The sequence below is a fragment of the Psittacula echo genome, assembly GCF_963264785.1.
Source record: "Psittacula echo genome assembly, chromosome: 10".
In the NCBI taxonomy this organism is placed as follows: domain Eukaryota; kingdom Metazoa; phylum Chordata; class Aves; order Psittaciformes; family Psittacidae; genus Psittacula; species Psittacula echo.
This window is the reverse complement of record NC_137741.1, coordinates 14,678,423-14,739,370: the sequence shown is the minus strand read 5'-3', so window position 1 is coordinate 14,739,370 and position 60,948 is coordinate 14,678,423. Positions and strand designations below refer to the sequence as shown.

General features: G+C 51.0%; 1 protein-coding gene across 1 annotated transcript; it reads left to right on the top strand.

Moving 5' to 3' along the window:
- Positions 1-18,464: 18,464 nt before the first annotated feature.
- On the top strand, positions 18,465-20,770 carry AEN (apoptosis enhancing nuclease; the record flags this gene model as incomplete). Its single annotated transcript, XM_080626758.1, has 4 exons — positions 18,465-18,822; positions 19,117-19,757; positions 20,020-20,220; positions 20,567-20,770. The coding sequence occupies 4 exons, from the start codon at positions 18,465-18,467 to the stop codon at positions 20,768-20,770; spliced, it is 1,404 nt and encodes a 467-aa protein (XP_080482884.1).
- Positions 20,771-60,948: the final 40,178 nt, after the last annotated feature.

The following is a 60,948-nucleotide window of genomic DNA, read 5'->3' as shown; positions in this document are numbered from 1 at the left end:
TGTCAGGGGGGCCCTTGAGATCCATTTGCTGGCCTCACACTGGGGCCAAGCTGCCACGCTGGCACCTGGAGCCATTCCATCGGCGGGTGCAGGAGCTGGGAGCAGGGAGCAGGGGGTGGGATGCTCAAACCGGGATGCTGGAGAGCCTGATGGGTGCATCCCCTTCCCGTGGGGCGGGTGGCCCCGCAGGGACACAGCACTAATGGCACCAGGATGGAGAGGGACGCTCCTGCTGCACCAAAGCTGTTGAAATTGCCAGGGATCCTCCATGTGTTTCATGGGATGCTTTAGGGTATTGGGGTGGAGCAGGACTCCACTATCCCAGGGATGTGACTTGCATGTCCCCAGCTGCCTTCCGCAGGGATAGGCATTCCCATGCAGCAGGAAGGGGTCCCTGGGGGATCCTTGGGGCTGCCACCCCACCTGCCTGCCCCATTCCCATCTCCCACATTTCCATGCCCACCAGCCATACCCTGCATCCATTTCCTCTCTCTCAGTGGCAGGAGGCGCGATGACAAGACTAAAATGAATGGCCCCAGCGCCTCTCTTTGTCTCTGCCTCCTGCCTAATTAATTGAGATCCACCTTAATAGGATCAAACTAAATACCAAAGAGCATCCAACCACACAGCAGCTGGCAGAAAAACAACCGCCCGGCACACACACACAGTGAAAGACAGCTCACTGGACAAAAGAGCCATTAACACACCTGCAATTAACGCTTCCGGAGCTAATAACTTCATCACCACAATGTTCCCACAGCCACAGCCCCCACGGTGCTGAGGAGGGGGCCGGGGGACCTTCACTTGAAGCAGTTTCACCCCTTAGCAGGGTTTGCATCACATGCAATAAAGCTCATTGTGGGCATGTTGCTGGGGGTAAAGTTAGTCCTGGCTCCCTGGGGAGCATCCAACGAGGTGGATGCTGAAGGCTCAGAGCTCCTGGGATGCTTCACCAGCTGCTGTTTCCCACCTCTGCAGTGTTTTGTGCCACCCCTCGGGGGTCCAGCAGTGGGGGACACATCACTGTCCCCATCATTGTCTGCTAGGGGACAGTGGAGTGTCCCTTTGCACACCGCCCAGGCCAGGGGGAGATGGCAAACCCCAGCCCAGAGCACTGGCACAGGGGTTAGTGGGGTTGGTCCAGAGGTTGCTGGGATGGATACGAGGGTTACTGGGCTCCTCCAGCCTCACACGTCAATGGCTTTGGGTTTCATTGGGTTGGTTTTGGTGGAAGTCCTTTACCTCCGCTTCAGCAGCATGCTCTGTGCCTTCACAACGAGCCTCAGCACTGGAGGGGTATCACCAGCCCCAACACCCACTGACAGTGCCACATTCACATCCATCCCGTTATTCCAGAGGCAGAAAGTGGGTTAAAAAGGAAAATAATAAATCTGAGCCCATTTGGGCTGGTTTGGACGATTTCTGCCATTCCTGAAGGAAGGAACCTTCTGCTGTTCCTTGGCTGTTTCCCAAAAGCCTCCCAGCTCTGGATCCCATGGCTGTTTTCCCAGGATTAGAGAGGGTGTGTAAGGAGAACAGCGCTGGGGAGATCACAGGGAGGGTGATACACCATCAGCCAGATACACCCCCAGCATGAAATCACTGTGGGGAAAAGCTGGATTGTCCCCTTGCAGGGATGCTTGTGGAGGAAGAAAAACCCCTCCATGTCCTGAGCATCACCATTCCCTTCCCATGGCCACGGAGCTCGGTTGTCTTTGACTTCCCCATTGTGCCAAGGGTGGGGAAAATAAAACCCAATTGCTGTTTAAGATAATAAAATGAGGGTGAAACATGCACTAGAGCCCAATGTGGGGAAGGAAGGCTTCAGCCTTGAGTCCTCCCCAAGCCCTGCCTGTGCATCCCCATGGCCACTCTGCAGGAACTGGCTGCTTCCATGGGGTGTTTTTAGGGTGAAGCATCCCAGCAGTGGTAGCACCAAACTTCAGAGGGGGAAACTCCTGTTGGTGTGAGAAAAGAGCAAAGGGAACAGAAGGAGACCTTGGATGTCTCTCATTCTCCCAGGGAAACAAGGATGTAATTCCATATTTAAATTTTCCCCAAGCCTGGGCAGTGACTCCGTTCATGTTTGCAGTTTTGGATGGGGAACCGCATACCCATGGCTTTATAAATGGGATGAAAAGGTCCTGTCCTTAAAACCTGCTCTGGTTTTAACTGACATCAGAGCCTCTTTTTGAAGCGGGACTGAGGGGATCCAATGGGATCACCACCATCAGAATGGGGTCTGCAGGTCTGGGGTCCATGGGTTTCTTGCTCTGGGGGCTGTCATTTCTCTGCTTGAAGGCAAGATCTGCTTTAAACACCTCCCAAAACTCTCCTGGCCTTTGCACAGTGCAGGTAGAACTCCAGGAGCAGGAGATGGGGGCTCACTGGGGTGCCCCATCCTTCTGGGGTGCCTGCATATGGGTGCCACCACTGGATAATGGGGATCCCCTAAGCACCGGGGACAGGCAGGGAGACAGCAGCACCCTCATGAGCACAGGAACAGCATCACCCACTGCAGCAGGGTGTCCAAGCTGGGGGGGGTAGAGACAGACACACACCCCCATCTGCTCCACATCCCATGGTAAGAGCTGGATAAGCTTAGTCCACAGCCAGCTCTCTGCATGGGGTGGCAGCCCTGTCCCCTCCAATGCACCCACCACCACGGGATGACACCCCTCTATGTGTGTGTCCCCCCCACAGCCCTATACCCCACCGTACACCCGTCACAGGGTGACAGCCTTGTCCCTCCCCTCGTGTCACCCATGGGGTGACAGCCCTATACCCACCGTAACCCCCCGTAGGGTGACACCGTGTGTCCCCTCCCGTGTTACCCGATGATGGGGGGTGCAGCCCGTCTGATGCGCAGTGACATTTGCAATCTGTTGCCATGGGCGCTCGGGGACTTTTGCTGTGGAGGGGAATCGCGTTCCTCTTCCCCCCCCCCCCCCCCCCTTCTCCTTCATCCTTCTCCTCCTCCCCTTCCCTCCCTTCCGATGACGTCATGGATGACCACGATGGTGACAGGGCCACCTGTGGGCTGGTGAGGGGTTTAAAGAGACAGTCTGCAGCTCCAACAGGAGCCCCGGCTATTGTCTCCTCACCTGAGAGCAGCGACGACCCAGACCAACATCCATACATCCATCCTATCCAGTCCCACTCTATCCCTGCATCCCCCTTGCCTTCATCACTGCAGCTGTCTCTCGGGACCCGGGCATCCTAAGCTGAGTCCTGTATCCCTTCTCTATGGAGGCTTTTCCAAGGTAAGGCTGCGCTCCGTGATATCCCATATCCCAGTGGGGATGCCGATGGGCTGCGGTTCCGAACGCCGCTAGCAGCGTTCGGAGCCACAGCCCATTGGGATCTCCTCAGAATCCAACCCCCGTACAAGGCATCCCCAGCTGGGACCAGTCACTTCTATCCTCTACTGGGACTCTGCCACCTTCCCCACACCTCCAAACAGGACATGGGGCTCATTCCAGAAGACAGGATAACAAAACCCCCGGGGTGCCAGGTCCCCACTCACATAAAGGGGTTGGGATGCTCCTGCCTGGGGTAGCACTGGGATGTGGGGGTCTCCAGGGTTCTTCATCCCTTCTGGCATTCCTAAACCACTTCGGAAGATGCTCACCACTGGGTATCTTCTATGACACCCCGCAGATAAGAGCCTTGGGCATCTCTTTGTCCCCGCTGTGGTCCTCATCAAGGGGACCCTTATAGCTGATACTATGCCTGGTATCTGAAACCCACCATGGCCAAGCCCTGAGGGGACACGGGTGATGCCAGGAGACATGGGTGATGCTGTAGGAGGAGGCAGAGGCAGGCGATGAGGAGCACTCCTCATCTTGGATGGGGGGAAAGGGCCATCTCTGCCCAGTCCCCAGGGCTTTGTCCCACTGTCCTTCCAGCTCCTATGGGATGAGCAGCAGGTAAGTGCCTCTGCTTGGCGTCACTCAGATGTGCGGGCAGGGAGCTGGATAGAAAAGGGATCTGGGACCTGGGAGAGGCTCAGAGAAGAGCAGGGTGGAGATGCGTGTGTAGGGACTGGAGTGTGCATATTCCCGGCAAGAGGAAGGTGATGTCCCTTCCCACTGAATGAGCAAGTCACCAAACTCCTTGGTGGCTCCCACCGGGCACCCCTCGAGGGTCTTCCCAAGATCCAGATCCACTTAACTCCCCGCAGCTACAGAGCCGCTGGTCCCGCAGGGGTGGCTGTGATGGGAGCAAGGCAATCAGGGTAAATCCCATGGCTAGTAGCCTGGGCTGCCTCTGCATGAGGGGGACATGGGGCAGGAGGGGAAGGGGACCATGGTCCAGTGACTCTGTGGTCCATCCTGGAGGACCTGGGCAGACCCAAGGATGCAGCTGCCCAGTTTTGGGGTGAAAGAGGCAAAATGCAGACTGTCTGATAGGTGGAAATCTCTGCCTGGGTGGCTTTGGCATCTGCCCACTTGGCAGCAGCTGAAACTCAGGGACACAACCTGCGCCTTGCTGCACATGGCCTGGGAGATCAGGGGGAACGCCTGCAGTCCCCTGTGATGCTCAGTCTTTGTCCTCCACACTGCCATAGGGAGACACTGGGGACAAAATGGGGAGCTCTGGCTCCAGCATGGCATGGGGCAGCCCTGTCTGGACCCACCTTGCTTTGGGGAGCTCTGGGGAGGCTGCTCCATGGGCAGTTGCCAAGGGGATGCCTGGAGACCTGTGGTTGAGACCTGCTGTGTGGGGCATCCCCATCCCCTCCCTGCACTGTGTATGGGGCAGCGGCTGCTTGAGCAGCAGCCACAGAAATCAGGAGTTAATTTAGTCCTATATGAGCACAGATGAGGGCTGTTGAACATGAACAACATGCCTGTTGTTCCAGTGAGGTTAAAAGTCGAGCTGAATAAACCCGGGGTGTAGCGTTTGGCTCTGGTCCATGTGTATGGACACACAGAGCAGGCAGGAGACATACAACACACAGGAGGAGTTGTAGAGTAGTGGCTGGCTGTGCCTGATGGTCCAGGGATGTGCTGTCTGGATGAGCATCTTTTGCTGCTTCATAATCCTGTGAGAACATGTAACCAGAAGGGAACTGATGCCCGTGCATGAGGACACCCAAATATACATTCAGACACACGTGTCGTACCCAAATACGTCGCAGCACTGGGGAACGCCAGCACGCAAGCTGGTTACACTCCCAGCTCCCCCCGGCAGGCAATTCCACCTCCCCCCGATCCCTCAAGGAAAACTTTTCCAGTGCTGGTGATGGATAACGCCACGGAGCGTGGGCTCTTCTCCTGACCCTCCTTCTGGCAGCATCCGAGTTCCTTTTGCTGGCTTTGTAGGCTCCAATTCCAAACAGCGCCTGAGCTCGAGGCTAAGCACCTGCTTGCCGCTGTAATAAGCAGGGATAGGGTCTCCAACAGGGGTTTGTTCAGGTGGGGAATGAGGTCAGGACCTCGATCCAGCAGCAAGGAGCCTGATCCTTTCCCTGTGAGAGGCAGAGTTAAGGCGAAGTGACCAATTCCACCTTCAAGGCTCCTCCCTGGGCTGTGTTTTCTCATCACGGTGCAAGCCCACCCAAGGCTCAGGCTGTTACTGTTTGCTGGAGCAATCACACCAAGAGGGGATGAAGGTGGCTTTCATCCCACCCTTGTCACGCTTTGGGCTGGACTGTGCCCAAGCCATGGGGAGAAGGGGAGGAACCGATGCCACCAGGCAGTAGCCAGCATCCCCGCTCAGACTGTGCACACAGCAGGCACTGCCTTCTCAGCAGTGGCACACAGGCTTTTCCAGCATGGCCTCTTAACCCTGATAATTCCCTTGTTTTCTCCCGCCAGGCCCGCTGTGCCCCTGCCAGGGGGTGTCCCAGAGCCTGCTAATTGCATTAGTGAGCTCTGTGTCTCTCTCCATCACCGGGGAGTTTTTCTCTGGGGTTGTTTTGGGGACTGCTGGCCCTTGGGATGGGGCAGTGAGCAGCAGCACTATTTGCCCTTTCCCCTTCACCATCTCCATCTGAATTATCTCAATCCTTGATGGACTCCTGTGCTCCCGGCTCACACTGAGATGGGGTGTCACCAGGGATGATGGTGATCCTCAGCACAGCACAGTGCTTCTCCCATCCCATCTTCCCTGTCGGGAAGACACCAGAGGTGCAGTGCAGGGAAGGGCTGGCCGAGCTCACCTAACCCATTCACCTAAGTTCACATCTCCAAGGCTGATTTAGAGCTGCCAGAGTTGATTTGGAGGTACAGAGCTCATCCCCACACCGGTCCCCCACTCTCCTCCCCTCCTCATCCAGGGGAGGCTTCAGGGTGCCAAGAACACCCCGGAGCATCCCTCACCTCCCACCTCACCATCCCCACCTCCTGTCCCCAGGCCATCTGGCCACACTCATCCATGTTAAACAAATGCTGGAGTCTATTATCAGGCCCTGCCTCCCCCTTTTCCCCTGGACAGATGGAGGCTGAGCGCACCCGGAGCCCCGGCCCGCAGCATTCATGTGTGTGAATGAGAAAATTGAATTATTTATGGCCATGCGAATAAGGCTGCCGGCTGCGGAGGCCAAGCGAAGGGACTCCATTACGTGGCAAGTACCTGTTGCTATGGAGCTGGGGCTTCTTCCCCACAGCCCCCCGTGCACAGCTGCATCCCTGCCTGCCCCCCATCCTGCCCTCATCTTCACAGGGGTGGGATGGAGAATATCGCTGAGCGCTGGGTTGGCCATGATGTGCTCAACCCCGGGTGTTTTCATCCCTGCACTGTTCCTGTTGCTTCCCCAGACTTGTTTGGAGGTCACCCAAATATCCCCACATTTCAGAGCTGGACCCCCAGTGCAGTGTGGGGACAGAGTGATGCTGGTGGCCAGTAGCAACCTGGTCTACAGCACACATTGGAACTGCTGGGAAGTGTTGGGATGCGCAGCAGCATCTCATGGCTGGGGCTGAGTAAAGCAGATACCAGCACAGCATGGGGCAAAGGGTGACTCAGCTCACACGCCTTAACTCCCCTTAAACGTCCCATCCCTGGGGGCAATGGGAGCTGTGAGTCAAGGTCTCCCTCTCTCCCAATGCCCAAACAGAAAAGCAGCTTTACAAGAGGGGGGACCCTGCCAAAGCCGCTCCCTAGGGATGCCGAATCCTACAGTGATGCTGAGAAAGATGCTGGGACATCCCCCACTCCCCCTGTCTCCTTGGCCAAAAAGTACAACTTTGTCCCTATTGTGGCACAGTCCCTCCTGCCTTGATGCCCACCTGTGGTCGGGACAGGCTCCTAGGGACCATGAAGGGATGGGACCTGGCAGCCTCCATCCGTGCGCGGTGGCAGCGCAGGGACTCCCACTCCCTTCCCTGCAGGGCTAAGAATAGACTCCAGCTCTGCTCCTGGCGCTGACTGGGCTCTGCTGGGCTCGGAGGAATAAAAAGCAGGCAAATGCCTATTTTAGTCGCTGCAGTCGGCAGCTGTGACTCTGATGTACCCAAAGAGCTGCTTCACACTGTGTTTACTCACCCGCTACTGGGAGCAGAGGCACCGTTGCAGACCACTTATCCAGGCTATGGATGTCCCCGCCGTGCTCCCAACCCCATCCTGGCTGGCTCCCAACCCTTCTCCAGCACACCCAGCTGCTTCCCTTCCTCCTTTCCCCATGTTTCTGGTGTGAGGGATGCAGATGCTCCCACCCTTTCCCATGCCTTGAGGGATGCTCCCCTGCTGCTCCCTGCTGCTGGAGGCCAGTAGAAGATGCTTAGGTCTTGCATAGGGGAGCATCCCACTATACAGGACACAGGGGGCTTGTCCTCACCACCTGAGATAAAGGGGATTTGCAGACATCCCTATGTCCAAGTGAGGCATCTGGCTCAAGGCTGGGGGAAGCACCCGCTCCTCTGGGAGAGCATTTCTGGGTCCCTCTCCCCAGCATCCCCCCCCGAGGTAAAATCAAGGGAAAGCTAATTGTTTCCATAGTTACGTGAAGTGGCCTTTCTCAGGGAGCCGCGTCATCACTGCTGTCACAAGGTTAAGGCGGTGGGGAGTGGTGGTGGTGGGGAATGGGGGGGGGAGGATGTGTTTTCTTTGGGAAAAACCATGGCAACAGCTATTTCTAAGGGAACAGCTGTGCACGGTGAGGCCACGGGGAAGGGGAAGGGGTTGGGGCATCTCTCTGCCAGCCATGCGCTCAAGGCAGGTCCAGCAGCTTGGTATGGCAGCTTGTATCTCCAGGGTCCCCTTCCCACCAGTGGCAGGGCTCAAGGGTGTCTCCCACAGTGCCAGCATGGTGCAATGAGCTTCAGCAAAGCAGCACAAGGCCAATCCAGTTTGCTTGCCATGTGCAACCCCTCTTGGCATGCTCCCGTTGGCCAGGGCAGGAAGGGGTGACAGATAGGGGTTGGAATTAGATGATCTTAAGGTCCTTTCCTACCCAAACCATTCTATGATCCTATGTGTGGGATCACCAAGACCAGACGCCATGGGGAGCAAGGATGGGACTGTTTGCCCAGAGCAAATACACCAGGGAGAAGCCTCATTGGAAAGCCCAAGGTTAATCAATGAGTGACATGAAGTTTGAAGAACCGTAATGCAATACTGGTGGATATCATAGGCATGGAATCACCCCACCAGAGCCAGTATGGCCTCAGCTGGTGAAATGACCTCCTGCAATTAATGCAACCAGTTCTGATGTGACCTGCTGCTGGTGGGGCCCAATGTGTGGATAAGCATGGGAAGGTGCTCTGAAGAGGTCTGAGGAACCTGCACCCCAGATCTGCTTTGCAACAGCCAAGTACACCCTGTGAGAAGATGCTGGTGTCAGCCGCAATCTCCACCCCTGGTTCAGAAAATCACAGAATGGTTTGGGTTGGAAGGAAGCTTAAAGACCACCTAGTTCCAACCCTCCTGCCACAGGCGTAGCTGGAAATTATCTCTCTTTGCAAGGCAGACACTTAATTAAGACCATTTTCCTGAAGGAAGCCATGATGGAGAGCTTCATTCCAGTGCTTTCTGGCATTCATTTCCACACCAAATAGGGTGCAAATTAGTCATCAGGAGTGCAGTTCAGTGGCTGTGCTCAAGGGAGGCTCTCCAACACATGTGCCATCTTCTTCCAGAAAGGTGGTGGCAGGGACAGGTAGGGTGACCATGGCAGGGACAGGGAAGGGGCAAGCATGGTCCTTGGGGTGCTGAGGTCTGTGGCTGGTGGAAACAGCCCAGGGCTGGGCTGGGCACGGACAGAGTCAGCAAGAGGGTTTAGGGTATCTCCATCAGCTGTGTGTGCTTCTCCTTGGCTGCTCGGCCTTGGCATGACTTGGTGAACTGCTGGACTCTGAGACTAAGCACTGGGACTACATGCTGGAGAATCTGCACATGGCAAAAGAATGGGAATGCAAAGGATGAGAGGAAGAGCAAGGAGCCAGCTGCTCCCCAAATCCTTCTGCAGGGACCTCACCATCTGCCTGTGCTCTGTGGCAGGAAGGCTGAGAGAGGACAGGGAATTCCTCCAGCCTTGGAGGATTGAGCCCACACACCAAGGAGGAAAGCCAGGAGCTCCCTGATAGCACTGACAGGGGAGGAAGAGCGCTCTGAGGATGAGATGCTGAGCGCTGTGCCCTTCTGTGACAGCATCTAACCTGAGGGTGCATCAGTGTTGGCACAGAAATGTGGTTTAAGGGTGGTTGACATCTCAATCTTGAGGTTGTTTGGTCTGGATAGTCTCCTGCTCAGGTCTTAAGAAGGACCTCTGCTGTGGTCGTGGCTGTGTGTTCATCCATCTGTGGGTGAACCTCTCCTGGTTAGCTTTAGCCAAGAGGGTTTTCTAGAAGATGCAGCTGCAATGTGGGATAAGAGCTTAGGAAGAGGAGGTTCAAAAGAGAGCAAGCAAAGCCTCTCTAGGCAGTGGCACAGACACACTGGCTGCTCTCCCGGTGGAGCTCGTGGGATGCTGTGGTTGTAAGAATTCATTGAATGTGATTTATGCAGGGAGCACTGGCACAGCGGTGCACCACACAGGGGGACTCTGAGGATGGGATTGCTGGGAAAACCAGCATGTGGTGGAATGGGAAGCCAGAGAGTCAATGGAGAGGTGGCGGGCAGGAGGCATCCGAAAGCCGCTGCTGGCTTTTCCTGTCTCCCAGGTGATCTGGGGAGCAGGGTCTCACTACAGAAACACTGCACCAAGCTCCATGCTGACCTTGAGAGAGTCAGGACAGGAAGGCTCCAACTGAAACACCAATTTCTCAGTGATCTCAGTTGCAAGGCTCAGTTCCCCTGTTGCTTTTCAATGCGTTGTGCTGAGCCTGCAGGGCCAGTGCCTCCTGTTCCATCAGAGCCATGTCTGGCTCTGCCTCCATGGGACAACCTCAGGGTCACACACTCAGCACGGCTTTCCCTAAATACTCCTAATTACCAACAAATACTCTCATTTCCCATGGGCACCACCCAGGGACCAGAAGCCTCCCTCATGTTCTGCCCAACCTACCTGCTGCTCGCTCCAGCTCCTTCAACACAGCACCCGGAGCCCTTCGAGGAGCTGCCTGCCCCTGGGGTATGTCCTCCAAGCCCCCATTAGTTAGCAGTTGTCTTAAGCACTGCAACATTTGTAGCCTTATTCTTCCTAATCCCGCCTGGTGTAACCGTGGCTGTCCTCATTAGCCACATAATTGTCCGGCAAACACAAAACAGGCTCTGACACGGTCGAAGGAAATTGGTTTAAAACTATGAAGCCGAGTCCTCTGATGTTGCTGAAGGGGTCTTCTGTGTTTATTTGCATTCACACGGCACCCAGTGGAATAATGAGAGAGAGACTGCTGCAAAAATACCTGGTTTTCCTTAAAGATCATCTTAGGAGAACGTGGGTTTGAAATGATGGGAAAATCCAGCCGGTCCCTGTGCTGGTGGAGGACAACTGCATCTCCACTCAGTCTCATCTGCTGCACCAAGGGGTTTCCAAGAAGAGAAGGTGGCATGGCATCTCCCACCCGTGTCCACACAGGTATGGTTGCCCAGGGAGAGGTTTAGCCATCCACATCTCCCAGGGATAATGCCTTTGAATTTCAAAGGGGCTCCATCCACTTCTGACAGCAGACCGCAGGGCTGAGTTAATGGAGGCAGTAGTAAGAAATCTAATTAACCTGCAGTATGCTGTTTAATTTGTGTAAAGTTGTTGTGGTTACTCAGCTATAAACTCCATCCCCAGCTTTAATGACACCGACTTGCATGGCAGCGGCAGAAAAGCATCCTAGAGGTGAGCAGCCACCTATGCTCACCCTTGAAGCTGCCCTCAATTACACACAGAGCGTTCCGGTGGTTGCCTCCATCTGGTTCTTCCATGGCATTTGAGACACTTCCCTAGCTCCAGCCTTTGGAATGGGCACCTGTGCTGCTTTCTCTGCCTGCTCTGGCATTCGACCCTGGTGCTCAGCTCCCCAAAACCAGCCTGCAGGACCCAGCAGTGTCAATCTGTTGATTGCACTAAAGTCCAGGAGATGGCTTCAGGTCGCTGAGTTCCCACCGCAGCTCTTAGGGCTGTAATTATGTTCAAGGCTTTTTGCTTGGGTTATTTCTTTTTGCTAATGCTTGCAGCCAATGCACTGATCTTTTCTTCAAGGCTGACCTTCATGTAACTTCCCAAGAGAGAGCCTGGCCTGCTATTTAAACCAATTCACAAACCAGCTCCCGAAGGCCAGTTGTCCATTATATGATCTTTTGAACAGCAGGAATCTGCAGGGCTGATGGTGGCTGAGCTCTTAGTGTCAGTTCAGAGAGAAGCATAGGAAAAGGGATGGATGTTGTGCGTCTCTTCCCAGGTTAACCTTCCCCAGGACCCTGGACCACCCAATAGCTCCCCTGCGGCACTGTGCAGAGGGGCTTTGGAGCCTGTGGTGACCATAATAGGGTGATGCTGAGCCTCAGCATCTCCGTCATCTCATACCAAAGCTTTGCAGTCTCCCCATGACCAGTATGAGAGACACAGACACACTCATACCCTGCAGGGACATCATTCCTATGGAGGGAAAAGCTTTTAACCAGGTTCCAGACTCCTGGTTTCCTGATAAGATGGGGTTTTGCCAGGAAGGGAATTGAGAAGGAAGATGATCCACTTGTGGGTCCTTAAAAGCCTAGTGGGCTGAGGCCATGCTTTGCTGGGTTTGTAGGAGGAGAGACCACCATCATTAAGCTCACTGAGATCTCTTCCAAGGCTGGTGCTCTGAGCGTGTTGGAGATGTGAAATACAAGAGCACTCCTGGCGGATCCACAGCCTCCTCCCTGCAGCTCACACTTGCATTTCAAGGGGACTTCAGCCACTCTGTCCCATAGGAAGCCTGGAGACCTTGGCTCTCTCCTTCCTGGACACCGGCTGTTGCTGGTGGTGATGCCCAGGGGCTGGATGTGTTTCCCAGCAAACAGGACTCCCAGCAAGCCAATCTGCATCTGCAAACAGGGGTTCTGGTGGAGTTCCATGTGCAGGGACACAGGAATCACCCTCGGAGCCGGCACATCTCAGCCATCACTGGTTTGTAGGGTGGACCAAGAGCATGTCGCTATGCAAATCTCTTGGCATCCTGAGCTCCACAGGCATTCCGCTTCAACGCAGGGACAAACCTGGTCCCCTGGGTGGCCGAGGCAGTGGCCACTGAGTGGAACAGGAGCTCAATTTGGGGTTTTCTTTCTTTTTTTTTCCTTTTTTTCTTCTTTTTTTTTTTTTTTTTTAGGAAATAAAAAGTGGCATCGCTCCCACTGGGTAATTATCCCTCTGTTCCAGCTGAAATACAATTAAGGCAGCTCTCAACGTGCCCCCGGGATATTGTGGTTTACTAATTAACAAGCGGATATGCTGTGGCCCCTGTCATGGCAATTACAGCATGAGACAGGCTTCAGGAACTCTAATTACACGTCAGCCCGTGACACAACGCTGCAAGACAGATTAACGAGGGCGACGGAGGGGTCTTCACCCAGCGAGAGGCTGGGATAGGGATGGGATGCAGGGATCTGATGTGGCCCCAGGCCTTGGGATAACGGTGTGCGCTGCAGGACTGGGAGGATGCAGGGAGCAAATTTAGGGTAAAATACCCCGTGGTTGTCAAAAAAAAGAGGTGGCTGAGAGGAAGGAGAAGGGTTTTTGCTTTGCAGAGCTGTGGCCTGCTGAGATGAGTGGCATTTGGGATGACTGCAATGAATAGCAAGTATCGCATCTGCTGCCGTTAATTCCCAGACCAATAAAGCTGCTGTTAAGAAAAGAAGTCAGATGGGAAATGCCCAACAGGGTTTTTGAGTGCTGACAAATAACTACGAGGTCTCCCAGAGCCAAGAGGAATTTTCCTGACAGATTTTTTATTGGGAAAAGTTATGCAGTTTCAGGTGGAGTTCAACAAAAAGCTGTGGCCAGGTATGGGGGTAGGGGGAAAAGAAAGCAATCGGGGTTTATGGAAATGCATTTTTGACATGGTGCATTTAAAAAAGCTGTTTCCTTTAGAAACGCATAAAAAAGATACAATTAAACCCAAATACAGACTGCACACCTAATGGGGACAGTTTGTTTCTGACAAAATGAAACGATATTTATCAGCTTTGCTGATACCCATCAGATTTTTGCTGGTCCCAGCCCAGCAGCGACACAGGTTTGCTGTGACATTAATGTGCCTTTGGAATTTATTGCTGTTATTATTTATCTCTTCTCCAGCACTTGCCTGCTGCAGGCACCCAAGGAGGGACCGTGACATGGGCTTTGCACACCAGCATTGCCTCCAAATACTGCTGCAGATGGGGTGGTTCTCAGGCTGATGGGAGGATTTGGGGAGGCTGAATGGGGTTTGGGGCTGTATCACGGGAGGACATCCCTTGTAGAGGATGGAGTTTCACACTGTGGGGATGTGCAGCAGGTCCAGCTGTGATGAAGGGTTGAGATAAGGCAGGCAAAGGGGTCTCAAGGGAATTTCAAGTGGGTTTCAAGGGGCTTTTGGACTAAACCCCCCAATGCGTTGCAGGGAGGACACCCTGCACCCAAAGCACGAAGCCACTGGAGGCCACCGGAGGCCACCTTTGCCGCAGTGATGGCAGGGGGAGGGCACGAACCTCCTCCCGCATTGGTCCCAAAATAGATCTCATCAACCATCGCAATTAACACGAGCCAGGCCCTCTCTCCTCTTCATAGCCCCAGCCAGAGCCGTACATAAAAATAACTGTTTATTACACAGCGGGCAGAGCCCTGCTTATCGCTGCAGACAGGAAATTGCTGCGCAGAAGCCGCGCGTTTCACTTTTAATAAGTTTGGCAATAAAACATCTCGTCAAACGAGGCCACGACAGGGCGATAATGAAGCTTCCGCGTGGCCCATAATTGCTCACTGCTCTCCTGGGGGCGAGCCAGAAAACGGGGAGTGAGAAGAGATATGTGTGGCAGCAGCAGCTGCCCTCATCTCCTGCTTTGGGAGCATCCTTCCTTATCCCCAGCAGCATCCCCAGAGCATCAGCACCCACCAGGCTATGTTTGAGGAGGAAGGATGCAGGCAGTTCCCACAGAGTGGTGGAGGAGGTGTCAGAAGGGAAAGGAAGAGGTTTTCTGCCTTCCAAACTAGAGTTTTCAGCAGTTTCAAAGCTTCAGCAGTTTCATCAGCTCCTTCAAAGCTGGATGGGTGCTGTCACACTGAGTCCATCCCTGTCCTTAGCCAGGATGGGGGTGTTCTCCCAGCGTTTTGCGCATGTGGGCTCAGGGTGAGGAACTCACAAGACCAGCCACAGCTGAAGCACGAAGGGTGTAAAGCAGGAATGAGGAAAGCACTCATTGACTGGCACCCTATGGACACTTCTCACTTCTTTCCAAAGGTCCTTGCTAATGGGAGCTGCAGAAACCCTTGGTGTCTGTGGCTAATGTTAACATCTTGCCTTGCAGCCCTCCAGGTTTCAAGTGCTGAAACACATGCTCAGTCCCAGCCCAGCTCCCCTGAGCAGAGAAGCCAAGGACTGTTGAAGTTGAGTGTTGAAGGAAGAACCATTTTGCTCTCTTCAGAGGGGACTGAGGCATGGCAAAGGAGAAGGTCCTGCAGGGACCCCTGTGCTGGACCTCTGCTATGGATCAAGAGGGCTGCAGAGCTCTGAGCCGCATCATGGCAAAGGCCAGGAAGCGACATGGTGCCTGTCTGTTCTGATGTCCTCATGCTGGTGACAACAGCAGCCAGGCAGCACCAGCTGCCTGGTCCCTTGCACCAAAGGGTGGTCATGGTGTTCCCAGGTGCTGCCTTCATGATAAGTCTTTATTTCTCTAAAGGAGACCAGGTCAAGCAAAGGACTGGTCACTGCCCTGACCTACTTCTGTAGCTCCTATCTGATCTTTTAGATGCTGGTGGACATAAACCAGCACTGCCACAAGCCTATTTGGAGTGATGGGAGCAGCTCAAGGGAGCTCTGGTGGGGTGGGCGATGGGGAGGCACCGTGCAGCCTGCAGAGCCCAGGATGGTGAAGTGGTCCCTCATCACCTATGGAGGCAAAGCTGGGGCCTTGCTGCCTTCTGTGGGTAAATTTATCCTTGAGCTCCTCACTCCCACCACGGCAGGGTAGGAGCAGAGATGTCCAAGGGATACAACCGGCCCTGCAAAGACCAGCAGTAATAGGAGACAAAATGAGCCATGTCCAGGCTGGGATTGGGAAATGAAGTGGCTTAGAGTCACAGCAGGAATGTACTGGCACTGTCGGGGACCACTGCTGGGCTCCAGGCTGTGCAGGAGCCTCGGCTCACCCGCAGCACTGCTCGCAGGGAGCTTACCTGGAATCACTGATCTGCATTCATAAGCATGATCACGTTAATTGGCTGTCGTGGCTGCAGCCGCCGTCTCCTCCCTGCGCTGGGACTGCATCTCCCTCCCCATCCCAAATGTCACCATGTGTCTGCTCCTACACCCGCTTGGTTAAGGACAGAGAAGTGGTTAGAGAAGGGGAAGAGGCAGAGGATGGGTGAGTCCATGAGCCTGGAGCTGGTGACAGACATCCACTGCCACCACTCTGCTCTGCAAAGCAGTGCTTTGAAAGTAAACCACAGACTCCTTCTTGAGGGGAGCAATGCAGGACGCTCTGTAGCCCTGGCAGCAATGACCTGGGGACACGCACCTTGGCCGGAGACCTGTTTCTATTGCAGAATCAGTGACGAGGGGGCTGGAGAGGGACCAGCTCCCAGGACAGAGCCAGCGGGGCCACTCAGCCTGAGCTCAGGCTGGTGCTCGTCTTGCTTGGAGCAAGGCCAATCGCTTCTAGTAAATTATTCATCTGACAAATTTAGCCTGTTATTGTAGTCATGCTCTGCCCAGAGTTTTACAGATTTCATCATTATTTCAAATTGTGCAAACACCATAGAAACCTCTCCCGGGCTCTGGCTTCATCTCAGTTCTCGGCTCATCTGCCACATCTGAAACAGGATTTCAACCATCTGGTGACAACCTCCATCCCCAGAGAGGCCACAGGACCCTGTGGAGATGAGTGGCATCCCTGTTCAGCACAAGGCTTCTGCCAAAGGGAGAATCATCTACCATGTGAGAACCATCTATTGACGATGCAGAGGGTGGGATCAGAGGAGGCCATGGCACACTGATGGACCCATTCAAAGCTATTCTGACTTCTTTCCACCTCCATCCTTGCATCTGGGGTAAGGAAGAAAAATGACACCGCTGTTTCCTTGGGCTATCATGGCCTTGGGAAATGGATAAAAGCTTCTGTTTCCTCCCTCTGTGCCCATGATTTCTCCTGTCAAGGAACCATAAGGGCACAGCTAAAACTTTGGCCTGCCAAAGAGAATCTTTTGTCTCTGGCTAAACATGCAGCCCGGGAAGGAAGGAGTTACAAGCAAAGCTGAGGGGAGATACATGGGTCAGTTGAGGACGAGCCAAGAGTGACCCAGGAACCTCCAATGAGGTTTACATCATTACTCCCCGTGAGCTGGAATGCTGAGTTTCATCAAAAACACCAGAAAAGGGTATAAATTCCTATACAGAGGCCTGCCAGGGCTCCCTAGCAAGGTATTGTGGGACACTTGAACAACTCTCATTACAGGGGGATTAATTAGCTGAACAGCAGGAACGGAAGCAAGAGATGCAAAACACAGAGCAACAGATTTAAGGAACAGGTTTACTAGCCAGAAGAAAAACATTAAAGAAATAGGAAAATATAAATCACAGGGTGATCTAAGCCATTTCTTTCTGCCCAGGCTGAAGCAGCTGATGGGTGGTGAAAAGGGGGAATGATGGAGCATGAAAACACTTGTCCTGCTTCCCTGCACCCCCCCTTCGGTGGCAGGGAGAGGGGATGCTCAGCACAGGGCCCTATGGGACGACGTGGTGCCTGGCTCCCTCTGGAAGACTAGTGATTTTGTTGTTGTATGGCTCATCCCACCACAACAAGTCACAGTCTGCCCTAGGGCGCACGGCCTCTCCGCCATGCTGGAGGCACAGCGACAAGCTGGTGGCTGGGGCTGCCATGGCCCTGCACTTCTGACCACCTCGGCTGTTGCTTTTGTGAGTCTTGAGAGTGAAGCAACGAGGGGCTGGTCTGAAACCCCATCTGCACCCATGTCCCAGCCAGAGCGGCCACCACAGAACACCATGGGAGAGCCTGGAGGGGGCAAACCCCACGCTGCAAAGCCTCAGCACACCCCAAGGAGTGGTGCTACCCCAGCCAGCAGCCCAAGTGTTGCCAGCAGGAGAAGGGATGTCCATAGGGTCATAGAATCGTAGAATCAACCAGGTTGAAAAAGAGCTTCAAGATCATCAAGCCCAACCATTAGCCCAGGACTGCCAAGTCCACCATTAACCCATGCCACTGAGGGCCTCATCTCATGATATTTGAACACTTAAAGAGATAGTGACTCCAGCACTGCCCTGGGCAGCCTGTTCCAATGCCTGACCACCCTTCCAGTGAAGAAATTTTTCCTAACATCCAAGCTAAACCTTCCCTGGCACAGCTTGAGGCTGTTTCCTCTTGTCCTATCGCTTATTACTCTGGAGAAGAGACCAACACCACCTCACTACAACCCCTTTCAGGTAGTTGTAGGGAGCAATAAGGTCCCCCCTGAGCCTTCTCTTCTCCACACTAAACCCTCCCCAGTTCCCTCAGCTGTTCCTCATCACACTTGTGCTCCAGGCCCTTCACTAGCTCCCTTGTCCTTCTCTGGACCTGCTTCAGCACCTCGATGTCTCTCTGATAGGGATGAGTCCAAAACTGAATGCAGGATTCAAGCTGCACCCTCACCAGTGCAGAGCACAGGGTAATCACTGCCCTGTTCCTTTTGGCCAAACTATTTCTGATACAACCCAGGATGCCACTGGCCTTTTTGGCTGCCTGAGCACGACTTAACTGGGTTCAGCAGTATACCCAGCAAACACACAGCAAACCACACTATATTGGTGCTGGGTACCCTGGTGAGCATCCACCTCACCCCAAACCCACCACCCAGGAGGAGCCCTTCCCTCCAGGACCAGAGGTGGAAGCCCTGAGCAGCGCTCAGGTCCGGGATGCGAGAACCAGATGTGCACCACCAGATGTGGAGCCCCAGATGCGCAACCAACCCTCTCCGCGCTGCCACCGAGGCGCCTTATCTGGCCCCACCATGCCCTTCCGCAGCAGAGGCCACGCCCCTTGTATGCAAATCACCCGCCGCTCAGCCAATGGGAGAAGTGAAGGGCGTGGCCACGGCGGGACTTGCCCGGGCATGTGAGCACAGCGGCTTCCGGACGGGACACGTGGGAGCGGCGCCGGGCCCGGTGGGTCCGGAGGGGGACCGGGATCGGAAATGGGGCCTGGTACAGGCAGTGGGGCGAGCAATGGGGCGGGCAGAGGGCTGGGGCCGGGAGCGAGGCAGAGGGGGCCCGGGTAGTGGGCAGACAGGGCCTTAAGGGGTGCGTAATGGGGTGGGCAGAGGGGCTGCGGACCGGGGAGGGGGTGTGCACGGCCCTGGGACCCGGAATGGGGCAGGCAGGGCCCGGGCAGTGAGAGGCAAGGGCGTGGGGACAGGATGTGACAACGTGTCCGTGTGCCCCCTGCTCCATAGCTCCTGCTTGAACTCTGCATGCCAGCCCACACGGCAGGGGGGTGATGGTGTGTGGGTCTTGTTTGACAGGGGTATGGGAGCTGCAATGTCACTCATACCCCCCTGTGCACATCCAGCAGGGATGCCTCCTGGCAAAGGGCAGATGATCCCAGTGCTGCCCACCCCATGCAGCACCCATGGCCCTGCTGCAGGGGGCCACGCTCAGCCCCCCGAGGGTCACAGCAAGAAGAAGAGCCGTAAGCACCAGCGGTTCATGGAGCGCCGGGCACTGCTGGAGCAGAAGGGGCTGCTGAGCCCCCCCAAGCGCCCGGGCAGCCATACCCCCATGGCAGGGGTGGAGGCTTGCAGCACGCTCACCGAGGTGGATGGCACCACAGCACCTTGCTGTGGGAAGGTCCCCAAGCCCGAACAGGCAGTCTCCGCATCCCTGTCACCATCTGCCTCTCCGGACAGCATAGCCAGGCACCACTCCGTGCTGCTGTCCCAGGGGAATGGCAGCTCCAAGAGGGTGCGGACGTCCTCCTCCCTCCTGCGCCCGAGCAAGTATGTGGCCATTGACTGTGAGATGGTGGGTACTGGTCCTCAGGGCAGGCTGAGCGAGCTGGCACGGTGCTCTGTGGTGAACTATGAGGGGGATGTTATCTATGACAAGTACGTCCAGCCCGAGCTCCCCATCGTGGATTACCGGACACGCTGGAGCGGCATCACCAAGCAGCACATGAAGAGAGCAATTCCCTTCAAGGCTGCCCAGGCAGAGGTGAGGAGGAAGAGAAATTAAGAGTAGAAAGTCTGTGTGTTACCTGCCAGATACACCTTGAGGTATTTGGTGGCCTGAACTGAGCTGCTCTGAAGCACAAGCCTCTGTGGTGGGTTGGTTTGCTTGTTACTGCTCCGTTCTGGGAACCTAAAAACTAGAAGTGAAGGAATTGAATTAAATACAAAATGGTTAATTTTATACTTAATTGTTGGGGGTGTTTCTTCAGCTGCACTGCCTGTCTAACCCTTTCTGACGCTTCCAGATCCTGAAGATCTTGAAAGACAAGATTGTGGTAGGACACGCCATCCACAATGACTTCCAAGCCCTGAAGTACTTCCACCCCAAAGACAGGACCCGGGACACCAGCCGGATCCCAGTACTGAACGAGAGGGCAGGGCTGCCCGGCAGAGCCAGTGTCTCACTCAAGACCTTGGCCAGGCACCTGCTCCACAAAAAGATCCAGGTAAGCACCAGGAACCTGGAGATGGAAGCATCCTGTGTGGTCAGCCTGGGCCCCCATCTCCATGGGTGCTCTCTGGGAGGATGGAGATGAACCTCGTTCATGCTGTGCTCCCGGCTGGATCAAGTTGGGGGAGTGCAAGACCTCCCAAACTGACCAGAAAAGCAGGGCAAGGAACTGTGCCCTCCAGAAAGTGCTTAAGAGATTCCTGCATCTCCATGGCTGCATCAAACCTTTTCTGTCTCCAAACCCCCCAGCACTTGTATCCTTCCAAGCAAGCAGATAACGTGTGACATGTAGGATTTTTGCCATCCCTTTTATCTAATGAGGTTTTTTCCCCCTTGCTCAGGGTGGCTGCAAAGGGCACTCATCGGTGGAGGATGCTCAGACAGCCATGGAGCTGTACAGACTGGTGGAGGTGCAATGGGAGACGGAACTGGCCCGTAGCCTGCCCCCCCGGCCCCCCAGCCCCGTCACAGACCCCACCGCAGACAGCAACCAGTACATGGATGACCAGTACTGGCCCACAGACCTGATGGCAAGCAGCTTATGATGAGGGACAGCGCTTCCTCCATGTGGTTCAGGCCATCCTGGTGCCTATTCAAGGTGGAGGCGGCTGCTGATCTCCTTCCCTGGGGCTTGTTCCCCATGGGCTGTGCCTGGCAGCCATCTCTGCACAGCGGGGTCAGACACCCCCAGCCCTGCCCTGGGGCAGAGAAACGGTGACACTTGGACACCAGCAACTCCCCAAAACACCGAAGCCTCTTCCTGTGGCTGTGCTGTGTTCATCTGTCACTTGGTGCTCAGGGATGAGCAGGGTCCTGGTGGGAGCCTGGAGGAGCCCCCATGGGCATGCAGTGGCTGCAGTGGTGGCTGTGGCTGCCAGGGCACCTCATGTGCCCTCTGGGAAGGGGATATTCCATGGTGGGCAAGTCCTCCTGTGGGAGGACTGAGGTGCCTTGCTGATGCCCAAAGGCTGCAAACCACTCGGAGCCAGTTTCCTCCTCACCTTTTTGCACAGTGGAGCCTGAAAAGCCTGGGTCTAATGCAGCCCGGACAAGAAGATAGGATGCACTTCATTTAAATGGACTATTCACATAATTGTCCAATTCTGAATTAAAAACTGGTCTTGCTAAACCTTTTTGTGTGTGCTGTGTGATCTGATCCAGCAGCTCTCCAGGAGGGAGAGGGCAGAGGTGAGGTTGGGAAACCTCTTCCTGTGTACCATGGTGGCAGCTCTCTGGGGTATGGGCTGGTCCCCTCTGCTGTGGGGACATCCCTACAAAGGTTTGAGGAGCAGGGAAGAGGCTCAGCTTACAGAAAGCCCAGTGCAAGAGGAAGCATCCTGCTGTGTCACCCTGCGGCAGCTGGGCTGTCCCAGCTCAGGGAGCTCCCAGTGTGAAGGGGCAAGCAGTATTGGGATTTGCTCACCCGGCACATCAGTATCCCTGCACACAGGGGTTAGGAGTGGGTGGGAATGATGCTGAGCTGCAGTGTGAGCTGCTGTAACAGTGTGAGGACAGGGTGATACTCCATGGGTGACACATGTAGGTACACAGATGTATCTGTGGGAGCACCAAAGGGGGGTTTTGGGCTGGACATGGGGGGGGGCACTGAACAGCCACGATCCAGCAGTCAGCATTGAAATGGAGCTTATGGCCCCCATGGCCAGGATAGACTGGTCCCAAGCTTTTCCCAGCATCCAGAGGGAGGGAAGGAGAGCTCAGCCCCAGCCTTGGGAAGCGGCCAAGGAGCCAGGTGACGCAGGCACACCTGACGCATGCATCAGTGCCATTATAAGACACATCTTGCACTTCCCATCTTAACTCCTCCCTGCCCGGCTGGGGAAGCTGGTGACAGCTCAGAAATGCTTCGAATGATGTTGGACGCGTCTAAAAAGCTGTGGCCTCCAAGCACGACCATCCTGCAACAGAAATAACAGTAACCTGGGCTGTGCTGTGAGCTTGGGGTCCAGGCACTCTGTGCCAGATCTGGTAGGAAACATGGTCCCATGGAAGGTCTTTGAATCCTGCTTGTGCCAGTTTGTCCCAGACACATTCCTGATCCAGCAAGCTGCAAAGCACAGCACCCCCCCCCGTGCAAGCCCTAGCACGATGTCGTGCAATGCCAGAAAGACCTGGTGGGGTATGGGGGGACATGAGCCAAGGGGGTGCAGCAGGAGCAGGGCTGGCACAGGTTTCTCTCTCTTTCCTCATCTCTTCTGTTTTCCCCTCTCCTTGGGTGGCAGGAGGGAAGCAGAGCTGTAGGAAAGGTGAAAGCTCAGCAGACCCACCATCAGAACATGGTGGCATCCCAAAGCACTGTCTTCTGCTCCTGGGAAAGCAAACCCAGAGGAAGAGCGCAGCAGAGGGATGCTTTGCTTATGGTCATACAACCTGGCCCATATCACTGCATCCCCTTGGGGGTATGTAAGTATATGGGGAGCTTGCACAGGGCACCCCACAGCTCCATCTGAGTCCTCCACTGATGTTCCCCCAGCCCACCCTGTATTGCCACCACATAGCAGTGGCTTACCCTAAGCCATGCGATGGCTCGATGTGACGCGGGTGTTGGGGTGAGGCTGAAGAAAGCTGCAGAGGGCTGGGAGGCTTTATCAGGCCATGACTCAGCCTGCCTTGCCGTCAGCCAGCCAAGAGGGAAGGTGTGATTGAGGACAAAACCCACCCCATTTCTGAAGTCTTGACCATCCAAACACTGCAGGAGACCCACTTCCAAAAGGAAACCTGGTCTGGGCTCCAAGCACTCATCCCCTGTGAGCCAGGGCAGCTTTCTCCCTTGATGGAGCTTCTGGGCTTGCACAGTGGAATGAGATGCTCGAAAAGCCCCAGGCTGCCTCTGAGAGTTTGTGCCCATTGCCACCACCCTGATTTAACCCCTCTGCTTCAATATCCTCTCTGTTTTAGGGGTGAATTTCAAGGCAGCTGCTCTTTGGTGCTCTCATGCCCTACAAGCTTTGCTTCTGTGCCATGATTGCCAGCTCTTGGGTCAGCTGAAATAAATCCGGGGAGTCCATCCCTGTTTATACTGGATCTGAAGGGCTGGAAAAACCCTGACATTGTGCACTGCAGTCCCCCACAGCAGGGCTGCTGATGAGCAAACCCCCTGATGGATGGATGATAAGGGGTAGTGTCAGTCTGCTTCCCGCCAATGAAATGATGCTTGCTCGGAATAACCTGGACAGCCACATTCCCCTGTTTGCACCCAATGAGCCCTTTAAGAGCTAATCAGGATTCTCACAGGTGGCTCTGAATATTCACCTACACGCTATGGCTGAGAACAGCCAACCTTCTCCCTGGTCCATCACTCACGCTGGGAAGCTGAGCATCCTTAGGCGGGCAAAGGAGCGTGGGGCTGGCTCACCGTTTACGCTGACTGTCCTGATTATGGAAGAATCAGGAGAAACCTGGTCCGTTATCTCCCCAACCCTCAGTAATGGTTAACCCAAACCCACGAATCCAGCAATGGGCTTTTTTATCAGAGGGAAAACATTGTCAAATGAGTTTGGTTTTTTTTTTCAGCCAGCTGCAAGAGCAGGTAACTGATAAGCCCATTATTGGAGTAGGGCTGAGCCAATAGGAGCTGATGGCGATGGCTTCTACTTCTGTCTAGCAACAGCTTCTCCTTGAGCAGCAGATGGCAATTCTGTCCCTTGCTTTTATTGAGCTTCCCTCCTGCTACACGGGGGTTTTCATGGGGGACACTCAGAAACTGAGTTTCACGTAGATTGTCCATGGTTTTCTGCCTGTTTTGGTGTCTATTCCTATCAGTAGCTGGAAAAGTGGATGGATGCATGCTCCCATCCTGCTCACATCCTAGGCTCTGCTCACACCCTGCCTTACACATGCACCCAGAGCTCTGCTTCTGCTGGGTGGGTGTCAGACACCCGTAGGGTGCTTGAGATAACACCATAGAAGAACAGCTGTACCAAGAGATGTGTCTGACCCTCCTGCCCTGCATCACCAGCTCCTGGCATGGTCCAGCACTGATCCCAGCTGCTGGGGGCTGTTTGCACATGGACCACTGCTGGGAGCAGCATCCCCATATCAAGCACCCAGTTTGCTTTGCTGCTGGCTCTGGTTATCACAATACATGTGGTCGAAGCACCACATAAACCCCAAATGTCTTGGGGTGGAATGATGCTAGTACCTAATAGCAGCCTGGAGCAAGTCCCTAACCTGTGGCAGTCTGTCCCCTTGCTGTGTGGATCCAGAGGGACCATTCATCTTGTTTGCATGCAGAGAGCAGAGGCTTTGCTCAGGTGACTCATCAGAGACCAAACTGGTTGTAGTGCAGGGAATAACCAGCCTCTCTGCACCCCATCAGTACCCCCACTCACCATCACTCTCTGCTCTCCAACCCGAGCCTGAATTAGAAGGCAGAAAACTCACAGCCAGTTAACAATTAAAATCTGAGGAGCCTTAATAACCTGCTTGGCCAGGATAAGTATATAGGTGTGATGTGGAGATGAATAGGCACATCTGGCAGCCGCTTAGCACTTTGGCTGCAGGAGGGGTGTGCGTGTGCATGTGTGCGTATGCATGTGTGTATATGTGCGGAACCGCCGGCACAGCCTCCCGGATTGGCTGCAAAACCCCTTCCCGACCAATGCCGGGGACCAGGGTGGCCTAGCAACAGCCTTTTCCTAATGAAAAACAAGCCACTTAACCATTGTGACTGTCTGCATAGGAGAGGAAAAGCCACAATTCCCAGTACGCTCCATCCTCCCTGGGGAACTGTCCCCAAAGGGGGATGCAAAGGATGAATTGGATGGGGTGGGGTGGCCTGACTCGAGTATCCCTTGGTCCCTGCTCCATGGATGTGTTGGATACTCAGGAAGGGTTTGCTGCAAGCACAACACAAGGAAGCCCCTGGGGAGAACCCTATTCCCACTCGGCTGTGGCTGCATCCCACTGTGCAGGCACCTTGGGTGCCAGGCTCACCCCCATGCATGGCAAGGAGAGCCTGACACAGGCATCATACATTCTGCACTGAGCTGGAAGCTGGATGCCAGGGGGCCATGGGGACCATGACCTGCTGAAGATGCCACTTTTAGGGCAGGAGGGGTTTGTGGGTGCAGTGCTGGGGACACACGGGTAAAGGAGGAGCTGAGGGGTTGGTCACCGTTGTGGTCTCACTCAGAGATGTTACCTTCCCTTGTTCCTGCCCTGGGATTCTCTCCTCCAACAGCTGCCTAGAGAAAGGGCTCAGAGAACAGTGGGATAGATGTATGAGCATAAGCCCATGCCTTAGTGATAGCCCTTTGAGAGCCAGATCACAAAGCAGACACTGATCTTATGGCTGGGGGCACAAGGGGCTGGTCCTGGGGTCGGTGAGCATTAGACACATTGCAGGAGGTGGGCTGGGAGCTGCGGACAATGGCAGAGCATATCGAGGCACAGCTTTTGGGCTGCAAGAATTCCTTTTCCATGGGGAACAGGCTTCAGCTCTCTGCTGGCAAAGGGCGCCATTCCCAGTAAGGCAATGTGGGGAGAGGCCTGAGCTCAGCAGCAGTGTGGCATGGCACCATGCTGCCTTCATCCCTAGGTGCTGCATTATCTCAGGAAGCTTAAAGCTCTGCACCAAACCTGTGGTCTTTCAGTCTGTTTTTCCCCTACCACCTCACTCTAAGGGTGATGGGGAGATGTAGAGCACCTATGGTGGGGTTTAAACTCTCTAATTCAGAAGCTAAAAACACAGCCCTGGCCTCCAGTTCAGACCCGCCTGACCCAGTCACTCTCACACCCCCGGAGTCCTCAATAATAAACCCTTTAATACCTTTTTCCCTAACCAACAAAACAAAAATCAGGTCACCATCAACGCTACCTGACGAGAGCAGAGCAGCAAGCGTGCTATGCCCCAGGCCAACATCTCTGCTGCGATGGATGGAACGTGCAAAAGGCACTTCTCTGGAACCTGATGGAGAACACTAAAAAGTAGCTGGAGTGGAGGGAAAGCACAAAACGCGCCTCTCCATTCCTCTGGTCTGACCAAGGTTCAGACCAAAGTCCAAGGTTTTCACTCCATTCCTGCCCATTCCAGGTCTGTTCGTCCCGGCTGTTCACTAGATGGTGCCCTCGGGCTGCTGGTTTCCCCTCGCAGGCTGCGGACGGGACGGGGCCAGGTTCTGACCCGGGTTCCTGCGTGTATTTCAGGCAGGTCACGCACACAGAAGGGGTGTGAAAGCCATTTGCATCGCTCAGTTAAATCCCTGAGCGTTTGGGGGTCTTCATCTGGTAACATAATGCAAGCACTGGCCTCCCTCCTGCATCCCAGGTCTATCGGAATCCCGCAGGGTTTTATATTTCTACCACTGTGAAGGTGGTTTCCATCCCCAAGACAGGAAGAGAAGATGGGAAGGACAAAAAGGCAATTCCATAACGAATGCATCCGAGTAAAACAGCAACTAACCACCCACAACCATCAGTAAAAACCCATGTACAGACACAGCTCTGCAGCTCTGGTGCAGGGGAGCAAGAGGAGGAAGACACAAATGAGTGTTACTAGGAGGATATATATTCATTTAGAAATGTAAATCAATGGGCATAAAGCAGCATTAGCTGCCTCCATTAGGCAGGAGCCCTGCCATGGGCAGGAGGATCCAATGGGACAGGGATGCAGGGCATCCATGGACCCAGGGCAGGAATAGCCGGGGCTGTTACAGGTCAGCACCAGGCTCTGTTTGCCATCCTGGGAAGTCATTTTGCATTTGTCCCTCACCTGGCCAGCATGGAGACTTTGTCTTTTATTAGAAACCACTTCTGCCTTTATAACATGAGGATACCTGAGTGGCAACTTCAGGGGCCAAGTCACACAAGGCCACACATGCCAGTGTCCCCCTTAACTTAAAATAGCAGAATGATGGAAAAGATCAAAGCCAGAGCTACACAGAGCAGTGTTTGTTGTCCTTTGAAGTGGCATTAATATGCAGTTCTGGGTGGAAAATGCTTCAAAAATGGTTTCTTGTTGCTGCTCATCTCTGCTTGGCCCCAGGCAAACCCTGAGCCCTGCCCATGCACAGGGACTCATGCTGCTGCAGGTCCTGCAGAGCTGTCCAGATGTCAGGGTCTGAGCCACAAAGGCCAGGGACTGCTCCTAATTTTGTTATTTTTACATTTTCATTTTTCATTTGCATATTTTATATATATATATACACACACATATATATATGGCAGACTGAGCTGGAAATAACATGGGAGAAATCATGTTTGCCTTCAGCATCAGCAGCCTGAATGTCCTGGAGGACTTATTGCCAATGAGCCCCGAGTTGCTAACGTCAGAAGGAGGCAGGAATCATTCTATTGGCCTCTGGCATCATTGGCATTAATAAAAAGATGTAAAAGAGGGCAAAATGGCACTCAGAGTCCTCCAGAGCATCTCTCATTTTGGGGCTGAATGCGGAGAATGAGCACATGAACACAGCTACTGCCTACAGAGCCTGCTTTTGATCTTCCAGGTCACACTCATTGGAGGAAAGCTTGGCCAAGCCAACCCATGATATTGGGAATCTAATCCCGGATACCTCTGTGGGGACTGTTCTTCAATGATGCTCCTGCCTTGAACAGACACATGTTCATCCCAACTCTAGGAATGGCACTTTTCTCCCTGCTGAATCCTCCCAGTGGAAACCTTTACCTCTCAGGAGACAGACCTTCCCCTTCATTCCCAGGCACCTGACAATCCACTGTCTTCAACCCTGCAAATAAAAACCCATGTTAGCACAAAAGCCCAGTGTAAGGAAGAACACTGCATTAAAGCTACACACCCTGTCATCTCCATAATTTAACATTGTGTAAGCTCAGAGTATTCCCTTATGAAGGAGTTATTTTTGTAGCCCATGCCATATTGAGCATGAGTGTGTTCTCCATCTTTACTCGTGGCTCAGGACACAAAAGGTGTTTGGTTTTGACCCATTTCAGCAGGTTTCCCAAGTTCACAAAGAATTTAACAAAGAATAAATCCATTAGTTCGTCTTCTGGTGAAGGAATATGGGCACAAAGAGGGGAGCATCCAGAAAGCTGTCCCTCCTCCGTCCCCAAGCCTCCCCTGCCTCACATTGTCCTGCATGGATGCTAGCCAGGAAATGGGCTAAACCTGGCACAGGCAGCTTCTGTCTCCTCTCAAAGATCCTTTGTTGGCACCAGGCAAGCGCTGAGCCCCTTGGGAGGAGACAGGGCAGTAGGTCCAGGGACAGAGAAAGATGAAGCAGCTGATGGGGAACGGGCTTAAGGCAAGGGAGTTTTCCCTTGACTTGCCTCAAAATGCATTCCGCATCTCAAGTTATTTCTGCCTTCCCTAGGGGACCCATTTCACCTCCTGACAGCTGCATGCATGGGAATTGCTGTAGCAGGAACCCACGGGGCTTTGCCAAGGGATTTTGGTACACAAGCTCACCCCTTTGCTGGGAGCCAGCACCAAGTGTGAAGGCAAGGGGGTACTCAGCCATCTTCCAATGCCCTGACAGCCTTCACAGCCCAGGATCAGGATCCATCCCAGCTGCATCCCCCGAGGCTGGAACACACCCGTGCCAGGACCAAGACACTACACGTGTGTGCACCTATTTGGCCTCTCCCCGCCCCAGGAGCGGGGCCGATCCCGATAAGAGGCCGTTTAGAGCCGGAGCCTCATGAAGCTGCCTTTCACGGGCAGCACAGAGCACGGTTGTTCCTAGGGCCAACCTCTCCCCCGCTCCAGCCCCGGGATGCTCGGCTGCTCTAAACCCGCAGAGCCCGCGGCGGCGGAGGAGAGGTGGGAAGGGGGGATTTACGGCTTGCTGCGAGGCGGCAGGAGGAGCCGTGCCGAGGCAGGGCTTGCAGGGGGAAGAGCACGGCACCAAGGCAGGGCTGTAGCCGACTGACGCCAGCCCCGCTCTGCGGCCTGAGACCCTTCCAAGGCGCCGGCCGAGGTACAGATGTTCCCATTGTGCATCTTGGGAGCCTTCTCGGAAAACTCCAGCAGCTTCGTTCCTTTTAGCTCCAGCTTTTGGGGTTGATTTTAGCGGGTTTTTATTACTGAAATCATATATATAAGTTTGGAAAAGAGCCTTCTCCCTGCTGCGTTTCTTTGCCTTGTGCCAACCTCCCCCCAGCGTTTTAAGAGCTCCCTCCTCACTTTGTGTCCCCCCTCCCTGCCTGAACCATCCCCCAGCATCCCAGGGGTTGGCACCACAAGGCTCCAGTGCAAAGCTACCAAGCACAGCCTGTTCTGTATTGAGAGGCTGGTTGAGGGGATAAAGCAGGCAGGTGGAAGGGCAGGATGTGCACCAGAGATGCTGCAAACTGGTTCTGCTCCAGCAGATGCTTTTGATGCTAGAAGTGCGCATGACCCCATTATTGCTCTCCCTGACACAATTTTCCCACCACCAGAACAAGCAGCATCACAGTGGGGTTTACAAACGCTCTGAGATCCTCAGTTACAGAGTTTATGATTCCCCCCCTTGTTTTCCTATGGGCAAAAGCAGCTAAGCAGGGATGAGAGGTGACACATTGAGAGGGATGTTAGATCAGCCCTCAGACACAGCATGAGAGGCAGCTTTGAAAAACTGAGCTGATGATGGAGCCAAAGTGATGGAAAGATTTTGGGAAGAACTTTTAGAGCAGGATCAGGGCCAGGAATCAGAGCTGCAAGGTGCCTGCCTTTAGCTCCATCATTAGCCAACTTTATGGTGTTCTTGGTCCCTGCAGGGACTGACCAAATCCCTGCATTGAACCTAGGTGTCACCAGAAGTGACAAAACCCTATTTGGGACCAGCTCTGTTCCTGCATCTCACACTACCCCTGCTTAGAAATCATTCTGGCCAAGCCACAGGTTTCCCATGGCTGACGTTCCCACTTAGCCTCTAGATCCAAATGCAATGGGAGGGTAAGGAGAAAGCCCTGCAGTGCTCTCAAACCCTCATCCTGAGGGAATCATCTCTCAAGTACAGCATGCATAAGGTTAGCAGTGGATTCAGGTGTAATTTAGTTAGGAAATATAGCTTAGGCTAGGGGGAATAGCCCTATCTCTCCTTGCCAGCGTTAGCAGCTTATGGAGAAGAGGGCAATAAATGAGGATCAGCTTCCAAAGAGAAACAACAAAGCGACACCGCTTAGAGCCAGAAAACAACTGAAAGGGCACATTTGTAATAGGAAAGATGTTTTTAGCCCCCTAGCAGCAAGAAAAGCCGTGGCTTTCAAAGGGAGCAGGGGCAGAGGGCATCCGTCTTTCAAAGCAATCAGGAAAGGGAATCTGAAAGGCAAACACAGCTTGCTGAGATACTAAAGAACAGGCAGCAGCCGGTGGAAGTCACTCTTGGATCATGAGGGCAAATGGAGCAGGGATCATTTCAAGAGGCATGCCAGCAGCAGGGTGACAGGCAGGGCTCCCATGAGCCCTTTGCTGGCGACAGACTACCCTGGGAAACTCCAGGCCAGGGGGTTTTAATCTGCAGACAGGCTCTTCCTTATCAGCTTCCTCCTCCAGGCACAAGGCCCTTGGGAATGGTGAGCCAGCACGTCCCCCCAGTCTGTTGGTGGAGGGCAGAAGAGAGCAGCTCTGGGCTGGCATTGGCGTGGTGCTGATTTCACACTGCTTTGCTTCCCATGTTCCTTAAGAAGTATGGAGCAAAACTGTGGTTTTGCCAGCAAAACCCATCCCCAAGCTCACTGGGGTACTAAGGTATAAGCATAACCAGACCAGCGTCCACTGCTGTCCAACATAGGAACTTGGGGCTGTGAACAGCCTGCAAGTTACATTTAAACTCCCCAAAGCATCACCTCCACCTCATCGTGTCCATCTTCGAGGTCCCTGTGCCCACCAGGGGCTGTGGCACATCCACCCTCTCTTTGTGATGTGCACCCCAGATGTGAAACATGGGCACGGTGAGGTGCCAAGGGAAGGGGTTTCGAAGGCTGCTAAATAGGGAGTCACTAAAGCAGGGCAAGGACAGCCCCACACAACAGCTTTGAGGTGTCAGATCTGAGACACTGAGAAGCACCTGCAGGATTAAGGAGCCAAGAAGAAGCTTTGTTAGCACCCTCTGCCCAGAAGTGATGAATAGGAGCCATCTCCCTTCCTCTGACACCCAAACCCCTTTTGAAGTCTCTGCTCATAGCCTAGAAAGCTGATAGTTTTAAAAGCAGCAGAGAGAAGGAAGCACCTTCCAGCAAAGAGCAGGTGAGCACGCACACCCCACTGCTGTTCATTAAAAGTAGCTAATAATCTCATTTCTTTGCCAGCCCAGATAAAGCACTGTGCATAAGTAGATAAGAAGCTTACATACCCAGGAGGCTCAATTAATGTTCTTAGTTCACACGGCTCCAGGTAGAAGTCATTGCTGACCCTAGGCTGTAGCTACTAACTGTTTAAGGAATAGTTTTCTTTTAAATCCTTGTAATCCAAAGGCTTTTATTTTTAGGCTATTCCTAGTACTCCCTCTCTCCACAGCAGCACTTCAGCACAGTTTTCCTTGGCTCTAGAGCTGTATGCCAGCAGCATAACAAAAATTACTTCTCTTCTCTCCCCCCATCACCTAAATCCTTACACAAAAGGAAGAGGTCCCTGATGATCCTGGGCTTATATAGCCCTGCTGATGAGCCAGGCAGGCTCAGCTGTGAAGGACTGCACTGGCCCACCTTTAGCCTCTGTCCTGTGTAAAGCAGAAGTTGCCTCTGGTGCTGTTTTAAGTAAGCATAGGGGAGCCCAGGGTGCCTGAAGGAGGGATGGGTTGTTCTCCTCATCTCAGCCTGCTGTTTACTCATTTGTATTCTTATCAGAGAAGAAGCACTTGGGGATGTTTTTTCCCAGAAAAACAGTGTGTGTTTGAGCTGGGAATGTGTTTCCTAAGGAACGTGCTGTTGGTGTGTAACTCCTAAGAAGTTCCTCTGTCTTTCAGAGGTGGTTCTTATGCTGCAGCCTGTGCAAACACCCTGTGCTGGGGTGTTAGGTCCTGCAGCTACTGAATGCTTTTCTTAATCACTTACTGCAGCAGCAGAATTTGAGTCTATTGCTTTTATAGGGCTGATCAAAGGAACAAAGTGTCTTTCACTGCAGAAGCCAGAACGGAAGTCATAGCAAAACCCCAGAAGATGCTTTTGAGTTGCTGGGGTATGGTCATGGGAGAAAGCTGTGCTATAGAAGCGCTGGTGATAACATGGGTACAACCCTTTTACTGAGAGCTGTAGGTGCTCAGAGGCACAGCTGGGGCACAGCAGCTATCAGTATGACCATGGATCAAGGGAACAGTAATGATAAGCGGAGATGGGCAGGGTTGGGGCTTACATAGTGCCAGCCTGTGCCTCTGCGGCCTTCATCCTGCTCTTGGGTCGCTGCAGCAATGGGCACCAGAGCATCCTAAGTATGTACCAGGTGAGGCAAGTGACCTAAGTGGAGGGTGCTGTGGTCAGAAAGGAGAGCACTGATAAGTAGGGGGTTCTGGTGCCTCTGATAGGGGCACAGCAGGACATCTGCCATCAGCTGTATCCCACCCCTCATCCCTTCTGGCACTGCCCAGAGCACTACCTGTGCCCTGGTCATAGAACACAAATGTCTGCCTGTTTCTTCCTTCTGCTTGGGTTCAAGCTGTACCCTGACCCGGCTTTACAGGCTTTGGTCCCTTCTGGCATCATTGGTGACCACATGTCATTTCAGACACAAATACTTTCAATGTCCAGCCTTATGCTCCCCACCTTACAGCTGACCTTACTCATAGGTGGGGGAACCTGGCATAGCGTCATGCAAGAGCTGAGATGAACACTGTGTTTCGTCCCAAGGTGAGGTGCATACTGTTCCTCTGCTCCTGGATACATCGTGCTCCCAAATTAATCCTGTGCATCTAAGCTGATCAGTAGTTCTCAAGCCAACACACATCCTTCCCCTCCTGCCCTGCTCCTCTCCACAAGCTCAGCCCTCCTCTGGGACTGCACGGTGTCTGCAAAGGACAATGTGGGCCAAGCTCTGCTGGCTATCATAGCAGGGAGGCTTCAACAGCATCTGCCCTAAATGGGCTGAGAAGATTAAGTGCTCTCTCTGCTCCTGAAAGGCCCATTTAATTCACTTTCAGCCTCTCTTCCCCCTCCTCCAGACCTCCCTGGCATCCAGGACACAGGGACTTTTATTACACCACTGAAAACCTTGAAGGGGACTGATCTCTATTTTTTCCCATTCCACACCTTAGAGAACTGTCCTCTCTGACGGGGCCACCAAGCTTACGTGCCTGCTGTCACACACAGCCAGCTCCAGCCCAGGGGCAGCCAGTGGGTTTGCTCAGCCAGCGTCTCCTTCGGGCTCAGATGGCCCCAAGAGCAAGATTTAAAGCCAGTGACAGAGATGGTCTATTACTACCTGGTTGCTTTCAGTGTTTAGAGGGACCTGCAGAAGCCCTGAGGTGCTGGCAGGGTGGCAACAAGATGGGTAGGAAGCTGCAGCCAGCACAGGGATGGGTCCAGCCTGGCCTTGGCCTTTCCTCCTGTATCTTTCTGTGCTGTTCTATCAGCTTGCTTCTTGCCAGCCCTCAGTGCCTATGGCAAGGCACAGCTGCTTAATGTAATAGTTGAAATACCAGAAATGCCTGAGATTAATTCCCCCATCCATAATTAAATCCCCCACCCAGCTGGGGATGCTGGAACCCATTTCACCAGCTTTCCTCTGTGTGCACAGGGACCAGCCATACAGCTGAGATGGTTTTCTTTATTCATAGAGGGAAATGCGAGGTATCATGGGCTTTGCATGCATCTGCCTTCCCCTGGCTCAGCTAAGGATTGCATTTGCTGTCAACATGGGGACAAACCCTCCTGGTGTGACAGCCCCAGGGGCAGCAGGAACATAAGTGGGACTATTTTGTCCCACAAAACAGCTCCAGGTGACTTGCAGGCTGCAGGTGTCTGAGTTTAACTGAAAAGGGGCTGGATTCCCCACTGGAGCACACAGCTGTGCTATGTACTGGCTGTTAGATGCTTAATTAAAACCTCTCTTGACTTGCCTCATTAAAACAAACTGGGAAATCAAAATCTCTTTCTCTTAAGAGATGCACAAGCAGGGGAAGATACCTGCCGTTTGGTGAGCTCCCAATCCCAGAGAGGCTTCCCGCTGTTTGCTGCACTTTACCAGGAGGGTTTTGAATTAACCTTGTGCCTGATTTTAAGATATTGCTCTGTGCCCAGGGAGAGATAGAAATGCACTGATATAACCATGACAGCAACTCTGCACTGCTGTAATTGCAGCTTCTGCAGCACAGGAGGGCATCTGGAGAGACACACTGCTGCAAGGCCACTGCCTTCCAGCACTATCCTCAGCCCTCTGGGGTAAGCCAAGATTGTGTCCTTGCAGAATCCCATGGCAAAACTTCTCAAGTTTATTAGGAAATCTTGCTGAAAGCACAGTAATAAACCCAGTAATACTGAAAGAAAATCAAATGCCAAGCCAGAACAGTATTTTCTTCTAAAGATGCGCCAACGATGAGAAACCCTCGGTCAATAAACAGCAAGAGAAATCAGGTGGGGCTGTCTCCAATTAGGCTGTTACCATGTGAATGCAGCACATCTGGATTTTCTTTTGTTGCTCTGACATTTCTTTTCCAGCAGACATGAATGTCCAACATGTCTTTTTACGCCCTGAGACAGTCCTGCCTTTCCCAGCACTCAATGCCCTGGCAGTTGTGCTTCCCTGCTGTAGGTGGCAGAGGTGCCAGCCTGTGCTGCAGGGTTCTGGAGCAATGGTTATATACCCCAGGGAAGGTCTGACAGGTGAATTTGGGCTGCTTAAGAAGAGCAATAGGCTTTGAAACTCTGAACTGAACCTGGAAAGGATGTTTTCATGAGCTGCTGCAAACCACCACCTTGCCAAAGTATACCTGTCCCCTCCCTTGCCAGCTGCAGTGTGCTGCTTTGGGTCAAGAGCAGCCCAGACACACAGCAATGTCCCCCAAAGCAAGTGTTGCAGCTCTCTGGGGATGTGGGATATGGCATGTGTTCTGATCTCTGTTACGTTTTCTTTATACATTATATGTATAAAGAAAAGATGTGGGTAAGAGTCAAATGAAGCTTTCTGCTTCATCAGGAAAAACTTCTTTACTGTGAGAGTGACAGAGCACTGGAACAGGTTGCCCAGGGGGGTTGTGGAGTCTCCTACGTTGGAGATATTCAAGGCCCGGCTGGACAAGTTCCTATGTGATGTACTCTAGGTTACCCTGCTCTTGCAGGGGGGTTGGACTAGATGATCTTTTGAGGTCCCTTCCAACCCTTGGGATTCTGTGATTCTGTGATTACAACTGCAGGCTTTGAAGATCAAGAGCTCTTCCATAAGGTCTGTGCCATGGGCTTACCTAAAGGCTCCTATAGAACCCTGGCTCTACCATAGAGCAAAGGGGGGCACTTCCCATCCAGCATTCACCAAACGCCTGGGGAAAGATTCAGGGCTATGAATAAAGGCATAACTTCATCCTGGCAGACCCAGCGTTTGGATAAGGTGTGTTGGCAAATATCCCTTCACTCAGTAGAAATGGGGAGAAACCTGCCAGCCAGTGGGTTACTAAAGACTTTCTGCCTCTTCACCTTGTCCATTGCTTGAAAAAAGAGCACAGCTTTCTGCATGAAAGGAGTTCTTGAGCTCCTTCCCTCCCTAGGTGTCAGGTTGTAGGATGTCTGTGGTGTCAAAGCAGCATTGCTTTCTCTGAAGGTCCTTTCTAACCCTAACTATGATTCTATGGTTCTATGGGATGTGGGTCTAATTTCTTTCTCAGTCTTTCACTCCAAACACCCTTTCTAATATTTGCTTAAAAAAAGAAATCACTCTTTCCACATCCATTCTGCCAGTAACTCCTCTTACTGGAATCTCTGCTAGTTCAAGTGCTGTCAAAAGAAGAAAAATTGCCCAAATACTCTTATTCCCCAGTGTTATCACACACTGGCTGCTCCATCCAGGATGTGCCCACAGTAAGGCAGAGCTGGAGTCACCAGTAATAATGACTATTATGGCACTGCTAAAAGCCTTAAAAGGCATGGTGGTTATGGGCAGGAAAACCTGCAGCTAACAACCAGGTCCAGTTTATGCAAACACAACCTGACTCACAAAAGCCGTAGTCACATGAAAAGCTGAGAGCTCCTTCTGTCATCCCAGGGCTCTTCCCAGCTTCTGCTGGGCTGGCCGGGCTCTGGGATGAGCCGTAGCCTGGGCTGTGCACTGTACTAATGCACACTGTGCATCCCAGCAGTGCTGTTTCCTTCCCTTCAGCCATTAGGAGAGAAGGAGAGCCCTGAAGGGTTGATCTTTGATTAACATGCTCATTTTCCAAGCCTCAGTACACATGGAGAAGACACTTCTGTTTCCAGATCTGCCCCATCATGTGAGGGCTGTGGAAAGCAGGGGTATCTATGACTTTCCCTAGCCACAGTCACTCAATCTTACACCTCATCCATTCACACTGCCTGTAGCAACAACCACCCTCCCAGTGCTCTGCCCGTTCAGAAACAAGCTGTCTCTGACTGTACTTTATAAAGAGGTAGGCCCTAGAGGTTGCTGGAGAAGAGGAATGTGAGCTTCCTTTAACAGTTTAGTGTATGCCGATGTTCTGCTGAGCAGCACCTCTGCCTAGCGACACTGGACAACATATCCAGCAGTCATGATGTGATGGAGAGTTAATGCAGCATAGGTGCTATGTTCTGGCCTGGCTGTTCTTCCTGCCCAAGTACAACCTCCTTCTGGCCCTGTCCTGTTGTAGGAGCAGAGGGAAGGCAGGTCCCCAAGACCAACACTTCAGAAGAGCATGCTCAGTTCACAGTGCAGAGATGTGACTGTACGTTATCCTTGCAGCAAGGCATGTTATCCTGGCAATTCCTTGTTCCTACCTGTTTTCACATCTCTTTACCTCCCTCTGTTTTGGCTGTGAGCTCAGGGAAGGCAGCAAGGCTTCTGCACCACCATGCAGAAAGCTGGAGGTGGGTTATTCAGGCAAGTATTTGGTGGATAAACATTTCAAAGCCATTAACTGAGCAGGAAAGGAACTGAGTTTTGATATCCTAATCACGTATCTCTGGTTCTCACATAGCTCTGGTTCTATTGCTGCCCATTTGTCCCCCCACTGTCAACCAGGAGAGGCTTGAAGTGCTGCCCTCCATGTGTGCATGCAGCCGTCAGAAGCTGTCTGCTGGTCACAGAGCTGTGTTTTTGCTGGTGAACTCCACGAGCAGGGGTAAAAGGTGATGCTGAAGGCAGCATTGCACCCAAGGCAGAGCCTCACACATACCAGCCTCCCATGCCCCAGGGGCAGGAGATCTTGGCAGGGTCTGTGGTGTTTTCCCTGCTTGCTGCATCATTCCAGAGGCTTCCAGTTCACGTACAGGAGGGGACGGCCACCAGGACTCTAAACCACACCACTGCCATCTTTCTCCCCAGACATCCTGGCTCCATCCTCTGCATGTTACCATGGGAGCCACAGAGCTCTGCCAAACTTCGCACCTTATAAGAACTTCTGAGTGGAAACTCCAAATCTGTGCAATTTCCACCCTTTCAGTGGCAACCTTTGCATCCTTTCCCCCCTTTTCCCAGTACTTTATTATCCTACGGATCCACGGGTTGGACAGGCCCCCTCATTTCAACGTCTGTGCCCTGCAGCTCTGTGCTGTGCCTGCACTCAATGGACCCATTGATAGCAATCCCTCGTTTGTTTTGGCCTCCAGTTCAGCTCCTCAGAAACCCTGAAAAAGAGACACCAGCATTTCCCTGATGTATCTCTAGGAATAAAGCATTTCAAGAGGGGCAGGGCAGGTCCAGCGTAAGCCAGATGAAGATTTGGCTCCACCTCCTCCCTGCTTCTCCTTAGCTCTCCCCAGAGATGCAGAGCAATGGCTTTCCTGAAGCACACACCGTGAGTAGGACCTCACAGCTACTTATCTCCAGCCCAGGTCCTCATAGACTCATAGGATTATGGAGGTTGGAATAGATCTGTATGATCATTGAGTCCAACGTTTAACCCAGCACTGACAAGTGCATCACTAAACTATGTCCCATGTGCCACATCTACATGTCTACTAAACACCTCCAGGATATAGACCAGGATGCTGGTGGTTTCTTGGCTGCCTCGGCACACACTGGCTCATGTTCAGCTCTCTCAATAAGCACCCCCAGGTCCTTTTCCACCGAGCAGCTTTCCAGCAACAATTCCCCAAGCCTGGAGCATTGCATGTGGTTGTTGTGACCCAAGTGCAGGACCCAGCACTGAGCCTTGTTGAATTGCTTAAGGTTGGCCTTGGCTTATCGACCCAGCCTGTCCAGATCCCTCTGCAGAACCTTCCTATCCTCCAGCAAATGAACACTCCCTCCTAAGCTGGTGGTGTCTGCAAACTGACTCAGAGTGCTGTTGATCGTTGATAATCCCTCAACCACTTGTTGGTCAGCTCAGGGGCTGGTCTGACTTAGGGACTTTATGCATGTGCTGTAGGAGACTCCCACGTCCCCTCCTTCTTGCCCTGGAGTGCCCTCGACTGAAGTCCATGTCCACCTGGTTCACAGGCTGATGCTTTTGGCCTTATGCTAATGGAAAGTTTTCCTCTACAAGGCCAGTTGCAACTAAAATCCAGTTCTCAACTTAGCAAGGACGGAGCAAACGTCTCTGTATATGACTTGCGGGTTCTGGCTGGCAAATCTGAACATCATATATGGTTGTTGACTTTTCAGGTTTACAAATGTACAAGTCACACATTTTGTAGACTAGCTGGTGGGAGGTATTTTCTTTAAGCTCTCTGAAAGTCCCAGTGAAGAACAGTGACCATTTCTTATCCTCAGGCTATATACTTATTTTATCCTTAAATGTTCTTAGTAAATATTCACAGATTAAGTCTCTAATTTTCTTTAGGAGTAAAGGCCAAGGTAGATTATGGATAGCGAGGGCTATCAGCACAGACAGGAGACCACAGCTGAGATCCCTTTTTGATCACCAGAGGGTAATACAGAGGATTTAACAAGCTGTATGTTGCAAAGTGCGAATTATACAGCCCTACATTTTGATGAGTTACGGAAAGATTTGTGTATACACGTTATTCATGTATTAAAATGCAAATACAAACACACACACATGGAGAAAATGAACTTAGCTAATGGTTGTGCTTGGCACTTACATTGCCTTCGTCATAGAAGGAGCTCAGCATGGTTTATCAACCTACAGGAGAGCACTTTTTCCCTCACCATTGAAAAACAGGGGTAGTTGTTTTAAAGTTTCATAGCAACAACTTGAAAGAGAAAGCACAGTGCCCAAGAGAAGCTGCTGGCTAACTTGGAGAGGTTTGCTGGAGGCTGGGTAGTGGAGCAGTTAATGCACTTCTTCCATTGGGTGCGGGGGGTTTGCTTAGCTACCACAGGCTGCCAGAGGACCTCTCTTCTCTGTCAGCCTAAAGGAAGCCTTCTGTGGTGTGTCTGGTCTTTCCATAAGAGCTGGCTTGTGCTGAGAGCTTCTTAGTGAACTTGTAAAAGAGATTGACAGCATCCGTGCATCCTTGTGGATGCTGCTTGGACCAGCCTGTCTGCTGGCATAGTGTGCAGCCCAGTGTGTGGACAGGCAGGAAGCAGCCTGGCTTCCAGTGTGACCTCCACACTCTCTAGGAGACCAAGAAATTTCTTCCCTTGTGGACAAACATCCCACAAATCAGTTTCAACCAGGTCATGCTTGGGTTCTCTGGAAATACCTTATGGATCCACCTGCAAGCTTGAAAGCTATTTCTCCCTTGTATCTACAGTGTGGTGGTGTCCAGTCATCTCAGTCCTGCCCACTGCCACGTTGTGCTTGTTTCCTAAATAATGAGGAAAATACCAGATTTCGTTCCAGATTGTGCCATTCGTGATGAAGCACCTTTGTTGATGGAGTTTTGGTGCCTGAAGGCTCAGTCTAAGCTGCTTTCTCCTTAGCACACCATCAGGGGGACTAGCGCTCGATTTCCATGACTGCTTGCGGCCCAGCAGAAGTTTGCTTTTAGCAAACAAGCAAATGAGAGACAACATGTGGCCAAGGTGGGCATGGGAAGGAACAAGCACCATCCCACATGGAGCAGAGGAAAACCTCTCCATCCCAGTGAGCATCCTTCCATCAGTCAGCGAATTGTATGGTGCTGACAATGAGAAGATACCATTGATTCTGGCCTCATCCTCACTCTGGCCCTCTTCTCAATCCTAGCAGTTGTTCTTTTTAACTTGGTTCCCCTTTTCCTTCCCTCCCTGTCTCTTCTCCCTGTGCCTGCTCCAAGCCATCTCCCTAATTGCCTGCATGTATGTTTTAAAATGAAAGGGCTATACAAACAGAACCCTGCGAGTGCCAGGCTGAATTCCTAAAACAAGCTTTCTCTTCCGGGAGGAGACCCGAACACATTCACTCATTGATTGCACCGCTAGCTGATACTCAGCTCACCCCCCTCCTCCTGTATTTCAGATAGGTTTTCTTTCTTATTAAACATCTCTAAAAAAGACCAACAGATTGCCTGTGAATGACCACACAGTAGAATCCTACAAAGCTCCCATTCATGGCCAAGAAACTTGTACAATCCCAGTGGTGCAACAGAAAGACAGCTCTTTATAAACCAACCTGAGTTAAAAGGTCAATGGCCATAAACTCCCCCTCCGTGCTTTCCTGCAGGGTTTGGGTTTTTAATAGTAATCAGTACTTTATTACTATCATAAGGAATAGGTCTTTTGAAGGGCCGGGGGGAAGGGTTATTTTTTTGCTTGAAGACTGCAGGGGAAGAGTTGTATCATGCTGAGATGTGCCTCAGAAACCCTCCACTGCAGTTCTCTTTATCCAGGGGAGCTCTTGGCTGGGTGGATTAACCCTGGCCTGGTTTGGTTTATGCTGCTGGCATTGAGGTTGGAAAGCAAGAGGGTGATTTGGTTTGAACATGGCCTAAAGCTGAAATAACCTCCAACAGAAGATGAGCATGGACATGGTCTCTGAGAGAAGACAGCTGATGGAGTTATGTGTTCAGGAGTCCTAAAATCAGGCCATTTGTTTATGACCAAGGACAGGCAAGATTCTACAATGTCAAAAGTCTCAGTACTTCCAGCAGCACACTCTCCACTTGATCATTTGATCTTCCTGCCATGAAATAGCTGCTTTGAATCATTTTGAGCCTTCTGTTGCTTAATATAATATACGGCAACACATAGGTCTCTTCAAAGCTCTTTCATTTCCACTAACAAGAGGCCATACAAGAATGCCTGAACAGGTGAAAAACCAAAAGGAAAACAGGTCATTGTGCACAGAACATGCAGGTGTCCTGTGCCTGCATGGCCACATAACATCTTGACATCTCTCTACAATGGCAGAGCTATGACAGTAATTAGGCGTTTCCTAGAGACACAAGTGGAGATGCAATTTAGGGAGAACAATTTAACCTTGCCTCATCTATGTGAACACAAGTACTGCCTGCTCCAAACAGGTTCCTTAGGTTCCTATGGACATCATTCATTAAAGCCTGTGGTAGATTACCAGAGAAGGAAATATACGAGTAGGTTGTGTTGTGCTCGTTCAGGACCAGAGAGCCCTGGCAGCAGACAGCCATCAAGAGTTTGTCCAAGTAGGATCAAGTTTTGCCACCCTCTTGGACTTGTAGGAATTGACCTGGATACTTTCATATCTCTGATAGCTGTAAAATGTAACTGGTTCTGAAAACATTAAGTAACTTTTATAGGAGACAATAAAATCCCTTTCCTAAAACCCCCTGAACTCAGAGGAGATGCAGTCCTCCACTGCAATAAATAAGCCAAGGGACCATAAATAAGAGGACTTACAACTGAAGTGTTTATGAATTGAGAATGTATTCCCTTTCTCAGAGGCATGTATTTATTCAGGAATTATCAGGAAAGGATTATAATTCCCCATGGCAGTAGGGATGGATGAATGGGTAGGTCTGGATGAAGGCAGGTGTGTGCCCATGGAAGTCTGTGTTCAAGTGAACTTCAAAAAGCATCAGTACACAAACACACATGCTCAGTGTGGTGGGAATAAAAGGTTATTTAAGTTCTTCCATTGGAAAAAAATACCATCTTCAATTATTTTAACATGTTTAAGATGTTTAAACCCTCATTAATATCCTTTAAATCTCCCTTTCACACACACTACAAAGCCTTTCAACGAAGGGCTCATTTTAATGGACTTAGAAGTAATCTTGGTTTTTAGCAAGTAAAATAAAGGTTTCACTAATTAAAAATGTTACAACATTTAGACTGGTCTTTTCTTTCCACTGCTTTAATTAAAAGGCATCTTGGTGGAAGGTTTCAAGAGTTGGATCCAACTTTTACTTAATAATCCTAACACCAAGGCCAAAAAGGAACAAGCTGTTCCTGAGAGAACTGCATCCAGGACATGCAGAGAGTGGGAAAGGCTTGGCTGAGCTATGAGCCACTAGTTCAGGTGGTCAGATCTGAGAAAACTCTATGAGAGCAACAAGGGGGTACATGAAGCAGCGATGGCATTGCTCCATCTCTGTTGCCATGGAGAGTGGGGTTAAAGTAGTCACACTTGAGTTCAAGAACAAGCAACATGCTGTTTATGTCCCTGGAAAGTAACCACAGTGATGGCATCTCTAGCCCCTTGTTGATGGCTACGCATCCCATCAGCCATCCCATCAGAATATGAACTCACATAAGGGCTGCATCCATTCCAACTGACCCCACAGTTTTCCAGCGGAGGGATATGGGTGTTGTTTTGTACACTCCTTTGACAGCCCACACCACCCCGCTAGGCAGTTGAGGTACAAGCTGGAGGAGCAGGGTTGAGATGTGGTGATCCCGTGTATTTGCTGAGAAAAGGCAGGTTACTTGTTACTCAGGTTAGCTGTCTGCAGGAGATGGTGTAAGTGCTCCCACAAGAGCCCATGCTGACTCCCACATGCTCTGGGCTTGAATTAGTGTCTTGGTGGAAAACAGGTATGGGAGGTTTTGATGGAAGAGATTCTGCTCCCTCCTCACTCAAACTCCTGTTGATGAGCACCTCTTTTGTGCTTAAATCAGTGAAATCATCAAGGTTGATAAAAAAGGTTATGTTTATTCTCGAGGACTTATGTTAAACACAGATCCCTGACCCAGTTAGACTGAGCTGGCACAATGCAGTGAGGTGGCCAGCTGCCTCGCAGCAGGGAGGAACGAGTAGCTGGGGGCTGGCAAGATGTGAACTTCAACTGGCTTTGCGAGTAGGAAAACTGCAGTGGCACCACACCCTGCACCTCTTCCTCTTCTCCTCCTCCTAACAGTGCTTGACCAAAAGACCAGATCCCAGCCTGTTCTGCATCAGACACCCTATTGCACAGTGCTGCTGTCTGCTTGACCCCAGATCCTGCTACCTTGACTTCAAGATACTGGAAGTCATTGGGTCGGTGCTGAAGATCCCATCCCACCCTATCCTATCCTGTCCTGTCCTGTCCTATCCTATCCCATCCCATCCCATCCCATCCTACCCTACCCTATCCTATCCCATCCCATCCCATCCTACCCTACCCTATCCCATCCCATCCCATCCCATCCTACCCTACCCTACCTTATCCCATCCCATCCTATCCTATCCTATCCTATCCTATCCCATCCTATCCCATCCTATCCTATCCTATCCTATTCCACTCCATTCTATCCCATCCCATCCTATCCTATCCCATCCTATCCCATCCCAATTTATCCCACCCTATCCTATCCTATCCCACCCTATACTATCCCATCCCATCCTATCCCATCCCAATTTATCCCACCCTATCCTATCCTATCCCACCCTATCCTATCCCATCCCATCCTATCCTATCCCATCCTATCCCATCCCAGTTTATTCCACTCTATCCTATCCTATCCCACCCTATCCTATCCCATCCTATCCTATCCTATTCTATCCCATCCCATCCTATCCTATCCCATCCCATCCTATCCTATCCCATCCTATCCCATCCCATCCTATCCCATCCCATCCTATCCTATCCCATCCTACCCTATCCCATCCCATCCTACCTTATCCTATCCCATCCCATCCCATCCTACCCTACTCTATCCTACCCTATCCTATCCTATCCTATCCCATCCCATTCTACCCTACCCTATCCTATCCCATCCCATCCTATCCCATTCTATCCTATCCTCTCCTATCCTATCTATCCTATCCCATCCCGTCCTGTCCCATCCCATCCTATCCCATCCCATCCCATCCCATCCTATCCTACCCCAGCCTGGCCTGTCAACCATCTAAGCCTGTTTCCTTTGGTTAGTGTGGGGATAGCTGGAGCTCTGGTTCCCACCTTGCTTTGGTGAGCAGCAATGGGTGAAGTGAGGTGGTGAAGATGAAGGTCTTCTCTGGCACTGACCTAAACAGATACCCACAGCTATGACCATGGGAGAGAGCCTGCTCTTCCACCTCCATCACTGAATGCCTCTTCCACCACTGAGTGGAGGATCCCTAAAGGACTCTTGATCTTGGGAATGTTTTACAGCCTTCACCTCACTCAGCGCCTGAGCCATGAAAACATAAAGGGTGAGATGGTGGGAGCCTGAACCTCAGCTTCAGAGAGGCCCCTTGTCACTCACTGGCATTGTGGGTCTTTAGGTTCACTCACTCATCCCTCCTAGACTATGCAAACTGTTTTCAAAGCCTGGCCTCATGTGTCTTTATTGGTATTGAGCAACGACACCACTCCGTCGCTTGCATCCCTCCCACACATCTGTTAAAGGACCGGCAGCAACTGTTAGAGGGTACATGAGCCATCGGCCCCTTCTGGAAAATGTTAACGTTTTCCTTCCCTGATACGCTCAGCTGGCCTGGAATTGTTTAGAAAAATACAAGAAAGGATTTTCCACAAGATTTCTGGGAGGGGTCTGCACAGAGGAACTTGTCAGCCACAGCTCATGACTAATGTAATATAAAAAGCATCTGTTTGGCAGGATTCAGGGCAAGCGACTCTTTCAGGAATGAGGGTATTATTTTATGGGCAAGGTTATATTTAGAACCTGTAGACTGCAGAGTCGCAAGAAAATAATTGCATCAAGGAAATCTGGTGGAATCACAAACCATGAGAATGCAAAGCCTGAATCATCTGAGCCCACAGGAGCCTGGGATTTATTCCACAAGAGCTCACAGCGGCTCATCCGTTTGTTGGTGTTTGGGGTATTTCCTTCGCTTTAAAGGAGTTTATGCTTCTGTGCTGATATTTTTGCTAAGGAAATAATTGCAGCATGTGAGAATGACTGAGGCTGTAAAATGGTTTCTAGACCCTTAGGAAATAGACTTCAAACTGTCTCCTCCTGGCACGGGTGCATCTGAAAGCTCCGAAGATATGAATCCTCAGGAATTTAACTATTGTTCAGATGTGGCTTTCCACATGATGATTCAGATCCTCCTCATTTTGGGCATCCTGGCATTCAAGAGATGATGTGCCTCTTCCTCCTAAGTATCAGAGTAGAATATAAAATGCCCCAAGACGAGATGGCAAAGCTGAAACAGCCTCACCCCTTGTCCTCCCCAAAGATCCTCTTGTGCCAGCTAGAACCCTCCCAAAGGGCTGCAGAGGTGTTTATGGCTTCTAGATAGGGCATTGCCATATGATGTTGGCGGTGGGAAGATTGAGTATCGTGACTCTTGTGTTCTCATCCACGGAAACAACGTTCAGCTTTATGACTCTCGTGAGTAGACTGTAGTGACATTCTTGGACACGTACAGAATCTGGCTATATCTGCAAGGCAGTGCTGGTGACGGAGGACACAAGGAAAGCTGAGGGATAATTCCTTCCAAACTCTTATGCTGTATCTCAAAAAATGGTCTGATCTAATGATTTCATGTGTGGTCTTTAATGCTCCTCAACAGGTTGCAGTCAGCTAAGCTGAAGCCTGCCTTCATTTTTAAATTAAATAGGTAGTTTATTGAGTCTTCACTCCAGATGGGTCAAAGATGTTCCTGACAGTCACTGATTGCGCGTTGTCTAACAATAAAGGCATGTGTTCATCCCAGGGCAAGTAGGACATGTAAGTGGTGCCAAGGGTTGGCTCAGGTAAATTTGCTTTGCAATAAAACCATAATGCCTCCTCTTCACTTCTGCATGTAAGCTGAAGGGCATAATGGGTTTCAGTTACTTTAATTTGGGCAGTGAAGACAAGACCCTTGTCACAGCATCTCAAGGGACAGTCAAATACAAACTGTTCATGACTCCCAACCTCCCTTCAGCTGAAGGGCACGTATGATACCTAAGAAGAGCCTCTTTCTTCACAAGTCAATACACTGCTATAGTGTCCTCAGTGGGCAGGAAGGAGGGATGGGGCAAAAGAGGGTTTCAGAGAAAGAGATGAGAGTGGTGGTGACATTTATTTCAAGACCTGCGTGATGAAAGGTTCCCCACACTGTGAGAACTCATTCATGCCATTTCAGAGCTGGCATTTGACCAGGGCTTAATACAGTCCAGAATGAAATCGGGCATTATGGAGAGATGGATGGTTGTAATTGAAATAATAACATAAATATAATTGAAATATAAATATATGTATGCACACACACATGCACACTGTATAAAACCCCCATGGAAATAACAATAACCTTTTAGCTCTGCAAGCCAACTGACCTATTCCTGTAACTGCCTCTAATCTGTATGTTTGCACCTGGGGTTCTTTAAGGAAACGCAGAGTTGTAATTAACTGGGGGGTGTGGAGAAGCCAGATGAGTGGGATATTCACACTGCGAGACCAGAAAGTGAATTTGCACCAGGTCACAAGCATAAAGAGAGCAGACGTGCCAGCTCCATCCCAAGAGATCGCTTTACATGCTCTCCATCATCAAATAGCCACACATCGCAACTCACAGATTCCCTCCAGTGACCGTAAAGCTTCTCAAAAAGCTTTACTTCTGAGGTAGTCATTCAAAAAAGTTGCTCTGTGACATTAAAAAAGACCTTTGGATTTCATTAGGCTTACACACAGCTTTAGCAGCCGTGAAGCTGGTACCAAGCTGCCATGAGACGTTACAGTACCTACATTGTTGGGGGGAACCGAAGGGAAAGAGGTTTCTGGACATGCCCTAGCATCCACTTTCAGGTGATAACTTCTTGGCTAATAAACACATTTAAAACACAAAATATGAATTTCCCTTATTGCTCATGATGGAGTGGCTGCCAAGCGCTGGCAATTAGGATTACGTCTGGAGAGGGAAGGGGCTTAGCCAGCGCCTTTGGATGTTCAGAGCAAGAGTCTTGGCTCATGACTGAGGCCGTTCTCACATCTGGCTGGCAGGGCTGGCTGGTTGTGATGCTTAGGTGAAGCTTTAAACTGGGTCTTGATGAAGCTCACCCCTGGTTCCTGTGGCCCAGCAGGTCTTTCTTTTTCCCTGTTGACAATACTGTTTCTTGCCTCATTTTATCTTGGAGCTGAAAGTTGTCTGCAGAGTCTCCACATCCAAACCTGTAGTGCCCAAGGTGTTCAGGAGGATCCAGGAACAGAATCAAAGCATTTATAAATTCTAATCTCCTATCAGCCTAATACAGTCCCAAAATGGCTTTTGAAATGAGATGATGTGTGTATTGTTAGAAGGATGCTCTGCAAACAATTGAGACATCCATAGCTACCTTAAGCTAACATCATGGTGTGGCTAGCAGCACACACATAGAGAATTTGGCAGAGTGAGTGATGGAGCTGAGAATAACGTGGAGGCTTCATTTTGTCAAGGTAGGTGTTGCTATTGGGTGGAGGTGTCTGGTGTGTGTTCTCGTCAGTGACAACTTGGAATATGCCAAGAAGTTGTCATTGGTGATTAAGCTCCCTCATGCAGGGAGGCTTTGGGGATAGCAGTCGATGGCTTTATAATCAGCAAAAATTACTGAGAGAAGAATCATTTGGATGTTTCTTTTTCCTCATCAAAGACTTTCTGTCTCTAAGTCCCCTTCTGCGCTGATGTGTCTTCCAGCCCAGCCTTCTTATGATGACAAGGGACAACAGACCTCCTCAGATCACACAGGGCACGACAGATTCACATTTACCAGTGTGTGAATCATATGATGACTAAAGAAACTCGGCTGGAGTCCTCCAAATGCCAGTCAGCATTTGCATCACACTTGATCCTGGCTGGGTGGTCAGTCCCGGGCACAGTTCCCTGCTGGGTCTCACCCCTGCCAGATACATCAGTTGATGGTTCAGTGCCTTGGAGCTGGCTTACAGACCTGTTAGCTGTGCTCTAGAAACTCTCTTTGATCCTCCCAGCCTGCAGTCCAAAGATCCAAGTTGAAAAGTTAGGACCATATCAGGACTTTCAGCTTTCAGCTGATCCTCCTGAACTGAGCATAGCTTATGTGCCTGGTACTGTTAAATCCTCTTTTCTAGCTGGACCACATGTGTGCGGCTGGAAGAACAGGAGCCTGGCAATGTTTAGAAGCAGGATTGCTGGTGTTTTAGGCACAAATTACACTCAGGAAATATAGCTGGTGTGGTTTGCTTGCTCAGCTCCCCGCCATACGTGTAGGAAGACTTGGCCAGCATGTTCTGGCTGATACGCAGAGCATTCAGAAGCCTGAACCATTCCTTCTGGAGCTGATGAGCCCAGCTGGGCCCCAGGGAACTGTGACAGATTCACACCCCTGTTTGGATGAGGCCCCAAGAGGATGCGTAACACCCCTTCCACAGGCAGATTGCGTACATTAGTGTAGGAATTTCTCAGGAAAACCCATTCTTAGAAAGAGCTGGCTTCTATTTAGCAAACGCCACTTAAAACGAGTTGTTATGAGACTGCTGTTTCCTACAGTGTGATGAAGACCTTTTATTTCTTAAGGAATCTTCTTGAATGTACACATTTTATCTGCTCCCTGTCTCCAAAAAATAATTCACCATCTTTGTAATTTCAACTATATTCTGCTTCCAGAGGGCTGGAAATGCCTGACAGTGATCCCACTCCTGTTAGTTTTAAACCGGGATGTACCACCAAAATACAGTGTGATGAGGGTCTGAGTGATTGGGTGCAAGGGAGCTGGTAGCACTATGTTTAGAGGTCGTATGCTGACCCTGGACAACACAGTAACAGCCAGCAGTGGAATGCTGAAGTCAATAGCCAGTGTATAAAGCATGTGGTCAAACACACACAGGTTGATCCTCAGTACTTGGATTGATTCCATTGACTGCAGAGGGAGCTGCAATGGATTGGGCAGCAAAGCAGACCCCTAGGAGAGGGATCCATTTTCCCAGATGGGCCATACAGATGCTCCAGGGGTTGGAGCACCTCTCCTATAAAGACAGGCTGGGAAAGCTGGGCTTATTCAGCCTGGAGAAAGGAAGGCTTCAGGAAGACCTTAGAGCAGCTTCCGATGTCTAAAGGGGCCAACAAGAAACCTGGAAAGGGGCTTTTTACAGGGGCTTGTAGTAACAGGACAAGGGGAATGGCTTTGAACTGAAAGAGGGGAGATTAGATTAGACATTAGGAAAAAATCTCCTCTGTAAGGGTCACGAGACACAGGAAGAGCTTGCCCAGAGAAGCTGTGGCTGCCCCATCCCTGGTAGCGTTCAAGGCCAGGTTGGACAGGACTTGGAGCAACCTGGTCTAGTGAAAGGTGTCCCTGCCCATGCGGGATGGACAGGAGCGAGATGATCTTCAAGGTTCCTTCCAACCCAAACCATCCTATGATTCTATGATTCTATGAAACTGCTTCTATTGCATTCAACAGCTGGTCCTGTAAAACACACCACCAAAACCCGCAGAGATCTTGACAACAGAGGCCCCTTAGCAGACATTGCTGCCTGCTCACTGCTTCACAGTGACACTCAGGAAAGGTCCCTGGAGGCATCAGTGGAGCCTGGGGCTCCCACCGGAGCTAGTGCTCAGCTTCCCCGAATCCCACAGCATCCAGAGAGCCCTGAGCAGCATCCTGCCAACAGACTGGAGCTTCTTAGGGCTGGAAGACTGGCAGTGTTGTTCCAGGCATAAGGCAGCAGTGTTTTAAGCTGCCCGTCCCCAGGGCTTTCTCTTGTGAGCGCTGTGATTACGTCGTGTCTCCAGTGAGATCAGCGCTCAGCTATTGGGATGGAGTTTCAGTTGCTTCCGGGCTTCCAAGAGTGCTCTTGCCATTGCAGGATATGGCCAAGCCATCACCAGGAGGGTGCAATGGGGTTGTCCCTCCTCAGTAGTCCTTTCTTCGGGTACCGGCTTCCCCACACACACCCATGCAAGTCCGGTGGTGGGAAGAAAGGGGCGCTTGTTCCTTGCCCACTGTTAATAGAAAGGGCTGGAAGTGTAACCAGAAATGACAACTCGAGTGAAATGCGATGCCTCTGGAGGGGCCCTGAAGGCAGCAAACACCATGCCAGAGACCCCTTTCTCCAGCTTGGGAAATGCTGTTTTCACAAACCTATACTTTCCCCTCTAAAAACAATAAATGGTGTTATTGATGGGCAAAGCCGAAGTCCAACGTGGCCACACACTGAGAGGTTTGGCTGGCTTCCTCCTCTGTCGCTACACTCTTCGTTTCCCAAGGAGACTTTGGATACTTCCTTCTGCTGCGAGGGCCACACAGACAGATAGAACAACCCATTGGAGAATCCTCTGTACCCCATCCAGTCCATCCAGGATGTGGGAGGTGCAGAGGGGCCCAGGAGGATGAGACACTGCCCCTGACTGTAGTCTGTGCCTGCAATTCCTTCTGTCACTACTGACCTGCAAGAATGGAGCCTGCCTGAAGCCTCAACATCCAGTCTAGGCTGACCAGCCCATTTCTCAATCCTAAATTTCAACTGACAAGGCTGTAAATGCAGAAATTACCATCCTCAGACAGAGAAACAGCCCTGAGTAATGGCTGCTCATTCAGTCCCACATACTGAATGGGCTGCGCTGATTTAGAGCCATCCTTATCTCTCAGGTACAAGTGATGTGGGAGCTTTGTTGAGCACAGATGCTCAGGCACAGGTCCAATGTCATCTGGACAAGGTCTAAGCACAGCAGGAAACATTGCTTAGTGTCTGGCTTGGACAATGCTTAATTCTCAAGAGCTGTTCTTGCAATTTTCCCCAACACTGCCTCTAACCAGTGGTTGTCAATAAAAAAAAAGGTCAGACCCCAGACAGATGTTAGAAAAGAAAAGTTAGAGCAAATAAATAGCATCTGGCTTCGTATCAGGAATCTGAACTATGAACAAAACCCAAAGGCTGGTCACCATTAAAGCAAACATAGGAGAAGAAAGCGGAAACTGGCCAAGCCCTTGATCTCTCCCACGCATCTGCAACACCAAGCTGCTCCGTTGATTTACACCCCCTCCTGCCTCTCCCAGCTCCCATACATCACGTCCCCCTTCACACGTCGAGCTCCATGCGTGCATAAGCACGCTCACACTCATGCTCACACGCACCCTTTCCTCCTGCCTGCTCGTTTTGGTCAGTGCCCTGGCTGCAATGGCCCCATGCTGCTGATTCACATGTCGTCACCCGTGGCTGCCCTCCCATCCCTTGGATCTGCTGTGCCGCACGTCGCTGGCAGGGCCAGGAGCATTTACTGCCGTGAAGTAGGGTACTGGGGCAAATGCCCGCTGCATAGCAATGAGTGGAAAGCATCCCATGAGCAGGCACGGTGCAAAGGTTCCCTATTCTCTTTTCTTGGCTGCAGGCACATGTGGGGCAGCAGGGAGGTGGGAGAGGAGGGAAGGAGCAGTGTAAAGCAGAGACAGCAGCAGGAGCTCTGTCGCACTTCGGGATGAATGCTAAGCAGACCCCACCGGGCGGGAGTGCCCAGATGAATGGGATCCTTTCACATCAGCCTGACAGAGGAGGGATTTCATAGTTCTCCGAGCAGCACAGAGCTGCCTTAATCCAGCAGATACAATGCCCTGCTCATACGGCTCAGGAAACAAAATAAATATGTTCTTGCAAAGGCATCACAATGAAGCTTTTAAGGACTCAACACAAGAAAGCCCTACCTGGTTCTTGGGTCTCCTCGCATCTGTGGGAGCTAAGAGCCAGGCTTTTTATTTTCCTGCTCTCTTTGCTTTTCTCAACATTTTCCTCCATCGCTGGCCCTGGGATGGAGGAGAAGAACATTTCCATATGGGCTCTCGTCTAAAAATAAACAGGAAATGATAAAGGTTCATGATAAAGAAAGTGATCACAAATACACCTGGCAAAAAAAAAGGGTAGAAATACAACTGACTGCAGGTCGAGTGAAAATAACCAGAAAAGGTTAGAAGAGCTGAGGGGACCATGCCTGGGCAGCACAGAGGAGATGTCTGCTCCCCATGCCTAACATCGTTGGTGTCTTTACCAAACAGTCATGATGACAGCAGCAGGACAAAGTGGTTGTGAATAAAGGATAACCATGGAGTGAAGCTCACCATAGAACTAAGGGCTGCTCTTTCCACCTTCCCATTAATCCCACATGCAGGCAGGGAAACAGCAAAACAGCCCAACAGGGTGCAGTGTAGCAATAAGCAAGCCAGCCTATGTCAAAAAGCAGCCGAGGAGCTCAAGATGAGCTGTTTGCACTGTGGCTTAGCCCTTCAGCAGGTACACTGGCCTGCTGAAGGGCTTGCATCCAACCATGGATGGAAAGGTGTCTTCAGCATCAGCAGCTAACCCAGCTGCCCTGCTCTGGACACCCTCCTGGCTTTGGTATTCTTTTTTGCTCTGTGATGCTGCTGCAGCAAAGAGCATTTATTCTGTGTGTTATTAGAGGGGATCTATGGCACATTTCCTGTGCTGCATGGGATTGATTATGGTGCTGCTGTCAGGGCTGCTTGAGCCCATCCCTCCCTTCCAGGACCGCTCTTTCCCAGGTGGTGTGCAGCATTGAGAAAAGGCTGGGTGACTTCAACCCACTTAAGGCGTATAGGGTTCATCTCTTATTTCCATGGTGGTTTGGGTTCCCAGCTGAAGGTTACCCGTGTTGTGCTAGAAGGGGATCTATTAATATCTCTGTTAGGAGGTAATGAAGGCTCTTTCAAATACCACAGCTGAAATCTCCCTTGGGAATGGCTCCCAGGAGATGGGCTCATAATACCCAGAGGTTAAGACAGAATTATACCATGTATATGGGACATGTGGCTGCCTTGTTTGTCCATCTGTGCTGTCCTTGTTGTGGAGGACCAGGTATATGGTGTTACTTGGGCAGCTTTTGGTGCCTATCTGGAACAAATCTCAGACTCCAGGACTCTGTGCTGTCACATGTCCGCTTGGGAAGCCTGTTCTGCACATGGCAGGTATCAAACAGCAATATAAAACCTGTTAAATCCATTCCTGAGATAAAAGCTTGTGTCAAGCTGATCAAAGCACAGAGGCATGAGAAACGCACAGAGGCAAAGGTTTTCAGGCCAGAACTGGTGGCTTTTGCACCAGACCTCCCTGCATACACCGAGGCCATAAAATGTCAACTGTCAAATCCTGCAGTGGCAGAAATTGTTCTTCCTATCAATGGGGAGAGACCTTTTAGAGACAAAGCTTTGATTTCCAGAACCCAGCAGCCTGCTGTCCCACTGCAAGACTTCTGGACACACTTCCCTTTCCCAAAGCATTAAGCTCTGTCAAATACCCCAGTGCTGGTGCCTGCTGCTGAAACAGAAATGTGCCCTTCCAAGAATTAGCCTGACTGTGGTTCTTCACCATTAGATCCGTGTCAGCTCCCATGCATCTCCCTGGATGGGGACTAAAATGCCCATTTCTCTGCCAGCTTCCCCTGCCCCTCCATGTGCAAGTGCTGCCGTTCCTGTGCCAGTGCTGCTGAGATGAGGCCGTGGGTTGGCTGGGATAACAGCAGCGCTGTGATTCCCCGGGCCGATGATGTATCAGAAGCGCCAGACTGTGTCAAGCGATGTGTGAGTCACCACTCACAGCTTCTGCTCCGCGGTGAAGCAGAAATCCACAATTCTGGCAAAATTTAGGCCTCTTTATTATTCTCTCTAGCAGCTTCACCAAGCTGGCATTTTAAGCGTCCCAAACCGAAGTCGAATAGAGCTGCCAAGGGCTGTCCTCCCAGGTTTCTGCTTCTAATTTCCTTGCAGTGGAGATGCTGAGATGGCTGAGAATATTTCATTTTACCAGCTGGCCACCAAAAAGCTGGGTCTGCACTTTGGGTGATGTCACATTTCCTGAGCTTTGGAGAACGGTTGCCTCTCCTTTCTCTTTTGGCGCAAGAGGAGCTCAATCATTCAAACCCAGAAATCCCTCATGAGCTGCCAAGGAAATACCAATGAGAGAGACAGGAACAAAAGCACAACTGTAAAATCAGAGGAGACAAAAGGATTCAATAAATCTGACTTCTTTTATTTTCCCACCCAGACTGTAGCATCTATGTCAACCGATGACAAGAATTATTTGGTGACGTTGGAAGAAGTTGGAACAAATCTGCTCTTCCTTAACAGCCCTGTGTCTGAGCCACTCATCCCAGTGGGTTTGTGGTTAATCTGGCTGAGGTCTATGCCCTCTTTGACACAAGCTGTAGCTCCCATACAGCCCTTCCTAGCGGGATTAATCTCAGAGATGTCAAGGAGATGACTAATAACAGAATGTGCTCTCAAGCTCGGTGACTGAATTCATTTGTGTAGCCAAAGACCCCATTAATAGTCTGTACCCATAATATATACAGTTACTTTTTAAATATAGAGGCATTGTCCAGAGGTGTTTCTATTTAGCCCTATTTACTTCCAAACCACTTGGGCTCAGACATCTTGACGTCCTGGACCTAAATGTGGATAAAGTGTGAGGCAGTGCTCCAAAGGGTGGGACAGCAGGGAAATCACTGCGCCAAGCAGCTTTAATGGAAAAAACATCTGAAGTTGCCACAGTTCAGCATTCCTCTTCTTTAACCTGAGTAACCCAAAAAGCGCAATGGCTGGCCTACATCAGGGGTGGGTTGGTCAGGTTTGGGTGGTCAGGGTTATGCCAAGAGAAGGAGGTTAGGTGCTCATGGAGAAGGAAAAGATGTCAGTCAAGGGGGGAACACCAGATCTGGTCATTGTTATGTCTCACTGTTGGAAAACTTTGGACACTGATTTTCTGGGAATTCCCACAGCAGCCACTGTCTCCTCTTTGCATCTTTATTTGTCAGGGCATGGCCTTTTCTTCAGTTTGCTAGTAGAGTTTTTTTTGAGAACATTTTCTTTGAGAACATTTGCTACTCAAAAACACCTACAAATGAACCTTTCTTCAGTGATTAGGATAAGAGGTATCTGATGACTATTTCCAGTTTGTTCCTTACACTGTGCCACTCAGGGGCTGAATTGAACCAAGTTTTGATTTTGGTTTGGGATTGGTTTTGTTCTTGAGGGTGTTGGTTTGGGTTTATTTTTCCTTTCTGAATGAAGAACAGGAAATCATTTTAAAAGAGCAAAAAATAGCACCTCTATGGCAAGGACATGTGAGCAGATGATCAATAGGGCTTAAAGAATAGGGGGGTTTGTAAATATTTTCACCCAGAAAAGTTCCACTACCTGTAAATAGCAGCAATTCAAACAGAGGGCTCAAGCTCAGGAATAAACACATGAATCACTGTTTTTATTCTCTAGTCACATTAGTTAATACTTGGGAACTCCAGTTCTTCCACTCTCCTACTTGGGCTGAGAAAAGCAAAAGCGTAAGGCCAAATGCTGACTCAGAGCAGTGAAAAAAAGCATATATAGGACAGAAGAGCTTTTGAGAGCCTTTCTTCTTTCTGTCTGCCTTGTTCCTGCTAGAGTTCTTCTGAGCTGAGGACTTGCATCTTTAGAAATGTGGTTTGGTTTGATCAAAACCAAGACAAAACTTTCCAGCTAAAGGAAAGCATGAAGGTCTATGGTTCTGAGGTGATTCTGCTGGCTGGTATGATAAAGGATACAGGGGGGGCAGCCTGATGGCAGCCTCAAATAGCCATGGGTCCACACTCCTCTGCCGTTGCCATCACTTAGACCTGGGAGCTGTGTAATGCAGGAGCTGGGGACCATCCTCTGCTGACTGCAAAGGCAGCTGATGAGATTAGTGCAGGTCCCAGTGCACTGGGCAGGCATCTGGAGCATCTCCTGACATGTCAGGCACGGCAGCCACCACACAAGCTTTTACTCCCACATTTAGCCCCCATAGAGAAATGCTGTTGGTGGTTTTGGCAACAACGAAAGCACATCAAAAAATAAAGGGTTCTTGGGAGAGGAAATGGGGAGAAACGAAAGGGAAAAGCCTGAGACTGCGCCTCTGTCACTGAAGGGACAAAGAGAAATTGGCGTTGCTAATTGATGGGTGGGTTTCAACATTATTTAAGATGTTTGGAAAAGTCCCACTTGAACAAGAGCTGCCCTGATGCGCCGGGGGATGTTTGAGCTCTTTCAGGTCTCAGCTGGCTCACTCGCACCTCCGAGCCCACCCGGCTGCTCCCACAGAAGCAGAGCATTCATGAGCCTGGAGTGTTAATGATTTCACCCTCCATAAACCCAGCCGCTCAATCGCATTCAGTGGGACACACACCGAGATGAAATGCTCATGTTGAAGGCAGGGAGGAGGTGACAGGACTGAAGTTTCTTCCTGGGATGGTTTCACCTCCATCTCAGGGGAGATTCCCATGGGAAGGGTTGTCTGATTCTCATCAGCTGCAGAGGCATCTTACCCTCACTGGTGTTGATGTATGTTAACACGGTCAGCCAGCCCTGGGCTCATGGAGGCTGTTAATGCCCACCCTAGAGGATTTCTCAAAGCCAGTCCTCCCGCTTTGACAAAGGGGCATGGGGACTTGTACACCCTGCTGGTGGTAAGGGGCAGAAAAGCTCACTGCAGAGCTCTCCATCCCGGGCACACACAGTTAATTTCTTCCCCAAGCACTCCGCTGACAAATTTTACAGGAGGCTGGGAAAGGAATGAAAATAGTCTGCGCTGCATGTTCATTTGAAAAATGCCATAAAACCCCAGGATGATTTTCACACTGAGGTGATCTGACCAGCCAGACATGGAATAACTTAACTGGGTAACAGCCCTGGACCTGCCTGTGTACAGAGGGGGATGATGCTCTTCATTGCCATCGCATGCTCCAGCCATGCCTAGGGGTTAGTGAGAGTCTGCTGCTGGCTCCTGCTTGCACCCACCATGCCACTTCCAGGACTGCATCTGCACCAGGGTGCTCCTTGATCCAACCCCCAACCTAGGAGCATGGGAAACACTGAAGGAACCTGAACCTGCGATGCTCCTGCACTGATAGATTATCAGTTGGTGATGTAAGGTAGAACAGCATCTACCCAAGGTGAAGGCAAGGGGGAAGGAGATAGCGAGGAAAACACAGGCTTTTCCTTCTTTTTTTAAGGAAAAAAAATTGTGCAGCCATTCAGTTGCAGTGAATGAAACATGATCCTATCTCCTAATAAAGCATCATGGGGATGACATGACTTCATGACAGGTTCCTCTCTGTGCAGTTTGGACATTTGCAGCCCAGATGAACTACAGATCCCAGTGTGCAGTGGTCCTCTCCTTCCAGAAGACTTAAGGGAAATGTGGGTACTATTGGATTAAAGTGTTTTTACTTACAAAACTCCGTGCCAATACAGATGTTTCTATAGCTTTTATCCTTGCTCCATCTGCTTCTGTGTTCTTAAAGTAAGGGATGAGGGGTTCAGCAAGTCTTCATCCTCTGGAATATCCAGGGTCCACAGCAGATGGAAAAGCAGCAGACAAGCAACACAGCCTCCATATGGTATTTCTGGAGGGAGGAAGGGATTTCTTTCATGGGTCAGAGCTGAGGTCACAGTTGGACCAGTGTGTGAGTGAAACAGCAACTCATGCTCTGCTTCAGAAGGACCAGGCAATGCTTCTCCCGGTGACCAGCACTCTTTCTCCCTCTTCTGTAGCAAGAAATGTCAGTGCTCTGCCTCCTCATTGCAGGACATCTGCCCCTCAGTGAGGTGAGGAGCAGCTTCGGGAGGATGAAATCCCTTAGATGCTGGTATCATGAACAGGACATGTCACTGAAGCGCAGGAAGTCGGGAAGAGGACACACACTGCAGACTTCCTGAGCAAATAGGGAATTCCATCCTGTGCCTGACAGAGCTCCTCCAGCCCTTTGCACAAGCAACCCCTTCCCCTCCATGAGCCTGACCATCTGCCAGCCTTCCTGCCTGTCCCTACCGTCCCCTTCTTCCTGCCTGCCCAGCCAGTCTCTCCTAGAGAGGGTAAGCAAACAGCTTCTGTTTATTCCCTTTCCTCCATCTGTAGTGCATAATATGAGCCCACTCTGCTGTTTTCCCCCTTATTATCCCCCTCTTGCTTTGCTGAAGGAGCCAGTCTCTATTGAGCCAAGGAACAACCACCCGCATTGCCTCACTGTGGATGTTCACATGGAGACATGGTCCTTGGTCCAAAAGAGAAAACTTAGAAACAAATAAAATCTTTCATTTGCCTTCACTAGCTTTGGATATTTGTCATAGGAAAACCAGCCCAAAATATTGGCTTCACGTGAAAAATGTCTCCTCTATTCTTGACCTTAAAGGCCTATATTTTAAAATTATACCAGTCATTCCCAATGAATTAAAAATGGACCTTTCCACAGGGGGAAAGCTATAAAAAACCCTAATTCTTGCCAGTCTCCCTATTCTGCTGGCTCTTCCCATTCCCTTCCCATCCTGCCCTGCAGTGTGGGATAACCACATGGTTTCGTGTAGAGCAGCCCTGCACCAACAGAGTGTGATTTTGGGTCGGGGAAGTGGCAGGGTAACATCCCAGCTCGCTTTCACAGCTCCTCCACCACACATCACTACCATTACAAGCACAAAACACTCACTGTGTATGCCCTGTGCCTATCTTTCTGTGGAGCACTTATCTTGAGCATGAAGATCCTGCCTAAACATATAAACCACGATCCTTTTCTAATTAAGAACTCTGCTCTGATGTTTTCTGGGAAGAAATGGCTCGAGATAGCCAGAGGTGCAGTGAGGATTGAAGGTCCATCCTTTTTAGTTTCTTCTTTTCTATTCTCTGCGTGCAACATCAAATTAATCTGTGCCTCCTGCATGATTAGAGCAGGTTCCCAACAGGGACTCAGAGTAAAGCCGTGCTCTATATTTCTGTGACAGCCTGTCAGCTCCCTGGCTGGATGCTCTCACTACCCTGCCCATGAGTCCCACATCATATACTTCATTAATGCATCCTGTAGGCTTCACCCATGGGAAGTCAGGATTGTGTTTGTCACATCTAGAGGTGGCAAAACGCACCCTAGCACCCGTTTCTGAGCTGTAGCTCTGCACAGGCAGCTCCCAAAGCCCAGCAAATAGCCAAAAACCTCCTAAAACTCCTTTTTCAGTAACGGGTGGAGATGGGAGGAGCTCTCCCACCCCTGCTGCGAGTTATCCAAGGTGAGTCTCAGCTGTACGGGTCTGCTTCCAAACAACAAACATTGCTTACACATAGTATTTATACGTTCCTCTGTCCTGGGTTTGGCTCCGTCCCACTTTTCTTCTCAAACTGCAGCCTGAAAAGGGCCATTCAGGGATGCGAATGCAGCTCCAGCCTCTCTCTGCCAGAGCACAACAGATTTCCAGCAGGAGACAAATCTGTCTTGGCCTGTGTTAACATTTTCACTTCTTACACTTAGGCTGTGCTCCCCTGGGCTTTGGTTTTTCTCTCCTTTCCTCTTTTGAAGCTAATTGTTGCAATAGGGACCATAGCAGCAACCAAGGCAGCAAAGCATGGCCCATGGAAACTCAGCTGAGTTCTGTGTATCCACATAAGCCTTCTTCCCATGACCCCGCTTCTAAGAAAACACTAAACCAACACAGGCAGCCTTTGGTTCCTGCCACCAAAACACATTTGCACCTGGTTCACTATCAGCAAGTGCAAAATGGAAAACAAGCACGATCTTGGGTTTCCCTATGGTGAATCAAACAGGTCCTTTCTTCCTTCAGGGATTAGATGGGAAAATGTATATTCACCAGCAGTTCTGAATGTCAGGTGCTGCGGGCATCAGCAAAACACTCCTTGCCTGCTGCTAGCTGGATGTATAACCATTTAAACCTCCTAACAGGTGACAACCATATGCAGGTTAAGGGGGGGGAATATGTCAACAGTGAAATTGTCTTTTCTTTCTGTCTTTTCCCCAAATCATGACACTGAAACGCAAATAGATGTAGATTGTTGCAGGGTGCTCCCAGGAATATCCAACAGCCCCAGGACAGCAGCCAGGGCTGGGAGGAAGGGGCAGCTTCCTCTCAGAGCTTGCAGAAAGCTCAGTACTAATCATTCCTACTGCAACCCTGGATTTTATTGTTATGCCTTTCAAATCTTAACCTTTAAAATAACATCCTTTCTGCTTAATCTCATCACTGTCTTTTTCTGATTAGACACATTCCTTCTGTCTGTATAGATAATGGGACAGGCTTAGCCAGGAGTACAGGAGGAGAGAAGGAGTACAAGCACAAGTACAGAAATAGTATCTTCAGTTTTTGCAGAGAGTAATGGGGTTTAAAGATAAAACCAAACAAAAAATGTATTTTACCCTCTTTTGGAGACATGATCTTTATGTTTAAGGGTAAGGATTTCCATCTGCTAAAGAAATTCCCCAGTGTGCTTCCTTTTGAGGAGAGACTTGAATCCCATGCTGATCAGCATTTGTTCAACAATTTGATTTCTTCCCAAGTGATGCTGAAGCCCACATTATTTTGCCTGATGGATATTTACACAGGAGGGTGCTTGTTTCTCATTACAGCTCAACAGAGGCATCACCTTCTTCTTAAAATAGGCCCATGCCAGCACAAGCTCCATCTTCCTCAACTTACGGATGCAGAATAACATAATAATATTTGGGCATGCAATTTCTTTGGGTTCTTTTCCTTGCTGGAAGCTGAATTT